The sequence below is a fragment of the Acomys minous genome, assembly GCF_964271855.1.
Source record: "Acomys minous genome assembly, chromosome: 12".
NCBI lineage: Eukaryota > Metazoa > Chordata > Mammalia > Rodentia > Muridae > Acomys > Acomys minous.
The window spans coordinates 60,904,634-60,962,708 of record NC_140493.1 but is presented as its reverse complement, the minus strand read 5'-3'; the positions used below and the strand labels follow the sequence as shown (position 1 = coordinate 60,962,708).

The 58,075-nt window shown below is 48.1% G+C and overlaps 2 long non-coding RNA genes across 3 annotated transcripts; both read right to left on the bottom strand.

The window, feature by feature from the left end:
• Positions 1-16,890: 16,890 nt before the first annotated feature.
• Positions 16,891-30,483, bottom strand: LOC311609759. Its single transcript, XR_014783494.1, has 2 exons — positions 30,297-30,483; positions 16,891-18,463 (listed from the first exon to the last, which is right to left on the bottom strand). It is a non-coding gene; the product is annotated as an uncharacterized lncRNA (long non-coding RNA).
• LOC311609752 lies at positions 18,895-21,373 on the bottom strand. 2 transcript variants are annotated; one of them, XR_014783487.1, is made up of 5 exons: positions 21,219-21,373; positions 20,295-20,411; positions 20,108-20,221; positions 19,835-20,012; positions 18,895-18,944 (listed from the first exon to the last, which is right to left on the bottom strand). It is a non-coding gene; the product is annotated as an uncharacterized lncRNA (long non-coding RNA). The 2 variants fall into 2 exon arrangements; XR_014783488.1 differs by lacking the exons at positions 19,835-20,012; positions 20,108-20,221 and having other exon boundaries at positions 21,219-21,342.
• Positions 30,484-58,075: the final 27,592 nt, after the last annotated feature.

The window sequence follows — 58,075 nt, the reverse complement described above, 5'->3', positions numbered from 1 at the left end:
TCCTCCCCCGCCCTTTCTCTCTGACAGGCTCGCATGTAGCCCGTGCTGGCCTCAAGTGTGCTATATGTATCTTAGCATGTCCTTCGACTTCCCCTGCATCCCAGAAAGTATGTAGCATCTTGCCTGGCTTTTCCTGTGCTAGGAATTGGATTGAACCTAAGACTGTGCGTACACTATGCAAACACTCTAACACCTGAGCTACATCCCCAGCTCTCTCCCTGTTCATCTCTCCAAAGAGTAATCCTCTCCCACCTCCGTTTGTTCATAAACGACACCTAGGGCATCTGTGCTGGTTCCTCTGCAGGCTTTACAGCAGGCAAGGGGGAAAAAAATCCCAGATCAGGACAAGGTAAGAATGAAGCTCGGTTTGGCCCAATTCCATCATACCAGGTGCTGGACCAGGGCTTCTAGAGTCTGGCCCAGATCATTTCACATCAGCCATATTTAAGCACAGCACAATTTTGGAGGGAAAACGTATTCAGATGACAATTAACTCAGTCTCAAGGGTACAGCAGTTTAAGACTAAGAAGTGTTACACTGAGATTCTGTACACAGTACGTGCAGCTTCTTTTGCAAGAGTGGGGACCGTTGACTCAGAGATCATGCCCAGGGTTTGGGGTCTAGGGAGGTTGACTGAGATAAACTTAATGCCCGTGGGTGTCAGGATTGTCCTGGCCCTAAGATGTCACAGCGCTCACTTAGGCTGGTTGTGAAACATAGGTGACATCACTCATAAGGATGGGTTTATGGTCTAAAAGCAATGCTCAAGATTTAGGAGGAAAGAGGCTGAGTTGAGTAAATTCTGGGAGATATGGGCAGAGCCTGTCTCATCAGACAGCAAAGGGTCAGCAGGTTGTAAAACTCTGTTAAAAGCATCTGTACACCTCACTGCCCTGAACAGGTGAGCTGTGTGTTTAACTTCCCTGCCTTCTCTGGTGCTTCTCTGTGTGCACAAGGCATTAGTTGCCTTCTATAGGCGCCCTGAGACAAAGCCCAGGGGAATGTGAGTTTTTAATTAGTGGCTCACAAATTAACAAATTCCTGTATAGTTAACACAGAAGCTCAGCTAGTTCAAGTGTCAGTTAGCTGCCCTCAGAGTTCAGTGATAACTGATATGCACGGTCTACGCTGAACCATTGTAGAGCAATTTAGAGACAAGATGGCAGCTGGTTATCTGGGAAGTATAGCCTCAGTGTGATGGAGACGGGGCCAAGGAAGCTGCACAGAGGAGCTTCCCCTTGTCTCTGAGATAACCCGAACACCCAGGGAACATCAGGAAGGGTCTCTAGTCTCAAGTCTCCCCTGGTCAGGATCAAGAGGCTCACTGGCAGATCTGTTGCGCTCATGACGTCTACATCTTTTGGGTCAAACTTGCCCACACAGGTCTTCTGAGGTCTTGGTCCCTGGCTATCTTGCAGGCAACCTGATGGAGATCCTACCTTTGAGTACTATGTGGGCAAGGTGCGGCCCCAGTCTCCAGAAACACTTAGCAAAGGCTCCTTACGTGCAGGTGCTTCTAGGAGCCAGACCATGCCCTTGCTAGGCTCGCTCCTTCCCTAAGAGCAAACAAACCCGATTTCGTATGTATGTATGTGTGTGTATGTATGTGTGTGTGTGTGTGTATGTGTGTGCGTGTGTTTGTGTGTATGTGTATGTTTGTGTGTGTGTGTGTGCATGGGTGCATGCAGGTGTGTGTTTGTATGTATGTGTGTGTGTATGTGTGTGTTTGTGTGTATGTGTATGTTTGTGTGTGTGTGTGTGTGCATGGGTGCATGCAGGTGTGTGTTTGTATGTATGTGTGTGTATGTATGTGTGTGCATGTGTGTATGTTTGTTTGCATGGGTGCCTGCAGGTGTGTGTGTGTGTGTGTTTGTGTGCATGAGTGCATGCAGGTGTGTGTGTGTGTTTGTGTGCATGGGTGCATGCAGGTGTGTGTGTGTGTGTTTGTGTGTATGTGTATGTTTGTGTGCATGGGTGCACGCAGGTGTGTGTGTGTGTGTGTGTGTGTGTGTGTGTGTGTGTGTGTGTGCACGCATGGGTACATGCAGGTGTGTGTTTGTATGTATGTGTGTGTGTATGTATGTATGTATGTGTGTGCATGTGTGTGTGTTTGTGTGCATGGGTGCATGCAGGTGTGTCTGTGTGTGTATGTATGTGTGTGTGTATGTATGTATGTGTGTGCATGTGTGTGTTTGTGTCCATGGGTGCGTGCAGGTGTGTGTGTGTGTGTCTTTCAGACAGAACCTCTCACTGGTTCTTCCCATCACTGGGATCACAAGTGCTCGCCACCACACCTGGCTTTGAACACAGGCTCTGGACACGGGACTGGGTCCTCATAGTTACACAGTAAGCACTTTACCAGCTGAGCTTCCAGCCCCCCAAACATGATTTCTCTGCATGCCTCCGTTACAAACTCGAGGCCATGGCCAGTCACAAGATTCTCATGCAGTTTTAAACACTTATTTAAATGACACTTAAAAACTTGAAAAGTGTCCGTTCTGTCTCTCTCCTGCTTTCTGGTCTCCAGAGGTGAACAGACCCCCTGCTGTGCCACCCTCATCACTATGTCCTGCCTCACCAGAGGTCCAAGGGCAGCAGAACCAAAGAACCACGAAAAGGGATGGTGTCTTTTCCCACATACATCTGTTAAATCAGACGTGCCACACAGTTTTGAGGCAATAGCAGTGTTTCCTATGTGTCTGGATAGGGCAAATGGCCAAGGTCCAGATGGGAAATGCCTTTTGTTCTCCCAGAAGGACTTGAGGTTTCTATCCCTCACCTTCTCCATTCTCTCCCATGCCTACCTCAGACACGCATCTTGCAACATACACCACCACAGAAGCAAAAGCTGCCCAGCAGGACAGGAATTCACCAGCACTGGAGGCATCTGGTGGATACAGAACAGCACAGTCATAGTAACAAACAGGGCCTCTTGCCTTGTGTTTACATCCTTGTCCGCCTGTGGCCGTTGCTACTTAGGAAAGCTAGCACTTGTGTTTACAACTCATGAGAGGCTAAGGAAAACCCCAGCACTCATTCTGAGGTTACATAATACCAATCGGAACTCGGGACGGGATGCAACAGGAAGGGTTTAGGAACTGTGGAGACAATACTTTTGAGTATCTGTGCCTCCGTTTCTAAAATTAAATGTTAGAGAAAACTTCCTTCTTCCTAAAATGCCACAATAGCAAATTATCTCAATACCGAGAAGTCGGCTTGGGGGCAGAGGCAGGACTGGGGTAAGGCACGCCAGAATCTGGCAAGCCTGAGCTTTCATCACACAGTTATAAACTTCTCAAATTCTGTTGTGAAAGTAATCCTGAAATTTAATAGCAGAAAATAACAAGCATGCGGTGTTTGTAACAAGGAGACGTCTAAGCGGTTTGAATGTTGGGTGCAGAAGCGATAATGAGTCTAACCGAAAACACTGGTGCCAGTTTTACGTCAAATAAAGTTTTTCAGACTTAAACTCATTCAACGAATGCTTAGCTTTAAAAAAAAAGTCCCTACCTGGCTGCGGAGATACTTCAGTGGTTAAGAGGTCTTGTTGCAGTGGCTGAAGAGATGGCTCAAATGTTAAGAGCACTTGCTGTTCTTACAGGGGACCCAGGTTCAATTCCCAGCACCCACATGGAACAGCTCACAACTGCATGTAGAAACTCCAATTCCAGAGAGTCCGATGCCCTCTCCTGGCTTGCTTGGGCACTGGCATGCACACAGTGCACATAAAGACAGGCAGGTACACTTAAATACATACAAAATAAAAACTAAAAAGAAAAGAGCCCTCGCTATGCAACCATGGAGACAGGTGTTCTAAGCATTCATGTAGCAAACCAGGAATCTCTCAGGGAGGCAGAAGCAGGTAGATCTCTGTGAGTTCGAGGTCAGCCTGGTTTACAAAGCAAGTGGAGAACAGCCAAGGCTGTACAGAGAAACTCTGTCTTGAAGAAAAGCAACCAACCAACCAACCAACCAACCAACCAACCAACACACCCCCATGCACACAGGTACACACACACAACAACAACACAAACAAACCAGGAGTCTGTGGCACCTGCAGCCCGAGCTCTGAGGAAAGCAGAGACAGGGGAATCTCTGGAGCTTACAAGCTTCCAGATCTACTGAAACAAACAAACAAACAAACAAAACAAAACAGAAAAAACCATGAGCCCCAGGCTCAGGGAGGGAGCCTGCCTTAAAGAAATAAATGGAGAATGATAGAAAAGGTTATCCAATGTCCTCTTCTGGTTTCCACATGCCCACGTACCTATACTACACACACACACACACACACACACACACACACACACACACACACACACGATAAATAGATAATTAAATGAATATTAACATTTTCCCTATGTATATTCATTGGAAGATGTTACAAAAGTAATTTTTATTTGTTTTTTCCCCGATTAATACTCACATAAGGATATTATAAAACATCTAAAAAAATTATCTTACAAAAATAAAGTTTAAATTTCCAGAGAGAGAGGTTCTCAATCCCACCAGCTCTCACATCTTTCCCTGGGCTGTGCCTGTGGCTCTGCCTCCCATCAGCACCAGCTCTCACATCTTTCCCTGGGCTGTGCCTGTGGCTCTGCCCTCCATCATCACCAACTCTCGCATCCCTCCCTGGGCTGTGCCTGTGGCTCTGTCCCTATCACCACCAGCTCTTGCATCTCCCCCTGGGCTGTGCCTGTGGCTCTGCCCCCATCAGCACCAGCTCTCACATCTCCCCCTGGGCTACTCTTAACCATTATGATGGGTGCTAACACCTGTCTTAGCTGAAATGCCCTGATGGACAGATACTCTTGGGAGTGAATCTGCTTCTTTACAACCCTTTGGAAAGCAGTTGCAGGATCCAGCATAAAAGTAGGCATCACCCTTCTCCCTGGACAGACCCCAGGATGCTTCCCACTGTTGGTCAGTAGGATGAGGTCAGTGGTTACTCTTATACAGGACAGCATCCAACTCCACACAACAGCAGACAGAGTGCCCACCAGGCCCTGAGTCAAACTTACCATGTGACATGGATCTTATAAAAAAACAACAACAACAAACAATTGGCTACAAGTTTCCCTGGGAATAGGAAAGAAAAATAGATTGTTGCTTTTGATCATATTTGTGAATTTTTATAAGGAATTTATTCCCAGTAAATTACCAAACAGACTTTATTTGATAAAAAACAAAAACAAAAAACCCTTTGGCTCCAGTGCATACACAACTGGTCCTGATCCATTTTTTCATTTCTAGTGTTGGGACTCAAGATAAATTTCTTTTGTTCTTAATGCTGGAGCTAAAATTGTGAATATCAGATCCTAAACCCCACTGACAAGGTAGATGAGGTGCAGGGAAAGCTAGGAAAGGCCGGAGACCAGATGGGCTCTGGGCAGTCCAGCAGATCAGTCAGAGCCGGACTGTTGCCACTGGAGGCACCACTGGGAGGAGGCCATGAGGGTTGCTGAGACCACAGAAGCAATTCCCTGTTTTGCTGCTTTGTGCAAGAAAACAGTAATGGTCTAAGCCAGGCCCCGGGAGGCAGCTATGAATAAAATATTCTCTTAAGTACATAAAGTCCATGGAGTGTACTTTGGCTGCTTTTAGAGGACTTTTGGGTTCTTGGCACGACTCTTGATCAGCTAGACTACTGTGGAAATGCTGGGCAAGTAGCCTTTGGCGGAGGACAGATGGTGGCTTAGCCCCATCTCAGCTATTGCTAACTGAGGGCTCGGGCAGGTTTCCTGAAGCCAGCATCCTCGGCGTCCTCGGGCTGCTTGCAGGGTGCTGGTGTTTATAGCCTCATGACCCACTGAGTCACTGCATGAGGGAAGCGTGGTAAATGTGGATCCTCTTCACGCACAGTATTCCCCCAGAACAGATCCAGTCAGAGCGTCTGAGTCTAGACGGAGTAAAGTAGCTCTTGTGACTTCCGTGGTGGATCCTGGGTTTCCCAGATCTTGTCAAGTTTACAAGAGAGGCAAGAGAGCATAACAGAGCCAACCTGCCACTGGAGGCAGTTTCTGAGGGTGCCGGCTGATGCTCCTCCCATCTACCCCAGCCTCGCCATGTCGGGCTGAGCGCCGCTGAAGATAGAGCGGTCTGAGGTGCCTGGGCCTCATAGTCCATCCAACCTGCTTAGTAGCCATGCTGGGGTACCAGGGCCTCTTGCTTGGCCTGCAGTCCCTGGGGGCCACAGAGAGAGCAAGGGGGACACTGCAGGGGCCACATGGTAGGAAGCGGGACCTGGAAGTCATTCCACAGACCCTCAGGAGAATCCACCAGGCCACACTTGACAATCTCAAGTCATTCTCGGAGAAGCATGTATGTTGGGTTGCTCAGTCAAGTCTTGGACAGCTTTGATAGTTTCTATTTACTGTCTCTACCAAGTAAACAGCAGAACGGAGGTCAAGGTGCGGGAAAGCTGATTCCAGGATTCGGTGCTCCATGGCAATGCTGTCCAGATTCCCTGCTGGCTTATTCTGGTTTTTTGTTTTGTTTGTTTTTTCTGCTATGTCTGTCCTTGACCATAGTCTCGGCTTGGACCTACTAAAATATTCTAAACGTTGTGGTTTTGTTTGTTCATATTTTGTCTCAAAATCATCTTATCTTTGGACAACCAAAATAAAGATATCAGAATTAGTCTGTTTATATAAATAAACCTTGTCCTCTGAGTGAAAAAAAAAAAAAAGACAAAAAACTAAGCCAGAGAATAAAATCAGGCAGTCTCTTCCTGTCCACTCAGATGCACTGAGACAGTGACATCCAAAGTCTTCTCCAACCAACTGAGGAGTCAGCCCACTAGTCAGTCAGTCAGCCCACTAATCAGTCAGCCCACTAGTCAGTCAGTCCACTAGTCAGTCAGTCAGCCCACTAGTCAGTCAGTCAGCCCACTAGTCAGTCAGTCAGCCTACTAGTCAGTCAGCCCACTAGTCAGTCAGCCCACTAGTCAGTCAGCCCACTAGTCGGTCAGTCCACTAGTCAGTCAGTCCACTAGTCGGTCAGCCCACTAGTCAGTCAGCCCACTAGTCAGTCAGCCCACTAGTCAGTCAGTCCACTAGTCGGTCAGTCCACTAGTCAGTCAGTCCACTAGTCAGTCAGCCCAGTAGTCAGTTAGTCCACTAGTTGGTCAGCCCACTAGTCAGTCCGCCCACTAGTCCAGGATTGAGAGTCCCATCCCTGGAGCCCACCAGCCTCAGGAGCGAGAGTCCCATCCCTGGTGTCTCTGCCTTCCTAGTCTGCAAGCTGGCGCTCAGTAGGACAACCTTTAGCACCAGCTCAGAAGACGAAGAAAAGTAAACCCAAGTGTCAGCAGTGCTCACCCTTTGATGACAAGCGCCTGCCACAACCAGTTTAGGCAAACATGTTGATAAGAAGAAATATTAAGACACTGGCATGCGTGCCCATCATTTTTAACTGGTCCTGTTAGTTAGCAGAAGCAGACCAGCACTCAGCCCTTTGCCAGGCTTCCTGAGTGGTCTCTATGACTAAAGAGAAGCAGAAAGTCAGTAATGCTCTATGTCACAAGAAAACAGGCTCAGGACCTCTTCCAGAAAATTCAGTGAATAGTCTGGACTAGGGGGACTACACTTTCCAGAGAATAATTTCTGTGTTGGCTAAGCCTTATTGTAACACACACACACACACACACACACACACACACACACACACACACACACCTCTTTTCAACTATCCTGCTACAAGAGCAATATCTGTGTATTTCTGAAACTCTGAAAAACACAAAAGAAAAAAGAAAAAAAATCACCCATATTTTTACCATGTCCTGGGAATTTTCCTTTTCCTTTTCCATACATGTCCTAATACAATGCTGACATTGCAATGCCATGCCGCAGTATTTTAAGGAAACTGCCCTGGTAACTAAACCCATCTCTAGTTCACACAACACCCATGCGCTACAGACTACCTGGGTGGCAAATGCCAGCCTTAGGAGGTTGAACAAAAACAAAAGGCAGCTTCTGACTCTAGCCAAGGTTTTAATTCCAGCCTAAACAAGAATTTTCCTGGGTATGTTTATGGTGTGCCGGCAGCTCAGCGCTGATTTCAGGCCTGCCCCCCAGAAAAAAACAAGAGCAGATCCACAGGGCACAGGGACCTTCAAGGAATAAATCAGGACAAATACGTCAACTAATCCGTTCACTGGGAAATCAGCCTGCTCCCTATCATTGCTCAGATGAAAGCACAAAAGACCCTCCAGGAGACGTAAATATGCCGTGTGTGGACTTGTGTCTGTGAAGAGCGCATGGTCTCCCTGTGCTCTGTAGAAATAAACTTGCACAGAGTGGCGGCTGGCTTTGCTCAGGAAGCCGGCTGGAAGCCAGGAGCTCAGACGACGACGCACCCTTTTATGTGCTATCTTAGGTTGCAGCTTAACGCACTCACATCTCAGTCCCCTTCCCAGGAAAGCGGTATGCATTGATAAGGTGATCAGCTATAGGTAGCTTGGCTTTGGGACGGGTCAAGTTTGGGGCCTCGGTTTCTTCCAGTGTCTCAAGGCTGTTTCCAGATGCTTTGGGGTTTTTGCACTAGTGCGAGATCTTCACAAATGAAGTCCATGGCTGAGCAAGCATTTGGGAGGCGGTTTTGGCCATAGCTTATGTCCAACGTGTTCAGCTTTCTGGGGCCCTTCTGAGGACTGTGTAGTGTTATCTCAGGGAGCATTGACATAAACAGACCGCCTCTGCAGCCCTCTGAGGAAGAGGAAAGGCTGCAGTTTTATTAGGCCATCACTCTGACCCCAGCTTCCCTTTCTCAGAGAGGGCCTAAAGTAATGGCCCCCGAAAGGAGCCGGGGTTAACATCCACCCAGCCAGCACCAGCCAGCACTCGCCTCTTACAGATGTTGGATGTCGGAAAATGTGCTCGATGTCTCAAGTTGGGGAGCGATGTCTCAGTTCCCATCATAACCGCATGTGTTATCAGCAGAACAGGCTGTGCAGGGGCAGGCACAACTTTCCTGTGTCTGGGGATTTCCTCTGTGATGTTTTGGCTGAGTGCCTTCACCAAAGGAGAAAAGCCAGCTCTGTTGTATTGGGTGACGGTGCCCCGTGGGTTCTTTGAGAAGGCATGACTCTGTGTCCCGTGTCCATTCATCTTCCGTCCACTGAGGAAAATTGCTTTAAAGTGGAATCAGAACAAAGAGACATTCTCTCTTTCATTTCTGACTTTGCAGATTCTCTGTCAAATGGGATATCAGTTTGAAATGTTCTGCTTTTTTTTGAAGCCATCTTTTCCACAGACAAAGAAGGCCGATGTGTTAAGTGCCTGCCCGCTTGACTTTTCATCTTTCCATCTAAATATGATTTTATAGACAAATGGTTTGCAGGGTAGGCTCGTCCAGAGCAAGAGCAGGAAATGGCCTTAGATCAGAAAGGAGGTGTCAGACTTTGTGATTCAAGGGGGTGACTGTAGGAGGACCAGGGGGAAGCTCACAAGCGTACACACACACACACACACACACACACACACACACACACACACACACACGATGGCCGCCTACACTGCTTCTCTAAATGCTGCATCTGAACAATGAGTAATGTGATCAGATAAACTCGGAGCTCTCCAAGAAGCCCCACCTTTAATTTTACTGGGTAAGAAATCAACCCCAAGGAGGTTAATCAGTTACCTACGGCACTTGGTTACTTTGTGAAAGTGCCAAGACTAGAATCCAAGCATCCCCACAAACTCAGTGAGAGAATGACTCATTCATTCACAAGTGTCCTCTGACCCAGCCACGGTCACATTCTCTTTTAAAATACATAGAATTTTTTTTTCACTAACTTGAGCACTGAGTTGCATAATGACTTCTTTATTACTGGCTTATTAAATACTTTTTCTCATTAAATATCACATTTCTTATGTTTGCAACAGAGGAATTTGTGGTCAAGTCATATTACCATTTAAGACGTATAGGATATATTGACATTTGCAAATTCCATTCATTTTAAGCGGTTCTGTAGCTTTTGTTAGTGGAGCCAATGCTCGGCGTATATCCAACTATGTAACACCATCTGATGTCAACTGTTCTTCCTTGAAGGGAATCGTTGAAAAAAGAGCTGCATTTTTTACTTTTACAACACTTTTCACTGCTGTGGATTCCTGTTTTATATGCTATGTTGCAAACAGAGCTTGGATAGTCATGATGTAGTACAGACCTCTATGGATACACTAGCCATATCATCTCAAAACCATTGATTTGTTGATTTTTCTATGTATATATGTAAACATCTACATGTCTGTGCACCGTATACATGAAATGCCCAAGAAGGCCAGAAGAGGGTCAGATTCTCTGGGACTGGAGTTACAGACAGCTGTGAGCCCATTACAAGGGTGATGGGTGTGGAGTCCCAGACATCTGGAACAGCAGCCAGGGGCCTTACCTGCTGAGCCACCTCTCCATCCCATGCCACATGGTCTTAAGTGCCTGTGTGAGTTTGCTTCTCCCAGTAGGACATGAGCTGCTTGAGGGCAGCATGAGCATCCAGTAATCTGTGTGTGCCCGGAACAGCTTAGACCGTGTTCTCAGTGACCACAGAAAGGCAGGGGTCCAGGCCCAGGAAGGAATGAGTCACGAGCTATGGCTCTCCACAGCGTGCTGTGTCCAACAAAGAAAGCTTTATGCAAGTTTGAAGTCTCTTGTTGAAACCAGCTCTCTTAAAAGTGCACCTCTGCACCACTGGTCCTGAGCAGGTCCTGATTTGAAATCAACATTGCAAATGAAATCTGTTTAGCCTAAGGGGAAGATGGAAGAAACGTCCAGAGCATTCTCTATCACTTTCCTTTATCCTCCAGGTATTTTGACAACAAAAAGAAAAGAAAAAGAAAAAGAAAAGAAAAACTATTCATCTATTTCTGCCTTTTCATATTTATCTGTCTTACTAGGTGTTGGGACACACACCTGTAATGACAGCACCCAGGAGATGGAGACAGAGGCAGGAGAATTGTCATGAGTTCCAGGACAGCCTAAGGGAAATATTGAAACTTTGTCTAGAAATAAACCAAAGCAAGAAGGTTGTGGCTATCTTGCCCCACGAGAATAGAGCTAACTCAGTAGAGGGTGACCTAGTGTTGGGAAGAGAGGGAATTGTGTCTCGGTGGCATTCTGTAGACAGTACAGCCTGGGCTACTCACTGCCTAAGCTGTGGTTTGTGCTGGAGAAAAACACAGGGCACCCAGTCAAACATGAAATTCAAATAAACAAAAATGACAATTTTTTTTAAAGCCTCAGTATGTTCCAGATTTTGCATGAGACACGTACTTCAAGCTTTGTCGTGGCTTATCCAAAGTTAAAACACAACTGTGTTTTGGTTGGCTAACTCTGGCAACCCAACGTGTAACCAAAATGTGTTAGTGTTGGTGGTAAAACACAGTGTTAGTGAGAGAACTGGGAAAACGCCTGTTGTTTGCACGGATGGAAGACATGAGTCCTTGGCTAGATCTTACGAAATGGCAAAGCTTGGGGGTGTTGCCTCCGGCATAGCTTCCAGCAGAGTGCCACGATGTTGAGTGAGTGGGTAATTGGCAAGAGCACACGCGTCTGATGCAGAGACCCGCAGCCAAACAACAGGCCGAGCTCAGGAATCTTGTGGAAAAGGGTTGGAGGAAGAAGGCTTGAGGAAGCCCAAGGGGTCAAGGACACCACAAGCAGACGTACAGAGTAAACTCACCTGAACCACCAACCAAGGAGCATGTGTGGACTGGGCTTAGACGACCTACACATATGTAACAGATGTGCAGTATGGTCATCATGTGGGTCCCCTAACAATTGGAGTAGGGGGACTGTCTCTGTCTCTTGCCTGCCATTGGATCCCTTTCCCATAGCTGGGCTGCCTCATCTGGCCTCAGTGGGAGAGGATGAGCTTAGTCCTGCTGTGACTTGAGGTGCCAGGGTGGGTTGGTAGCCATGGGGGGGCGCTCCCCTTCTCAGAGAAAGGGGGATGGGGGAGGGGGAGGTGAAGCTAAGACTGGGAGAGGAGGGAGGGGCTATAATCAGGCTGTGGAGTGATTTAATTAATTAATTAAAATAAAAGATAACGAAGAATATGTGGGTCTGTGCTGAGCCAAGAACCAGCAACTTAGACACATTCAGGAATAAAAAGACCAAATTGAAATTAATCCTCTCTATTTATTTGTGAAAAAGTTGTGCGCGCATGCCAAGGTGCAGTGTTGGGTCGGAGAACAGCTTTTGGGAGTCAACTGATTCTCTGCTCTTACTGTGTGGATCCCAGGGGTCAAAGACACGTTGTCAGAGTCTTCATACTGAGCCATTTTGCTGGCCCGCAAGTTGAAATCCAAAGCATATTTAACTATTTTCTTCAACAACTAGCGTAGTAGAGGAAGGAGAAAAGATAGAAGGAAAGGAAAGAGGAAAGGAGAAAAGAGTGGGGATAATGCGGGTGATGACAACTTCTACCACAGAGAAGGGAGGTCCTGGCAATCATTTAGGGAGTGGCATTAGTGACTTGGCCCCTCCCAGACCTCTCAGGGGGTGTGCATCCCTCTGGGCTAAGTGTAACTGGTCCTTGGGATGCTAGTCAGAGTGCTCAGCCATGGTTACCACCAGCTGACGCACATCCTTCACACATGAACCCTGTCTTTCCGACTGAGTGACGACTTCTCCTGTCACTCTGATGTGACAGGTCACACAGCATGAGAAAGTGAGAAACTAACAAACATGGGCATCCTCAGAGGCCAAGGGACGGAACACATATTCGGAGGCACTTGTGGGAGAGAAAGGTGGCACTAGGGTGTAAGACAGAGCACCCGATAGGCTGGCCCATGGCTCGTGCTGTGCTGCCTTCCGGCTGCAGCTTCCAAGGGTGATTCTCCTCAGCTATTCCTGTTTCCCCTTGCTTCGCTGCCCTTGTCCTGCCAAGGGAGGGACCCAGCTTCAGCTCTGATTCCGGGGCATCTTTGACCCTTGTCTGACATTGGGTTAATTTTGTTTGTTTGCTTTGGTTTTTCAAGACAGGGTTTCTCTGTATATATACTGGAAATCACTGTGTAAAGTAGACTGACCCTGAACGCAGAGCTCCACCCACCTCTGCCTTCTGTGCCACCACTGCCCAGCTTGACATGGATTGGGTGATTTCAGTTTTCTTCCTGACCCTGGCTCTCCAAAGCCCCCATAGTGATAGTGTTAACACTGATGTGAGAACTCTGCTTTCACTATAGCTGCAAATTTCCCACACTGCAGTTTCCAAACCCTATCAGACTGGGCGAGAAGACTAATCTCTTGCCTCTTCAAAAGTAACCAGAAAAATAATAAAGAAACCCAGCCATTGTGCCCAAAGCACACTGCTGGTGCGCATTATGTGGAAGATGTGCTGACTGTGAACTGTGACTGTGACATGTTGAGTGAGGTGACACAGGTGCTGAGAGAGACTCAGATGAAGTATGCGTAGGCAAGACTCTTGCAGTGATGTGCCCGCTAACAGATCATGATATCCTTCTAACTACAATAAGGCACACATATCTGTAGATGCTGTGGAGCCCAAACCTGCCCAGACCTTATTATCCTATGGGAGCCAGAGATCCCGCTGCCTCCTGAGACTGAGCAGCAGCAGCAGCAGCAGCAGCAGCAGCAGGAAAGCGGTGGCTCAGAGATGGAGACCATCTTGGCTGCACTGAACTGATCTCCCAGGAAACCGTGCTCTAGCATCTGTTAGGTGACAGACTCTCTAGCTAACTCCTGTGGTAGGAAGCCTGCTATCATCCCTGAACACCTATCAGAGTTAGAAAGCCTTTTTTTCCCCCCCGGAACTGAAGGGTCTGTCTCTCCCCTCAGGACCTAGTGATGTCGTCTCAAACGTGATACCTGGACTCTCCTGATGTTCTGTCATTTTAAAGAAAGTCTTTCTTTTCCTTCAAGGCCCCGTGACACCTGCCTGTGGCCATGTCCCATGTTTTCCCACCTCAAGGCTCAATCACAGCGGTCTGTAGTCCTGAGTCTTTCTCCCAACCAAGCCCATGTCAAGAGTAATTTTGTGTCACTTCCTTTTGATGAAGCTGCTGTTCTTTCTAACAGTCCCTAAGCCCAGGCTGGTGCCCAGCCAAGCTGAGAGATGAGTATTTGGCAGACAGACCCGGTAGGTGACTGTGAGACAGGGAGGGTACCGCGGCAGCAGCAGTGGCCTCTCTCCCCTCTGGCTTCCCAGGCTCAATGCATTCTTCCCGGAGCACAGTTTGAAGATAGTTACACATTTTAATTGGTTCGTGTGCAAGTTTCACAGGCCTGTGGAACTTTGCCACCTATGATGTCATATCGGTGCCTCTGTTACTTTTCTCCTCACAAGATTATAGGAGGAAGAGTTTGTTCTAGCTTACAGCACAGGATGATACATTTTATCATAATGGGGAGGGCTGGAGTAGGAGGCTGGCTAGTTCACGTGGTGTTAACCATGGGGAAGCAGGGAGTGAACAAAGTGAACAAGAAATGGGAGCCCCCGCCCCCCGCAGCCCGTGACATCCACATCCTAAAGGGTTCACAGCCTTCCCAACAGTGCAGTCACCAGGGGACAGGGCTTTCCAACCTAAGGACCCACAGTGGACTTTTCACATCCAGACCCAACAGTGCCCAAGAAACTTTGGATCTGGGGATATTTTATATTTCTGCTTTGCTCTACTTGTAAGCGGTCTTTCACTGGCTGGCTGGTTGTCTGGTTATTGAAACCATGCTTCGCCCATGCTGGCCTGGAACTTACTGTGTAGCCCACTGTGACTCTTCTGCCTTAGCTGCAATTACAGGCACGCCACCACCAAGATCTCTCTCAGAGAGATCTCTCACGCCACCTTTCCTCAATGAGGGGGTCCTTTGGGATCTAACCCCCCAAGGCCTGACATGTTTCTCCCAATGATGGCCAGTGCTCTCAGCCAGAATTGACATTTTCTTCATGGCAACTCTTTTAGGCCAACGGTCACTCATTTATTTACTTATTATTCATTTATGTTGAGGTTTTACCTCACTCATTCACTTATTCACTTAAGCTTAGAAATTCCTCCTCATTAGAACGTCTAAAAATCTTGAGTCCTTGCCAGTGAACACGCTCCCTTGAAGCCTGTGTCGAAGGCCGAGCTCACCAGCATTAAATCACACCATTTCGCCCAAAGTCTCACTATACGGTTTTCCTGTGTCTTCTCAAAAGTAACCTCCAAATCTGCTTGTATATCCTGGCTCGCACGGAGTTCCCTCCTGATGGACGATTTTGACGTCAGCAAGTCACAAAAGCATTATTTGCAATTCTCAGAGCATTTATAGGAAAAGTAGAAGCAATAAAAACCCATAACAAGCCACGAAGCTGGATTTTTATAAGGATAACTGTCAATGTGTGCCTCCAAACCCAGCTACAGTCAGTTGCAGGCTATCATCAGGCTCTTGTGTTCCCATGGTAACCAGCATACACCCAAAGCATATACACATATACTGAGAGCGGAAAGTGTTTTTACAGCAGCGGAAAGAGCCAGGTCTCTCTCAGCTACAGTGGGTCGGGTGGGTGGTTCGTGCAGCTGTTTATAGCTGGAGCATTCTTTTCAACTCTGTCAATCGTTTCTTGAAGCATGTGCCTCGATCGCTGGCATCAAATCGCTGACATTCAATGTGTTCTCTTGGGTTCCTTCTAGAACTACTGAATGGGAATCTAGGAATCTCATTTTTAACTAAAGAATGTGATTCTTGGACACACTGAAGTCTGAGAGCCACAGGACTCTATGATCCCCTTGAATGAAATGAGGCCATCACCGCTCCATGGTACAGTTGAAGAGCGGGTTTTTATTGTAGATATGAGGCAAAGTATAGCCAGAGACATCTGGAAAGAATCCAGAGCAGAGAAAGCGAGAGAGTAGTGAACTGAATATGGCTAGTAGACTAGACCAGGCCACGAGAGGGGGGAAGAGTGAGAAAGGAAGAAAAGAGAGAGAGACCGAAAGAGCAAAGAAGGCAAAAGAGAGCGAGGAGCACGGTTGGGTTGTCCATGACCACTGTCTGGGCTCCGGTCTGTCCTGCAAGGTGGTCTGACAGGGCATCGCTGTTGCATGAATCTTTCTGAAAGCTGGGCTCTCACCTTTGGCTGAGACCAGGATTCAGCCTTTTCCTTCTTTCAGTGTGAGGAGGAAATTCCAAACTTTTTGGACGCCATTGTCTCAATAGTCTCGTAGGTAAAGGGAAGGGCCACAAGGGTAGGCCTTTAGAGTAACTTCATTTCTGCCAGGATGGCCCTGTGAGGGATCCCCAGCTGGGTGTGGTGGTGCATGCCTATAATAACCGCACTTAGGAAGGGGGCGCAGGAGAATCAGGCGTTCTAGGCCAGCCTTGGTTACATAAGACTCTGTCTTGGAAAAAACAAACAAACAAACAAAATAAAACTTATATGATCAAAATTCATTGTATTACGTTTCCAAATAATTAATAAAATGTATTTTGACTGAACACAAATGACACATATATGCATATCTATCTATCTCTTCATCATTTATATATAAATACATATAAATCTATCTTTTATATCATCTATTATCTATCTATATATTGTTGTGTGTGTGTGTGTTTGTTTTTTTTTTGTGTGTGTGTGTGTATGTGTAAAGGGAATCCCCCAAAGGCTAGCTACTTCAGGAAGTCTATAGACTGAGGGCTATTAAGGTTTTACTCTGCTTCCTCTATGTGTGTCTAGGCCATGTTTGAGGCACCTGCCATTGTCCTAAAGAAGAAATGATTGACACCTGCGGTATTGCTCTGTTTTGTTTCGTTTTGATTTTCCTTCTTTTTTCCTTAGGCCACAGACATTTCCTTGGGCATCTACCAGGAGATCAAAAGGTCCACCCCAAATTGATTCTTTCAGCATAATTTGAGTTAGTTAAATGGATCCGACACATCAAGGACTCCAAAGAATAGTCCTTTTATTAAAAAGAAATGGGGCCTTGATCAGCTTTGTTTTCTCTGCCGGTTGAGTAATTAATAGGCAGGAAAAATCTCAAGAGTGACAAGCAATGGCAAGAAAAATCTCGGATGCAGATTATCTGGTGAAGAAAAGCTTTTATTGGAGGTGAAAACTCTCTCTCTCTCTCTCTCTCTCTCTCTCTCTCTCTCTCTCTCTCTCTCTCTCTCATGCACGCACACACAGAAAGCAAGACCCTTTGCAAAGCAGGGTGCTTGGGAGTCTGAAATCTGTTTTCTCTTCAAGGTCTGGGGAGTCTCACGGGTCAGGCTGACTGATTTAGGGTTGGTCAGTTTGAACAAAGGCACGCAGGCTGATAGGGCCAGAGGGCTAAGATAAACACACCCTGAACTAGCCTTGAACTTGGACACTGCTAGGGAAAGGGGTGTTTCCCACTGGCGGGAGAAAACTCCAAGCCTTTGTTTCAAGCTGCCAGACCTTTGTGTCAGGTCAGGAGGGTGGGGAAGAAGACAAGAGTCTGACATCTTTATTACTGAGCTGTGGCCCCTCTCCTTATCGGAGATCTGCCTAACTCCCAGCCCCTCACAGCCGCACTAAGCATTGCAGGATGCAGGCCCAGGCCCAGGTTTCTTATCTGAGGACCTATGGTCTTCCCCGCCCCAGGAAGAAAAAAAAAGGGGGGGGGGGCATCTGACCTGTGGCCCAGGCAGAGATGACCATAAATACCTGGAGACACACTGTCATTATCCATCCTCTTGTAATCTGTCACCTGCCTCCCTCCAGAAGCCCCACATTTCTAAGCAAGCTTCAACTGCGCAGGCTTTCTCTGGGTCTTACGTAAGAGGCCCCCAGACCTTAGCACAACTGACTCCATGATGGATGCACCATTCAGGCCGTAGAACTCAGTACTCAGACCACCTGCCAAAACTCAAACAAAAGGCTAATCCATCAAAGCTCACATAGTTCTGGGAAAGTCTCTAAATGCCCTAACCCTGCTTTTTGGCTTCTGGAGTTCGCTGCTGGCTGACTGGTGACTGAAGTAGGTCAACCCAGAATATAGTTTTGGTGCTTAAAAGCTCATCCTGAGAAAGGCTCGAAGCATTAGGAAGGTTCCAGGGCTACATAGTGGGACCTTGTCAGGAAAGAAGAAAGAAAGAAAGGAAGAAAGAAAGAAAGGAAGAAAGGAAGGGAGGGAGGGAGGGAATATTTTTTTCATGCCACTGTATCAGCAGCACTAAGTTTTGCTTTTGAAGTGGAGGTGGGTGGAAAAATCAAATTCAGGGTCTTGTGAAAGCCGGGCAAGCTGTATCTCCAACCCTGGGTCATTTCCTCCCAGATGTCAATTTGATACATCTTGGCTCATAGAAATGAGGGCTGCCATGCTCAAGGTCTCCTGGAAACAGAGGGCAGACAGGAGGGGCGGGGCCTGGTGCCAGGTGACGTTCCCTCAGGCGTGACGTGAGAACACAGGCTAGTGGCTGCTACTGCCTTTCTTTCTTTCCAGTGATGGAGCAGGTAGTCTTTACACTCCTGACAGCACAGGCATTCTGGAAAAATCTGCAAAGATTAAAGAAAAAGTGCTTGAGAGGTTTTCTTTCAAACACATCTTGTAACATAATCTTGTTTTGTTCCTACCAATCTGGCCTTGGGGGAAGCATCTAGGCAAGTTTAACAGCAGGGTGTGGGGGTAAAGACTCTATGGGCTAAGCCCAGAATGCTGAAGAGAGGCCTGGTCCAATCGAGCATGCTTGCTGGTCTTCAATCCCCAGAATTCCCTCAGAAAGGGATGCTAGCACCATCCTCTTTAATGCTGGCCCAGCCAGTGTGAATGCTTGACTGACAAGGTTCCCAAAAGGCAAAAGACACTCTTCACTTTGGCATGGAGGTCTGAGACCTTCGCACCCTGGTGTTTCCCCTGGATGGAGGGCGGAGAACCCCACCAAACTTAAAAGGGATCCGGGATTAAGAAGGACTGGTGACTCATTGCTTCCCCTGAAGGCAGGAAGGGTTGCTTCTAGGTTACTCCTTGGCCAAGGTCCTAGGAGAAAGTGGTTGTGAGGCTGGCTGTGTTCTGCCCCGCCCCTCTCTCCCGCCCCCTTCTCCTTCCCCCTCCCCTCCCCCCTCTTTCTCTCTTCTCACCACCTAGAAGGGGAGCCTGGATCTGCCCAGCCCACTTAGCTAGCACAACTGAATGCCAAGGCGTTGGCAGTGTTGGAAGGTGTGCGCGCGCAGGGGTGGGGCTGGGGGGAGGGCTTGAGGGGTGGGGAGAGGGGGGGTGTCTCAGTAGCAGTGTACTGTAGCTGGACCACAGGCCCTGCATTCTGCTAAATTCAGGTAATTCAAATGCTCTTGGGGCGCCTGAAGCACACAGGGGTGGCAGTGACTTCGTTGGCTCAGAAGCGTCACGGGGACAGGGGGAAGCATTTGGCTCCTGTGGCTATTGGGTCAATAAAGTTGACCGCCACCCCCCACCCCACCCCCGCCCCAATGACGCCTCTTCCTTAGGGAAAGATTCTCAATTCTTGGGATGGAGCACTGCTATGAGATGTCTCTTGCTAGCTTTCCTATGCACCGCCCAAGCAGGCGGTTAACTGGTGAGCATGCTTTCTCCCCTCCAGCAGCTGGGCCCAGGGTTGGACCCCTGGAAAAGAGCATTCACAAGACACAAAAGCATAAAATGCAATCTCAAATTCATGAGCTTTCCGCTCCCTCTCTTCTCCGCCCCCAGCTGCTTTTGTTGAGCAGCCGAATCCTGGCAGCTTTTTCTCCGCCTCTGCGGGGCGGGCGGCCTCCCTGGAGCCTGCTCTCTCTTTCCCGGTGCAGGCTCCTCTCCCTCAGCCACTCCAGATGGAAGGGCTGTGTGCTTCTAAGTGGCATAAATTGCTGTTTCTTTACTGCTCTTCTGATAAGAAACTTCCCTGAATGTACTGGGGGAGTGTGGTTTTCAATCTTCCTCATTTCCCGGACATTGCTTCTTTCTTTTTCTTCCTTCCTTTCTTCTTTTCTTTCTTCCTTTCTTCTTTCTTTCTTTCTTTCTTTCTTTCTTTCTTTCTTTCTTTCTTTCTTTCTTCAGCTTTTGATCTATCCGCCGCAGCCGCAGCCCCGCCTGAGTGGGCACACACAGAGATTAGGCCGGCTGGGATGCAGAACAGCCTCGTCAGGTGAAGCTGGCACCTGGCCGGCCTGTGAGTGGTGACTCACCTTCTGGAAGACAACCTGCCTACGGTATAATTTGAATAGCAACAAATATTTGGCTTGAGTCCCGTGTGCATGTTTACGGATTATCTGGAAGGAAAGCTGGAGCCGAGATGATTCCTAAATAGGGAAGACTGGTTGGCATCGACATAAAAGCCACGCGGGGGGGGGGGGGGAGATGAAGTCCGCCCACCTATCAGCTCTGTTGCTAAGATTCGGTGTTGATTTCTGACTCAGAAGATGGAGCTGCTGCGTGCAGACAATTGTTCAGAACTCTGCCTCTGTGGCTCAGGGTGTCTTCCCAGGTGGTCTAAAGCAGGATGCTGCCAGTTTCTCCCCTCTCCTGCCTCCCTCTCCTCTCCCTCCCCCTCTTCTCCTATTCTCTCTCCCCGCCTCCCTCCTCCTGCCTCCTCCTATCTCTTCTCCTCCCTCCCCTCCTCTTCTTCCCCTTCCTCTCTCCCCTTTCCTGCCCCCCTCTCTCCTCCTTCCTTCTCCTCTCCCTCCCCTCCTCTCCCTCCCCTCCTCTCCCTCCCCTCCTCTCCCTCCCCTCCTCTCCCTCCCCTCCTCTCCCTCCCCTCCTCTCCCTCCCCTCCTCTCCCTCCCCCTCCTCTCCCTGCCCTCTTTTCTTCAACTCTGCATCTTCCACCTTTAAAGATGATAATCTACAGATTAAGGGGATACCAAAGGCTTATCTGATAATTTTTCTAATATTATTATTATACATGTCCTTACAAATTGACTTCTGGATTATAAAGATGGCCCAGTGGGTAAAGACTTGACACTAAGCCTAACAATCTAAGTCCCTGTAAATACACACACACACACACACACACACACACACACACACACACACACGCTTGAAGTGGATGGCTCAGCCACACCTTTAATCCCAGCACTCAAAAGGCAGGGGCAGGTGAGCTCTCTGAGTTTGAGGCCAACCTGGTCTACATAGAGAGTTTCAAGATAGCTAGGACTCTGCAGAGAGACCTGTCTCAACAAACAAATACTAACACAAACAAACAAACAAACAAATCTATTTCCTCCAATGTATTCTAAATGTAACTCAGGTAAAACAGTGATATCAGGCCATGTTAAAAAAAAATACCCCAGAATTTACCATCCTTTTCAGCGCGAACCAGAGTTCAGAATCACCAAAGCCCGGTGGATTAAGACATGTTCTCCTGTATCAACATTATGAGGGAAGTAAAATTTTGGAGGAAATTACAGAATCAGAAAACAATTGTGTTGCAGCTCTTCATAGGGGCGGGGAGTGGCTATCAACGGGGTGGTGGTTTGCAGTGGTGAGATCAGCCTGTCAGCACCCCAGAAACTGGAGCTATGTTCTCAGATGGCCTGTACCACAGAGATGATTAGCACACAAGTAAACAGCACCACCAGGAAGTGTGCTGGGAAACAGTTGGGCCTGAACCACATCCAAACAGGAAGTGTCATTTCTGATCTAGAGAGAAGATGAAGAAGGCGACTTTACAGGAATGGAGCCAGTCAAAGCGTAGAGAAACTGACCGGCTTCCTTGCGCCAAGTCAGTGAGGAAGAGAAAGGTGAAGACAGCTCCAGGACAGAAGAGACTGAGAGACACTGTGAGAGACTTGACAGCCAAATGCAGTGAATGGCTGGGTGGACCCTAATTTGTACTGATAACAGAAAAAAATAATTTTGATAACTGAGAAAATGTACCTAATGCCAATGATTTCTTTTCCTGGTAATTTTGATGAATGAGATGATGCAATTATTGTTACATAAAACTATTTGTTTGGGGCATTTATGCTGAAACTCATGTTGATATGCTTCTGCAGCATTTTTAATACACACTCAAACAAGGACAGCAACAACAAATGAAAGAAGCTGTGGCTGGTTGTTAATATTAGGCAACGGCTCAGGGTTTTCTGTTTGTTTTCTATTCTTGAGCCAGTTTAGAAATTTCCACAGTCAAAGGGCTGGAGAGATGGCTCAGAGGTTAAGTGCACTGACTGTTCTTCCATGGGTCCTGAGTTCGATTCCCAGCAACCACATGGTGGCTCACGACCATCTATAATGTGATCTGATGCCCTCTTCTGGCAGGCAGCTGTACATGAAGACAGTGCTGTATACATAATAAATAAATAAATAAATCTTAAAAAAAAAAAAGAAATTTTCACAGTCAAAATAGCCATTATCCAAACAAAAAATAAATAAAAATGTAGCACCCGCATCATTTCTTATTCACTGCAGTGTCTCTCCGAACTCCGAACTCCTCATCCCTCCTCTAACCTCAGAGTGCCACTCTGTTTGGTGATGGCACCTTTCAAGAGGTCATTGTGGCACAACGCATCGCATGGTTGGGCCATAACCCAACAGACTTGGTGAAGAGGAGATTAGGTTACCGTGCTTGTTAGGTTTTTAGTCATCTTGACCAGCTGTAGGCGTCTTGGAAGGGTGAGGCCGAGCTGAGGAACTGCCTTCATCAGTTTGGCCTGTAGGTCAGGCTGTAGGGCATTCCTCTGATTGATGACGGCTAGGGGAGGAGCCAGCCCACTGTGTGTGGTGCCACCCCTGGGCAGAGGGTCCTGGAACATGTAAGGAACCCAACCGAGCAAGTCACGGGGAGCAAGCCAATGAGCAGCAGTCCTCCACTGGCCTGCCTCCAGGGTCCTGCCTTTAGTTCCAGCTCTGGCTATTGTTTTTAAATTAATCAATATTTTCAGTATGCCAGGCTAGCAATCAACTAAGACACAGACATTTGTTATATTTTAAAATAGCCTTAGTTAACCTGGGGCAGGGCAGATATCAATTCCCTAAACTACTTCCCATAGTAGGACAGGTATTTCATACTGGCCCCAATCCCATGCCATCTGTTTCTAATAATTTCTATCAAGCTACCTCCCATCCATAATCCCAAATACTTGCTAATGTTCTTCATCTGGGCTGAATCTCCATCCATGCTGGCCACGTGTTTCTCTTCCATCTAACCCATGGCGGCTTCTTCTTTCTCCTCTTGGGACCTTCTCCTTGTCTTCTCCTTTCTTCTTCCCAGGATTCCTGTCCCTCCCTCCTTCCTCCCTCCTTCCTCCCTCCCTCCTACCCTCCCCCATCTCTCTCCCCATGAGCTTTAGTTACACCTCTGTCACCTCTGCCCTGCCCAGGTGGGATGGCTTTTTATTAATTAAAAGGTGAGTCACAGAGACAGCAAGCAGTAATTAGCATACATCAGACCATCCCCCCCCCCCAACATCTGGCTTCTCTCAGTGATGGACTATTAAGTGGTTTTGTTGTTGTTGCTGTTTTTGAGACAGGGATTCTCTGCGGCCCTGGTTGTCCTGGAACTCAGTCTTTAGACTAGGCTGGCCTTCAACTCAGAGATCTGTCTGCCTCTGCCTCTGCCTCTTGAATGCTGGGATTAAAGGTGGTGCGCCATCACTCAGCTAAAATAAATCCTTTCTTCTTCAAGTTTCTTTTGATCATGGTCTTTTTTCACAGCAATGTAAACCCTAACGCAGATACAGACATAGAGATGACTGAACCTGTGAAGAAACTGAAGACAGAAACCCACAGGCCAAGCAGAAAGGCCTCAGAAAAAAATCAACGTCGCTGGCTGTCTTTGGGTCTCTGTTGCTGCGCAGAGACACCATGACCACAGCAACTCTTACAAAGGAAAACATTTCACTGGTGATGGTTTACAGTTTTAGAGGTTTAGTTCACTGTCATCATGCTGGGAAGCTTGGTGGCGTGCAGGCAGACGTGGAGCTGGAGAAGGAGCTGAGAGTTTTACATGCTGATCGGAAGGCAGCAGGAAAAGAGAGTGACACTAGGCCTGGCTTGAGCATTCAAAACCCCAAAGCCGGAGCCGGGCGTGGTGGCGCACGCCTTTAATCCCAGCACTCGGGAGGCAGAGGCAGGCGGATCGCTGTGAGTTCGAGGCCAGCCTGGTCTACAGAGCAGGTCCAGGACAGCCAAGGGTACACAGAGAAACCCTGTCTCAAAAGACCAAAAACAAAAACAAAAACAAAACCCCAAAACCCACCCCCAGTGACGCACTTCCTCCAACAAGGCGGTGCCTTCTAATTGTGCCCCTTCCTACGAGCCTACGGGGGGGGGGGGCTGTTTCCATTCAAACCATCACACTGGCACCTTGATTTTGGACTTCCAGCCTCTAGGGCCGTGAGTCAACATGCTTCTGTCGTTCAGCCTCTCAGTCTGTGGGGCTTGTGGTGATAGCCCTAGCAAACTAGACTTGCTTTTTCGTTTGTTTTTCTTTATATCACTTACCACCTTATAACATACATATCTGTTTCCTTCCAGTTAATTTTCTCCTTCTAGATGTACATGCGACAGCGTGGTTTGTCGAGTGGCACTTTGTAGACCAGGCTGGCCTCGAACACACAGAGATCCGCCCGCCTCTGCCTCCGGAGTGCTGGGATTAAAGGCGTGCGCCACCTTGCCTGGCCAAATCTTTTTCTTTTTAAAAGGAGATGCAAGTGGAAGAGAAAGGAAACTAGCTAAGAGAAGAAAGAAAAGGAGGAAGGAAAGACGGTATGGTAGAGGTCCCTTGTCACTCCCTAGACTCGCGGCATCCATAGGAAACCTTTGCTAAGGAGAAATCCTGCTTTAGGAGTTCTGGCTTCCTGAGGTAGAATTAGGACGGCATTTGCTCAGATTTCTTTGCAACTACTACATACAGGCATGTAGTTTGTTCTTCAACAATTTAATACACCCGCCAGAGACTTCTAGAAGGAGACTCACACTGGCCTACTTTGAAAGTAGCCAATGAACGTAAGAATGCCAGCACTCCACCCAGAGCCTAGTTTTGTGCAGTCTGGGTCTTGGTGCAGGCTGTGCTGGTCTGAGCGCATCAGGAGCAGTAAGGATAGCCCTGTCTTAGGTAGCACCTTTGTGGCTGACGCACTGAGCACCGAGGGCGGAAGCTGGCAACCATGCAGCTCTGCAGCACAGCTGTGAATGTCTCAGACAAAGCCCCCTGCCAAGCTCTCTAATTCTCCTGGTAATTCTGCAGGTACCTGAAACCTTTTGAATAAACATCTTTATGCAATTTGGTTTAACCAAATAATTCTAACTAAAAGAGGTACAGGCTGGTGAAACACAAAACATATATTTTCAGGCTTGTTACTGGAAAGAAAAATGAAAAAGAAAAATTTTTGTGTGGTAAAATGCACATAACATAAAATTTACCGTTTTAGCCGTGCAATTTAGGTCCAGAGGTACTTTTACAATCCTGTGAGGCATCTCTGCTACCCATTTCCAGAAGGTTGAACCTAAAACACATTAACATGAATTCATGTCCATGAGGACTCCAGATTTCTAGGTCTATTTTAATTCAAGTTAATGGGCATTTAACTACCTGACTTCTACAGTGTAAGAACTCTCACTGGTATTGCCAGGTTGCCAGAATTTAGTTGCTGCCTGAAAAATACTTGTCCATGCTGAATAATCTAAATACCGAGATAATCTCTTTTAGATGAATAGATAATTGTAATTAATATTTAAATGCATTTTACGTTAAAAAAGTAATGTCTTTTGGATACTAATTAACCTCAGATAATGCTAGAAATTGAGGCTAACAGAGATATGTGACCTCCCCCAGGTAAAACAGTTAGCTATGTCACCCTTAAGCTGCTGCACCAGGCTCTCGCCGTCGCCAGATTGGCTCCTTTGCTGCTACTCTCTGATCCGCACTCAAACAGCTTTTGAAAAGAAAATTTTCACCCGGTGCCTCCTCGTGTCTAGACTCAAGAAGTCTCGAGACTGAGACTGGGCCCAAGATTCTCAGTGTCTCCTGAGGTTCTCTGGGCTTGTGTCTTCATCGCCTCATCCTTCGCACAGTTTTATAATGAATTAGTCACCCAGGTCTAGAATTTTGTTCAAGTCCTGGTTGTCCTCAGTACAGTGTGAGCTGTGATTTCTGTTCTGTTTATAGAAACAGAAAATGTTGCTCTTTCTTCCTCTGGTTCCTGGATTCTTGTCTCCGAAGGGCGAAGACAGGCACTCTGCTGGCCTTATTTTCTCTGTAGCTGTCTGTTTAGCTTTCAGCTCTCCCTAGCAGATTTCTCTGGAACGTATCTTGAAGGAGAGGTCTCAAAGCTCAGACTGAGAGCATTCAAATCTGAGCCAAGCTGTTGCAGGTTAGTAGTGTCAAGCTGATGCTGATGCAGGGACTTCACATGAACGGTAATTGCCAGTGTCTGGGTGAGGCAGGAGAGTCGACGCAGCAGGACCTTACGAGGCTGGTCACACTGCATCCACAAACAAGAAGCAGAGAGCGATGTGTGAATGTGCATTCTCAAGCGGGATATATTTGAGGCTAGTACTTGGGCAGTGCCTGGGCAAGTGGGAGTGGGATATGCCCACAGCATGCATATGGAGAGAAATGCCTTCTGTGGGAAGAAGCCGCGTTAGTGAAAGTCTGAGCAGCAGTTGCCAGTGCAAGATGCCTGGGTGTGGGGGCCGGAAACTCTGAAGCACATTAGCCCTTTGCCTTAAAGTCTTCCAGATTAAAGTCCCCTGGCTGGAGCCACGACAAGTTAGTTTCTGCTTTAGAATCTTTTGACTGGCTTTCAGTGACATACTAAGAATGCCCCCAAGATTTCTGGGAGGAACGTTAATAATAAAGCGGCATTTGGTGCGGAAAGTGGGGGCATCGTTCATTCAGCATTATTTATTGAACATCTGTTTTGTATCCGGTTTTTGTCTGGGGAGTGAGTAGGGGTAGTTAAGCCATGCTTGAAAGCATGAGGTTGTGAATTCAACACTCAGAGGCTCTTCCTTAAAAACAAAAAACAAAAAACAAAACAAAACAAAAAAATCAAAAAACTAAATATGGTTGCACACTAGTAACCCTTGGGATTCTTTGGCCAGCTAGCCTAACTGGTGAGACTCTGATGCCAGGGAGAGGTTCTACCCAAAAGCAAAAAGCAAGTTAAATAACACCTGAGGAACAAACCCCACAGGAGTCGAGAACAATCTCACCCCCCCACCCCCCACTTCACCCCCCCACCCCCACCCACCCCACCGCACCCCCACACACACACTAAGCCAACACTCGGGTCCTGTTATCTAGACCTTGGAGTAACAGGGACAGACAGAAAAGAGATATCCTATGTCTGCTAGGGAATGTGCTAGAAAGATCTCTTAAGGCCGGGTAACAGTGTAAAGGAGTGACCAGGACTGTGTGCTTTTCTTTCTTTCTTTCTTTCTTTCTTTCTTTCTTTCTTTCTTTCTTTCCTTTTCTCTTCTTTTTCTTTCTTAAAACAAAGTCATCACGGAGATCACAGAGAAGGTGGCATTTGAGCCACGCCCTGAAGGAAGACACAGAAGGTGCCTCAATGACATCTGGAATGTTCCAGACAGAGTAAACAGACGATTCAGATCTCTGAGGTCCAGACATGCTAGTCAGAGCCCAGGGTTAGCAAGGACGTTCATGTGGCTAGCACGGAGTAAGGAAAGCACACAGAGGCAAGGTCAGAGCAGCACCCAGCATGCCTCACTCTGAATAGCCTGAGCCTCACATCCTTGGCCTCAAATAAAGCACTTTGTCTAAATGATCTCTGTTCTATAGGGAGAAGCAGGTGGAGGGACCATTTGTTCTTTTCTTGGGAACTTAAAAAAAAAAAGTCAGCCGGGTGTGGTGGCACACGTCTTTAATCCCAGCACTCGGAAGGCGGAGGCAGGTGGATCTCTGTGAATTCAAGGCCAGCCTGGTCTACAAAGTGAGTCCAGGACAGGACAGCCAAGGCTAACACAGAGAGACCCTGTCTCGAAAAACCAAAAAAAAAAAAGTCATAATTTGTTGTGTAATGTGAGCGCCCACATGTCTGTATGTACAGCATGCACATGCCTGGTGCTCAGGGAGGCCAGAGGGGGTGTCAGGTTCCCTGGCACTGGAGTGACAGCTGGTTGTGAGCCACCTGACGTGGGTGCTAGAACTAAACTCAGGTCCTCGGCAAGCTCTTTTAACTCCTCAGCCATCTCTCCAGCCACATTGTGACATTTTGACCTGTCTTTGCTTCGAGGACTGGTGATCACCGCAAGCTGCTATGTTTCTGTTCTGGCTTTACAGATGCAGTCTGATTTTTCCCCTAATAAGATGGGAGCCATGTGTCCCCTCTTGGCAAGCCCCAGGCAGAATTCAGCAATGTCAACAGCATGTGAAAGGGTGAGCCCTAGCTCTGGTTTCAAGATGCAAGAGCCAGCAGACAAAAAGCAAAGTTCAAGGTGGAAGGATAAAGGGAGGGAAAGAACTCCAGGACGAGAAAACCCATCGAAACGCCAGGGATGGAGGCCAGAGACATGAGCCCATCCCTACCGTGTCGATATTTGTTTGGACCACTTGAAAATGGTTGCTTCCACTTCTGCCTCATGGTTTCCCATTAATTTTCCTGTGTTGAAGAGGAAAGCAAAGCCCGCGGTGCAGAGCAGGGAGCCTAAGAGGCGCTGTAGGGATCCCATGTTCCTTTCCGGATGCTCGCGCCTGTGGAACCTGTCAGAGTTGAAACTGGCGTGGGGGAGCCAGCTACACCACGGGGACCCCCTGCTCAACTGAACATCTGATTAAGTACAGGAAACGATGATGTTTCCTCTCAGCCTGTAGGGGCTGGCACAAGCTGTCCTTTGATAAGAAATTCAATCTGTCCGAATGAACAGACTCTTGACGGGGAGGTCAAGCTTGCTCTCTGTCTGCTGCTGTATAACCCTAGTCCCCTCAGTTTCCCCAGCCCCAGCTCGCTTTCCTTTAACATCTGGGTTTAATAACCTGATGCCCACTTCTACCTGCTGGAGGTCACCAGTGCCCTCTGGGTGGTTCAAAGATGCCCTGGACATTGCTTGTCACTTAGCCACTCCCTCCCAGCCATGGCTCCTTCTTTAACCCTTTCATACCTGTGCCCTCACTCCAATCTAAGCATGCACATAGAGCTCTTCTCCTCGCTTCTCCGCTCGACCCAGTAAACATTAAAAATTTTAACAGCAGCCTGTCCAGGGGCTGGCCAACGAATACTAAAGCGTCCATGCCATGTATAACTTCTACATCTCATCTTGTTGGGGGGCAAAGGACTGGGTTATTAAGGCCATGGGAAGGAGCTACAGGACGGTTGTGGGTACTGGAAATTGAAGCCAAGCCCTGTGAAAGAACAGCCAAGGCTCCTAAGCGTGGAGCCATCTCTGTAGCCTTTGCAGCATCTTTTAAAACAGTGTTTTCTCTCTTAGACATGCAAAGACTTATCCCTCAGTGCCTCAGTGACAGCCGAGGATGAGAAAACGACAGTTCGCTCTGCCACTGAGTAGCTTTTTGACAACTTTGCTGAAGAATGCATCCATTCATAGATTCAGCAAGCGCTTTAAGAGTCCACTGTGCCAGATGTGGTGTTGCATACCTTGACTCCCAGAACTCGGGAAGCAGAGGCAATAGGCTCCTCCTGGTTTACAGAGAGAATTCTAGCCAGCCAGGGCGGTATCATGAGAGCTTGTTGCATCCCAGTGAACAAACAGAAACACACTCTGTGCCTTAGGGAGCAGGGGGAGGGAAGTAGTACAGACAAAGAGCCCTGCTCTTGTGGAGCCTGCATTGCAATGATGGACACAGTAATCGTGAACAAGCAGGGGGTGTGTGGAATATGTGAAGAAGCACATGCCAGGAGGCTGGAAAGCAAGAAAGAGGCACAGGGAGTGCCGGGGAGTGGTGTGTGTGTGTGTGTGTGTGTGTGTGTGTGTGTGTGTGTGTGTGTGTTTGTGTGTGTGTGTGTGTGTGTGTCTGATTTCAGAAGAAGAGCAGGGAGGATGCTAGGAGGCAGCTACACTGAATCTAACCCTGGAGGATGGGAAAGCAAGGGAAAACCCATTGCTACAAAGACAGCAAAACTGGCCACACTGAGGAAGCCCAGGTGGTAAAAGTGGAAGGTGGATAAGTGCCCAAAGTAGCCCTTTGTTTTCTTCTTAGTGAGGAAGAGGTGTTGGGGGTTGTGTTCGCTTCGCTTTAAAAGGAGCAGTTCTTGCTGCTCTTGCAGAGGGCCTGAGTTTGGTTCTCAGCACCCACACAGGGCAGCTCTCAACAGCCCAGGGCTCTGGCACCGGTGGGTCTAATGACCCCTTCAGGCCTGCCCAGGCAGTTGCACTCACATATAACACACCTGAACACAGACATGAACAACATGAAAACAAAATTAGCTTTTCAAAAAGTTACTCCTTTACCTCAGCTGACAGTGGCCCGTTTCCCTCTGTCCCACTCTTCTCTCTAAGAGGATGAGTATTTCAGACATAGTCGTGTTGGATCATTATAGAAGGAAGCAAAAGTCTAATGTTTAATCTGCTCATATCCTGTGTCGTCCTGAAAGATCGTGGGTGGTAAATGGCGTGTGCATTGCAGCTATGACCCTGAGCCAGGTACAGCTGGTCCAAATATGTTCACACGGAAGCAAACCAATCGTGAATGTTGGCTGTGGCATTTCCAGAAGAACATTTTGTTGGCCCACAAGCTGTTGCCTTTATCAACATAGGTTGAGATTTAAAAGTTGATAGGGTACTCTGGGAGGCGAGTGGTATTCAGAGGCGTTCAAGGTTGCAAAACAATTCTGTCCTTTAGCAACTCAGGTGCCCGTCACACCTGAGCCCTTCAAGGTGTGGTGGCAATGTGTGTGTGTGTGTGTGTGTGTGTGTGTGTAGTATGTGTGTATGTGTGTGTGTATGTATGTATGTATGTATGTATGTATGTGTGTGTGTGTATGTATGTGTGTATGTGTGCATGTATGTGTGTATGTATGTATGTATGTATGTGTGTATGTGTGTATGTATGTATGTATGTATGTATGTGTGTGTGTGTGTATGTATGTATGTATGTATGTATGTGTGTATGTGTGTATGTATGTGTGTGTGTGTATGTATGTATTCTTTGAGAAATTTCTACATGATCAGATCCACTCTACACCCAACCCCCACCCCAGTCCCAGCTGATCCTCCCAGCACATTTTCCTTTCAACTTCATGTTCTTTGGGGGTTTTAAGGGTACATGCATGTGAATACAGTTACTGTGTTTTTCGGACCATAAGATGCACTTTCCCCCCCCCCAAAGTGGGGGGGAACTAGGGTGTGCCTCATGGTCCGATTGCCGTTTTTACTGTTTTTCTTGTTTTACTGCTCTAAAAACTGGGTGTGTCTTATGATCAGGTGCATCTTATAGTCCAAAAAAACATGGTACCTGAAGAGGCCACGTCAGGCATCAGATTCGCTGGAGCGGGAGTTACAGGTGGCTGTGAGTCCCCTAACATGGGTGCTAGGAACTACACTCAGGTCCTCTGCAAGAGCAGCAAAGTGTTCCTGAGCACTGAGCATCCATCCCTCAGCCCCTCTCATCCTCCTTCTCAATGACCCCTGAGCCCAGCTAGTGCTGCCTGTAACTTCACAAACAGGGGACCATCCGCTGAGCGTGGGCAGCCCACTGCTGACCACAACCCCGTGGAAAATACCCTTCTAGCCTCTGGGCCCTCCTCAGGGAGGAGCGGGCCTCATAAGCCTGCTGTTCCGTGCTAGAGCATTGGCTGGCTTGGTCTTGTGCTTGTCTTGCACAGGAAACTACGGTTCTGTGAAGTCATGTGTGAAATGGCCATGTCATGTGAGAAGACAGCACTTTGTAGCACTCCTCCCCATCCTCTGGCTTTCCACTCTTTCTCTTTCGTGCTCCTTCATGTTTCTGAGACTTTGGTTGGGGAGGGGGAGGAAGTCAATATCTGTGTTGGGCTGACTATGTACAGACACTTACCCTCGACATTTTACCTCTTATAAGTCTCTCTATTAACTGCTGCCAACTTCAGAAAGACACTTCTCTGATCAAGGTTGAGAGCAGCACAAATCTATGGGTATAAACATTGATATTTAAAAGGCAATTTGACAACACAACCACTTTGCAAAACAACACTAAGGAGTACGACCTCCCAGGTATAGGCTTTTTTTACCAGGCTTACAGTACTAAGCACAAATTACTTTTGGTGGAGCAGGATTCAAATCCAATCAGAAAGCAGCTGCTTGTCTCCGTAACAGTCAGGTCGCTCTGGCACCAGTGGGCACATCTTGCCAAAGGCCCAGCACTGATTAGAGAATGTGAGGACAGCAATGAGACCATGTTGCTTTTCTATCCCAGCATTCTTCGTTCTTCCTTCACGATGAAAGCTAGTAAAGAGGAAGTTTACCGGTCAGCTCCCAATAGATTCCTCTGTACCCTGAAATCAAAGAGGCTGATGCTTTTGGATTTCAGTCTTACCATCTAGTTTTACTGGGCAAGCAATAGTAGCGGCAATAGCCTGTGAGGTGTGGTCAGCCTCCCTGCCCAATAACTCATGGGGAGACATTTTAAAAAATTATCACATTTACTTATTTTGGGAAGAGCAAGGTGTCAGAGGACAACTCTCAGAAGCCATTTCTCTCCTACCATGTACATCCTGAGGTGTGAATTCAAGATGCCAGGCTTAGTGGTATGAGCCTTTATCTCCTGAGCCATCTAACAAAGGAGGTAATGCCAAGTGATGGTGACAGATGGCCAAGGCCACTTCTGCTGTGGGGTTCTTTCCATCTGTCTTGTTGTCCTGTAGAAGGGTCACCTGCAGCCAGACCCGCCCCACTCATGGCCTGGCTGACCAACCTGCTTTCCTTCCTCTAAAGCTGTGCACTGCAACAGTTTGATTAAGTTGCCCTGGGAATGACTAATGCTGGAAAACAGTCAATAACACTTACAAACTGAGTTTTAGTACTAGTGTCCACGTACGTTTCATCTCTTTAAGCACAGTCACCCCACCTGTGAAACAGGAAGAAGAACAATGCCAACTTCACAGGACTGTGGTGCCAACAAAGTAAAACAAATGTGCATGTAGATATATAACTTTATATGATGTCTAGCTTGGAAATAAGTTATGGTCACTGTTCTTTGAATTGTTCCAAAGATAAATGAGATCATAACTGTAAAAGTGATTTCTTCTTTGTGAAAAATGATGGCTACCACCATCTCCATGGCCATCCCCACCACCACCATCACCATCAGCATCCACATGGCCATCTCCATCACCACCATCACCACCAGCATCCACATGACTATCACCATCACCACCATCACCATCAGCATCCCCATGGCCATCCCATCACCACCATCACCATCAGCATCCCCATGGCCATCCCATCACCACCATCACCATCAGCATCCCCATGGCCATCCCCATCACCACCATCACCATCAGCATCCACATGGCCATTCCCATTCCCACCATCACCATCAGCATCCACATGGCCATTCCCATTCCCACCATCACCATCAGCATCCACATGGCCATTCCCATTCCCACCATCACCATCAGCATCCACATGGCCATCCCCATCCCCACCATCACCATCAGCATCCCCATGGCCATCCCCATCACCACCATCACCATCAGAATCCACATGGCCATCCGCATCACCACCATCACCATCAGCATCCCCATGGCCATCCCCATCACCACCATCACCATCAGCATCCACATGGCCATCCCCATTCCCACCATCACCATCAGCATCCCATGGCCATCCCCATCACCACCATCACCATCAGCATCCACATGACTATCTCCATCACCACCATCACCATCAGCATCCCCATGGCCATCCCCATTCCCACCATCACCATCAGCATCCACATGGCCATCCCCATCACCACCATCACCATCAGCATCCCCATGGCCATCCCCATCACCACCATCACCATCAGCATCCACATGGCCATCCCCATCACCACCATCACCATCAGCATCCCCATGGCCATCCCCATCACCACCATCACCATCAGCATCCACATGGCCATCCCCATCACCACCATCACCATCAGCATCCCCATGGCCATCCCCATCACCACCATCACCATCAGCATCCCCATGGCCATCCCCATTCCTACCATCACCATCAGCATCCCCATGGCCATCCCCATCACCACCATCACCATCAGCATCCACATGACTATCTCCATCACCACCATCACCATCAGCATCCACATGGCCATCCCCATCACCACCATCCCTATCAGCATCCCCATGGCCATCCCCATCACCACCATCACCATCAGCATCCCCATGGCCATCCCCATCACCACCATCACCATCAGCATCCCCATGGCAATCCCCATCCCCACCATCACCATCAGCATCCCCATGGCAATCCCCATCCCCACCATCACCATCAGCATCCACATGGCCATCCGCATCACCACCATCACCATCAGCATCCCCATGGCCATCCCATCACCACCATCACCACCAGCATCCACATGACTATCCCCATCACCACCATCACCATCAGCATCCCCATGGCCATCCCCATCACCACCATCACCATCAGCATCCCCATGGCCATCCCCATCACCACCAGCATCCACATGACTATCCCCATCACAACCATCACCATCAGCATCCCCATGGCCATCCCCATCACCACCATCACCATCAGCATCCCCATGGCCATCCCATCACCACCATCACCATCAGCATCCACATGGCCATCCCCATCACCACCATCACCATCAGCATCCACATGGCCATCCCCATCACCACCATCACCATCAGCATCCCCATGGCCATCCCCATCACCACCATCACCATCAGCATCCACATGACTATCTCCATTACCACCATCACCATCAGCATCCACATGGCCATCTCCATCACCACCATCACCATCAGCATCCACATGGCCATCCCCATCACCACCATCACCATCAGCATCCCCATGGCCATCCCATCACCACCATCACCATCAGCATCCACATGACTATCCCCATCACCACCATCACCACCAGCATCACCATGAGCACCACTATCATTACTGCTGTCATTGTAACCTTCACCTGCTACACAAGATGACAAGTTCCTCCTCAGTTTCACACAGTGCTGAGCATGCAAAGGAGATGCAGTTAACATTGTTTCAGGGTGGCAGGAGACTGGCCTCAGAAGCTGTAGTCTAAGTGGGCCCTCCACTAGTCTTTATATTACCCAAAAAGTCACTTATTGGACCATCTATAAGGTGGAAGGATTAGATTTGAAATTTTCCATAGCTCTCAAACACTTCACAGTGCCCAGCAGAGAGAAGCAAGAACTGGGATTCTGGGTTTCTGTGAAATGGGTGTTGAGGGAGCTTCAGTTTCAGTCCTAGCTGCCTCTATCTCCCCATCTCCAGCTTCACCAAGCCATTTGAGTCTCCATGTTTGGCCAAAAGGTCTTCTCAAATGGAAAGTGGATGGTATCGCTGCTACACTGTCTGTGCCTTCCCACTGCCTTCAGGAAGAAATCTGAACTCTATAGCAAGCATGCTGTCTAAAGACAGCCCACAGTCATGGGATACTGAAGAACAGGTGTGTCCCCTCCTGGCAAAGGAAAAAAACAAACTACACTTCTTTTGCAAACAGAATATTATGTATGTGTTAAAATAAGGTCATGAAAACCAAGAAATGTGATGGTAATAAAATAGGTTTGAAAATGCAAGTAAAATTATCTGTACATAATAAGGCAAAATGTTTATGTAAAAATAATTTTTTAAAATTTACTATAGGATCAGTAAATATCAATCCAGTTATTGATTTTAACAGTTTTCCAACTTCATACTTATTCTATATTTTGCTCTTTTCCCATTTAATCACAGATTTTAAAAACAAGAACTGGGGCCTCACAGCTCTTCCTGCTTTCCCAGAGGCCTGCTAGCACCAGCGACACCGGGTAAAACCCTCCCCAAGCCTTTGCCTGCTTTATCCCCTTAAAACACACCAAACAGCTTTAAACTACACCCCGTACCCTGGGATCCATTTTCCATCCCACAACCCTGCCTGCTTTCCTGGAGGCACACCTGTACCAGGGACCCCCAGGCCATGCTGGTACTAGGAACCCCAGAGGCAAGATTGCCACCCAAAACCTCAGAGGCCATACAGGCCACAAAAAACCCAGGGGAGACATCCTACTGGACCTGAAGACTGACTAGTCACCAGAACCCCAGGCCAGAAGACAGAAAGGAAACAGAAACCAAAAGAAAAGACATCCAAAAAACCAGCCAGCCAACAAAGAGAAACTTAGAAATCAGCATCTAACCCTATAATAACCACAAAACCCAGATGGCTAAAGGCCAGTGTAAGAACGCAACCAACAACAGCCAGGGCGATACGGCTCCACCAAGGCTGGCTATCCTACTACAGCAAGCCCTGCACACACTAGCACAGCCGAAGCCCAAGAAAATGGCCTTAAATTCAACCTTATGATGATAAAGGCCTTTAAAGAGGTAACAGAAAAATGCAATCAAACAGGTGAAGGAAACGAATAAAACTGTTCAAAAGCTGAAATGGAAATAGAAGCAATAAAGAAAATGCAAACTGAGGAAATCCTAGAGATAGAAAACCTAGGGAAGAGAACAGGAACCACAGACAGAAGCATCACCAACAGAGTACAAGAGATGGAAGAGAGACTGTCAGGCGTAGAAGATACAATACCAAAGGGGGAAAAAAACAAACAAACAAAAAAAAACAAAAAACAAAAAAAACCCATTGATCAAAGGAAATGTTGAATCAAAAAAGTTACTGACACAAAACATCCAGGAAATCTGGGATACTATGTAAAGAACAAACATAAGAATAATAGGACCAGATGAAGGAGAAGACTCCCAGGTCAAAGGTCAAGAAAATACTTCAACAAAATCAGAGAAGAAAATTTCCCTAACCTAAAGAAAGAGATGCCTATAAACATACAAGAAGCTTACAGAACTCCAAATAGATTAGACTAGAAAAGAAAATCCTGCCACCACACAATAATTAAAACACTAAATATACAGAACAAAGAAAGAATACTAAAAGATGCAAGGGAAAAGAGGCAAGAAACATATAAAGGCAGACCTGTCAGAATTATACTCAACTTTTCAACAGAGACTCTAAAAGGCAGAAGGGCCTGGGCAGATGTCTTACAGACCCTAAGAGACCACAAATATCAGCTCGGACTACTATGCCAGCAAATCTTTCAATCACCTAAAACAATATTTTCCAAAACAAAACCAAATTTAAAAAACATCTATCCTCAAATCTAGCCCTACAGAAGATACTAGAAGGAAAACTCTAACCCAGGGTAGTTAACTACACCCAAGAAAACACAGAAGATCAAGGGAGATACAAATTGGAAAGGAAGAAGTCAAAGTATTGCTATTCACAGATGATACCAATAGTATACATAAGTGACCCTAAAAGTTCTACCAAAGAACTCCTACAGTGATAAATACCTTCAGCAAAGTGGCTGGATAAAAAAAATTAACTTAAAAAAATCAGTAGCCCTCCTATACGTAAATGATAAATAGGCTGAGAAAGAAATTAGGGAAACAACACCCTTCACAACAGCCACAAATAATATAAAATATCTTGGTGTAACTCTAGCATAGCAAGTGAAAGACCTGTATGACAAGAACTTAGTCTTTGAAGAAATAAATTGAAGATATCAGAAGATGGAAAGATCTCCCATGGTCATGGATCGGTAGGATTATCATAGTAAAAAAATGTCCATCTTACCAAAAGCAATCTACAAATTCAATGCAATTCCCATCAAAATACCAATATAATTCTTTACAGACCTTGAAATAACAATACTCAGCTTCATATGGAAAAACAAATTGAGGATATCTGAAACAATCCTATACAATAAAAGAAATTCTGAAGGTATCATGAGCCCCATTTCAAGCTGTACTACAGAGCAATAGTAATAAAAACTGCATGGTATTGGCATTAAGACAGACAGGTTGATCAATTGAATCAAATTGAAGACCCAAAAGTAAATCCACACACCTATGGTCACTTGATTTTAACAAAGAAGCCAAAATTATACAATAGAAAAAGGAAAGCATCAAGTGGTACTGGTCTAAGTGGATGTCTGCAGGCAGAGGAATGCAAATAGATCCCCATCTATCACTCTGCACAAAACTCAAGTCCAAGTGGATCAAGGACCTCAAAATAAAGCCAGACACATAAAATCTATTAGAAGAGAAAGTGGGGAAGAGCCTTGAACTCATTGGCACAGAAGACAACTTCCTGAGCAAAATGCCAACACCTCGGGCACTAAGATCAACAATTAATAAATGGAACTGAAAAGCTTCTGTAAGGCAAAGGACACTGTCAAAAGGACAAAATGGCAGCCTACAGAATAGGGAAATATCTTCACCAACCCTACATCTGATAGAGGGTTGATATCTAAACCATATGAAGAACTCAGGAAACCAGACGTCAACAAATCAAATAACCCAATTAAAAAGTGGAGTACAGATGTAAACAGAGAATTCTCAACAGAGGAATATCGAATGGCTGAGAAACACTTAAAGAAATGCTCAACATCCTTAGTCATCAGGAAACGCAAATCAAAACAACTCTGAGATTTCCTCTTACACCCATCAGAATGGCTAAGATTTTTTTTTTAAAGCTCAAGTGACAGCACGTGCTGGTGAGGATGTGGAGAAAGAGGAACACTCCTCCATTGCTGGTGGGAGTGCAAATTTGTACAACCACTTTGGGAATCAATTTGGTGGTTTATCAGTAACTTGGGAATAGTTCTACCTTGAGACCCAGCTATATCACTCTGGGCATATGCCCGGAAGGTGCTCTACCATACCACAAAGACATTTGCTCAACTATGTTCATGGCAGCATAAATTAATTCGGTTTGGTTTGTTTGTTTGTTTGTGGATGTTTTTGTTTGTTTGTTTGTTTGTTTGTTTTCAGAACAGGGTATCTTTGTGTAGTCTTGGCTGTCCTGGATCTCACTTTGTAGACCAGGCCTCAAGCCTACTGAGACTCGTCTGCCTCTTCCTCCCAAGTGCTGGGATTAAAGGCGTGCTCCACCATCGCCTGGCGCTTCCTTCATAATGGCTGGAAACTGGAAACAACCTAGATATCCTTCAACAGAAGAGTGGGTAAAGAAAATGCAGTTTGTTTCTTATAAACACCAGGACTGTACCCCCCACAGTCAACTAGGCCCTCCTCATCAGTCATAGATTAAGACAGTGCCTCCTAGGCTTGCCCACAGGCCAGTCTGATGGAGGCATTCTCTCAAGTGAGGTTCCCTCTTCTCAGATGACTCCAGATTGTGTGAAGTTGACCCCCCCAAAAAAACCAAAAAAACAAAACAAAACAAAAGAACTAACAGGCACATGAAGTTACTTGTTTCTTTATTTGACTCCTTGCTTCGCAGAATCTAACTTTAAAACGCAGACACAGAGGCATTACTGAGGGGTCCTCTCAAACCCCCAAATGTTAAAAAGGCCAGACCATCTTCACAAGCCCTCTTCTGGGGACTTCTCCCTCGGTGGTTCCTGTGGCTCTGGAGGCCAAAGGGATGAAAAGTGAGCACAGGCTGACACTCTGCTGTGGGCCAAGTCCATGTGGCCCACGGTCGGACAACTGGGGAAATGAATCAAGAGTGACGAGTGCATTCATTTGTGCCCTCAAAGATAGTTTCACCAATATTAGAAGCTGATAGAACATTTATACAAACCCAGCTTGACCCTTCCAGGAAACAAGTACAGGGCTTGCCCAACCAACTGCGCAACGCTGAGCATTCATTCAATGGTGACTGCACCTGGGGACCAGCTAGCAGAGCTCAATGGCCCCTGAAACAGCAAGATCCCTTCTGGTGATAAAAACAAACAAACAAACAAACAAAGGAAAACAAAAACCCCTCCTTTCTCTCAAAAGAGTAGCGAGCCCTAGGGGAGTCAGTTTTTTGAGGAGTGGCAGGAAGAAGTTTCCTGGCAAAGGCAAGTGGACAGGACAGTGCATTCTAGTGACAGGAAGAATATGCGAGTGGTCCTCGCTGTGGTGTGACTGTCCTTTGATCTCAGAACCTGGAAGGCAGCAGCAGCAGGAAGATCATGAGTTCAAGTCAAGTCTTGGCGAGATGGACAGACAGTTCAAGGCCACCCTGCACTGTTTTAAAATCCAGAATATCTTCTGGGTAGTGTGTGGGAACTAGCAAAGAGTGAGGTGGAATTCCTGGGGTTGGTGGCCGTGACAAACGGTGTCGATGTCATCCCATGCAGAGGAGTGTGGAAGTTTGGCTAAATGGGCAAATGAGGTAAAAGTTGGGCAACCCTGGGGTCCCTCTCATCCCTTCTCAAGTGTCCTCCTCATCTCTAAGCTCCTGGCCACTCCTCTTGGGCCTCTAAGAAACCTCTCAGTCCTAAGGGGTAGCTGGCAGACGACAGTCTGGGGACCATGTGCGGTAATAAGAGGTAAAGCTCTTGCTCCAGGAATTGATCATCTGCAGGGTTGTCTGCGTTGGCTAGACAGTGGGCGGGTACGCCTTAAGCATGGGCTGTTCTCTCAACGTGCCAACCCTCCTCACAATGAAAGGGTCAGACTGGCCTCTATTCCTTTATTATTTCGGTGGGACCACAGGGCACTCACCTCACAGAGGGAAGGACTAAAACCCAGGTCTTACCAACAGAAAGGGGGTGGAGGGAGAATGTGAGCTCTCTGTGCCCAAGTCTTTAATCACCCAGAGGGTGGTCCACAGTGATTTCCCCTGCGGTTATAACGTTTGCATAATTGACGTCTCGTTTTCCATCTCTCGACCACGTCTGGGAGTGGTTAAGGAGAAGGAAGGAATCACAGGGTCTAGGTTACCCACAAGTTGGTCCCTAATCTTGTGTTATCAGAACTGGTCTGTGTCCGTTTCCGTGAGAAATGAATCTGAAACTCGTTACGCTGTCTCCCCTTGGTCTTATCCTGCAGGGTCTTAGGATCTTGTTCACTTAAGTATCTCAGTTTCCTCTAAATCGAAATCTCTAAAATCTTACCGCAGAGCTTACTGCAATTTACCTCTTGAACTATGGAAGTTTTAACGCAACAAAACAGTCACCTCTTGCTTGTAGACTGAGTCAGATACTACCAAGCCGATCTTTGATACCCCCAGGAAATTTCTACTTTCTTCTCCCTACAAACACATCCACCCACACTCTTCCCCTGGCCTCCCCAACATCAACACATCAGAGTTCCCTTCAAAACAGCAGATTCCACCTGGCACCGTGTGACTTCTTAAGTCAACCGTGTCAACGCTTTGCTCTGGCCCCCACCCCCCCCCCACCCCTGTTTCCTGCCCCAGCCTGTACAGGGGTAGGTCCATGATGCTCCATTTGTTCTGTAAAGGTTAAATGTCATCCTCTGATGTTTACTTCCTCTGAAGTCCCTTGGCCGTAGTACATGGCAAAAGTTACCTGTGTCCACCTGGCTTCCTCCTCCCCCTGTGGCATGAGCAGTGGACCCTTCACTTCTGTCTTCACCTCGATTCAGTGGTGGGGTTCTTACCGTCTTACATAAAAATAGCCACACTACTTGCGCCAGACTGACTGTGAACGGGGGCACTCTGCGTGCACTTGAGTATTTTGACTCACCGAACACTCACAACAAGCATTTGAGGTCAGAGTGACCATGTACCCCATTTCACAGACAAGGACACAGAAGCTTCTGGGAGACCTTAAGCTCCCTGCCCCAGGTCACCCAGGTACTGTACTCTCGGGCTCCCCCCCACCCCTCCCCTCCCCTCCGTGATCTTCTATTCCCGATCTCCCATTGTCTTCTCTTCAGCGGAGCTCTGCTTTCACCAAGTTCAGCCAACGACTCTGCTGCCCCGCTGAACACTGCGCCATATGCACTTGGGATTTGCAGAGGAGTTCGCTGAAGCCCTTCCCTGTAAGGGGCCAGCCAGCCGGCTGGAGTAGGTGGGGCAGGAAGGGAGGTCTGAACAAGGCCCTGTGGGCGACCCGGGAGGGCAAGCCGGAGCCTGCACCGCCTATCTGTAGCATCTAAGTGGGTGGGTGTGATAGCGCAGTGTAACCCACAGCCTTTCTTCCACTGGAACAGATGATGATGGTGTCACAGTCTCCTCTGTCTCTTTCTTTGGTTTTCGAAACTTTTCTCTCTTCCCCCTTTTGCCCCAGGAGAGCACCTTTTAAGCTGGACTGTGCGTTCCAACTCCCGTTTGTGACAATGGCCCACTGTGTTTTCTCTGGCTGTACATATATCGGCCAGGACATATGGAGCGAGGGAGATGGCTCAGTGGGGAAGAGCTCTTGCTGTCCCAGTGTGAGGACCGGAGTTTGAATTCCCACACCAGTGTAAAAAGTGTGAGCATGGCCACAATGTCTGTGACCCCAGTGTTGGGGCGGGGGGGGGGGGGGAGGAGGGGGAGAGGACAGGCAAGGTTCTAGGAGCAAACTGGCCCATTCTGAAATTTGCCCACTCACGGGTAGCATGCGCTAAGTGTGACCAGTAGAGCGGGGGTGAAAGCAATGTTTGTGCCTGCTGCCTCCAAGCCTGGCTCTTCTCATCTCTCTTCCCCTCAGGGAATTGTGGCCCCTGCCGTTTCCTAGGTGACATTGTGACTGAGACCCCTTTTCTCTCCCCTCCTCTTCTCTTTAAGGACACATTCTTGAAGAGTCTGCTACTGGCTCCGTATGTGAGCAGATGAAAGCGTGGATGCTGAGGTCCTTACTGCACCTGGGCCATTTGGCAAATGTATTCAAGGCTGGATGTGTTGGCCCATGCCTATAACCTCTATTCTCTCAGCATGTGGGAGCCCAAGGCAGGTGGGTGTGAGTCTGAGGCTAGCCTCGGCTACATAGTGAGACACCATCTCATACAACAAAAAAGGATGGTTTCTTCTTCCTTATCCCATGCTGTGTGAGATAAAGACACCGAGGGTGACTTTGGACATGTGCTTTTTATAATAAAATAGTACCCATTATTTGTATAAAATTCAGTAAGTACGTATGTATGTGTGTGTGTATACATATGTGTTTATGGGACAAATAAGAAGAGTTCAAATTTCCAACACCCATGTAAAAAACTGGGGCATGGCCACAAGTGCCTGTAACTCCTGTACTGGGGCCAATGAGTGGAGACAGGCAGATCCTGGGAGCTCACGGGCCAGCCAGCCTTGTCATCAGCAAGCTTCAGGCCAAGTGGGAGGCCTTGTGTGAAGGGAACAAGGAACACAATGATGGGCAGCTGACACCCTCCTCTGGCCCTTGCACTAGGGCACAGGTGCACACTCTCACATATGCACACATACATACACCACATTCTCGGGGGCCCTCACACACATACACAATTATATCTGAATATTCAATGTGTGCCAAGTGCTTGTGCTAAACACTCAACTCTAGCAGGTAACTTATTCCAGGAGTGGCTAGAAGACCAGCAAAATGCAGGCACGTAGATATCAAATGATTTGCCCAGAGGCACTTATAGTGAGAATTTTGGTTTCTTTAAAAACCCAGTTATGGGGATTGGAGAGATGGCTCAGTGGTTAAGAGCACTGCCTGCTCTTCCAAAGGACGTGGGTTCAATTCCCAGCACCCACATGGCAGCTCACAACTGTCTGTAACTCCAAGATCTAACACCCCCACACCAATGCACATAAATTAAAATTAAATAAAATATTTAAATAAAAAAATGCAGTTATGTTGTAGCCTGGCATGGTGGTGCTCGCCTTTAATCCCAGCACTTGGGAGGCAGAGACAGGCAGTTCTCTGTGAGTTCGAGGCCAGCCTGGTCTACAAAGTGAGTCCAGGACAGCCAAGGCTACACAGAGAAACCATGTCTCAAAACAAAACAAACAAACAAACACAGTTATGTTACATGATTATGGTTTTTTTTTCAGTCCCAGGTGTGGGATAAGAGGCCGCTTCACAGCAGGTGATTATGATTTGCCTCATGCACTAGCAGGGATGTGGTTTTGCGAGCTGCAGATAGTTTAATTCTGGCCGGTCTCTGAAAGGGTGTAAGTGCCAGAGCCTGAGGGCGGGGGTGCTCTGAAGAGGAAGGCTGCTGCTCCTCCTGATCATGGTTGCTGTTATCGTGGTTTGACGAGAAGAAGTTGGAGATACCCTGACAACGAAGATTGGACTTGTCAACGCGACCACCCTAAACAGCCAGAAGTAGCCATGGGTCTACATCCACTTTTCTCTTCTAACCTTCTTTCCTACCTAGTGTTGGTGAGGTAGAAGGGAATAAGGTGGACTAAGGGTTGGAAGGGAGGAAGAGGTATAAGAACCAAATAAAATAGACAAACAAATACACTAACAGGCATCTGAGAAGGAGCAGAAGTGTCAGAGGGAAAAGACCATTTGATAGTTGTGCATAGCTACAGCTGCCCTGGTCTTGCCATCCACCTGCTCCCTCCCCCTCCCCCTCCCTCTCCCCCTCCCCCTCCCTCTCCCCCTCCCCCTCCCTCTCCCCCTCCCCCTCCCCCTCCCCCTCCCTCTCCCCCCTCTCCCCCTCTCTCCTTTTCTGACCCTCCCTCCTTCTCTCCCCTCCCTTCTCCCTCCCTCCCTCCTCCCTCCTCCCTCCCTCCCTCTCCCCCTCTCTCCCTCTCTCCCCTTCCCCCTTTCTCCTCCTCTCCTTTTCCTCTTCAATCCCTCACTTTCCCTATTACTCATTCCACCTTCTGTATTTAAATTTTAGTCATTTTGAGCAAAGCTCCTAGACCTGATGTTGCTGCCAAGTTTCCCCTAGTTGGACATTCCCTGTCACCATGGAAACCAATTCTTGGTTAAAACTGGATCCCTGGAGGTAAGAAAATGCAGGAAGGAAGCAAAGTATGGAGACTGCTGGGAAGTGTCCCCCAGGCAGTTTCTATACTGCCCTGGCCTCACCTGCCATTCTTTGGGCCTGCCAGGCCTAAGGAAACATTCTGGATCCCTGTAAAAATTGTAAGGAACTCCAAAGCAGAAAAAGAAAACAGCACAATTGAAATTAAGTAGACTTGATTAAATACCTACAAAAAAATGGCATGCTAATTTCATGAATAAATTGAGACTTCATTTTTTTTTAAATTGTGGTGCTTAAAAACAATAAGGCCTGCTTTTCTTTCCAGCTTACTTATGGAGAAAGCTCAGCCTTCATAAACTGAATTCGTAACAAATTATTTCAAAAGCAGAATTATAAAAGTCACTTTTTTTTAACAGCTAGATTACTAACAACAATTGTTTGTGTTGGCAGAACACTAAATAAAATTGATATAGATGCCTTTAATATGTTTGAAATTATGTGAAGAGAAGCTTTCACAAACAAACAAACAAACAAACACCTCGTAAGTGTTGGGGAATCATAACACCCTTAGCAAGAAAGAGACCAGGGCACAGGAGGTGAAGGGTGCCTTTGTCAGATGGGAGGCAGGGAAGGAAAGAGATTCCTGAGTGATGTGGTTGACTTTACCCAGCTGGCCTATCCCGGGGGAGAGCGACTGTTTGAACATGGCCAACAGATTCCAGCTGCCCAGACTGGAGCAAAGCCAAGAAAAGCCAGCTTCCTACTTCTCCTTGGCTGTAAGAGATTGGGAGGCCATTATTATTAAAGAGAAAGTTGAGAGGGGCTGGCTGCAAACATTCAGAGCCATTCCTCCCCCCTGCCCCACCCAAGGCATCCTACCTGCCTCCCTAGCTCCCCACCAGCAAGGTGAGGGTGCCTCTTCCTTATCACAGATTGACAGCTATTCCTCTATCAAAGGCGGGACCAGAGGGAGTTCCCTCTACATGTTGGGTGTCTGCAGGGGTCTCTGTGTGTCTGTGCTTTTAAAGCTGTAGGTAATTAGACAGCTGCTTCGGGCTTTGGTTTTGGCCTGCGCCTCTCCATAAATAAAGTGGGAGAGGCCCATGGAAGTCCTGGGCTAAGGGGCTCAGGCCTGCTTGAGGTGTCAGGGTTTTCTCTTCTGTGAGAAGGATGGTCCTGCCACCCATCCTGTCCTGGGCTAGAAGGCATGCAGAGCGTCCTGAAGAGGCATGTTGCCTTGTTACTGCAGGTGTGGTCCTCACGGCAACAGCCTCTAACACGGGAGGCTCATCAGAAATGCAGACTTGCTGCAGCTTCCTTGCCCAGAATCTACATGTCAACCTCCAAGGGCATGGTGTACAAATGAAAGACCGCAAAGCATTGACCTAAAGAGCTGTGGTTCGCATCCTGCGAGTGTTGGTCTTGCCTGTTTGCTGTGTGGTCAGGCCTCAGCCTGAATTATCCCTACTGTCCCCACCTTTGGGCCCAGCGCCTGTTACATAGTGAGCTCTCTATTGATATTTGTTTAATTACATCCTGTGTGGCTCCCCCCTAGGGCATCAAGAACAGACAGGAGAGGGTACCCAGCCCAGTGCAGCAGTACAAAGGCTCACAAACTTGAAAATGCTTGGGATGCCCTGGATGTCCTGACGGAGATTCACACTTCTGTCTCAACCCAACTTCCTGCTGGGCAAGGCCGGGTTGGGTAGAGGAGGGAACTTCGAACACTTTCAAGGTACCCCCTTGGCAGAAAAAAAGCATCTTCAGATCAAGCAATGTGCCTGCTGTGTGTCAGCCTCTGGTGCCTCCTTGGTCGCTAAGGCAGCCTGACACAGGGAATAGGCCGAGGGATCATGGAGCCACAGGTTATCACTAGGCCTCACAGGAATGGCTAGACCCAAGAATCATTTGGGTCATTCCTAAAGGCTGCAATTTTCCTCTGCACTCCCAGACTCCCAAATTGCCAAGGGTGTGGCTCGGTTCCATCCTACACACAACAGCAGCAACAACCCGTTTACTTCAGATAGGTCTTAAAATTGTCACAGTGACCCATTGACGTAAGCATGTTGTTTTTTTGTATTGCTTATTATGCCAAATTACCACAAACGCAAATGCATAATTATATTTGAATGCAGGGAGCCCAGCCCACGGCTCGCTGAGCTAAAAGTAAGGTGTCAGCTGTGTCTGTCTCCTGGGCTCTGGAGGAAAATCCACTGGGGCTTTCTCAGCTTTGGCAGGCCGCCTGCACCCCTTGGCTGGTGTCAGCTCAGCTGGCTCCAGCTTCCTCCTTCTGCTCTGACTACACTGGTCCACCTGGATTACCCAGAGCGGTCATCCTTACCTTCATATCAGCTGACTCACAACTGTAATTCCATCAGCCACTCAAATCAACAATGTGACCAGTCACAGAGCACAAGCGTGAAGGTTGCTGCAGGGTGAGGGGGTCACAGAGCACACCTGTGAGGGTTGCTGCAGGGTGAGGGGTCACATGGCACACCTGTGAGGGTTGCTGCAGGGTGAGGGGTCACATGGCACACCTGTGAGGGTTGCTGCAGGGTGAGGGGTCACATGGCACACCTGTGAGGGTTGCTGCAGGGTGAGGGGGTCACAGAGCACACCTGTGAGGGTTGCTGCAGGGTGAGGGGGTCACATGGCACACCTGTGAGGGTTGCTGCAGGGTGAGGGGTCACATGGCACACCTGTGAGGGTTGCTGCAGGGTGAGGGGTCACATGGCACACCTGTGAGGGTTGCTGCAGGGTGAGGGGTCACATGGCACACCTGTGAGGGTTGCTGCAGGGTGTGGGGGTCACAGAGCACAAGTGTGAGGGTTGCTGCAGGGTGAGGGGGTCACAGGGCACAAGCGTGAGGGTTGCTGCAGGGTGAGGAGGTCACAGAGCACAGCGTGAGGGTTGCTGCAGGGTGAGGGGGTCACAGAGCACAGCGTGAGGGTTGCTGCAGGGTGAGGGGGTCACAGAGCACAGCGTGAGGGTTGCTGCAGGGTGAGGGGGTCACATGGCACACCTGTGAGGGTTGCTGCAGGGTGAGGGGGTCACAGAGCACAAGCGTGAGGGTTGCTGGAGGGTGAGGGGGTCACATGGCACAAGCGTGAGAGTTGCTGGAGGGTGACCACAGAAAGGAGAGCACAGCTCTCTGCAGCTATTGCTGAGATGAGTTCCCAGGTGTACCCTGACTGTGATGGGTGTACTCTGACTGTGAGTGATGGGTGTACCCTGGCTGTGATAGGTGTACCCTGTGATGGGTGTACCCTGACTGTGAGTGATGGGTGTACCCTGACTGTGAGTGATGGGTGTACCCTGACTGTGATGGGTGTACCCTGACTGTGATGGGTGTACCCTGACTGTGATGGGTGTACCCTGACTGTGATGAGTGTACCCTGACTGTGATGGGTGTACCCTGACTGTGATGGGTGTACCCTGACTGTGATGGGTGTACCCTGACTGTGATGGGTGTACTCTGACTGTGATGGGTGTACCCTGACTGTGATGGGTGTACCCTGACTATGATGAGTGTACCCTCACTGTGATGGGTGTACCCTGACTGTGAGTGATGGGTGTACCCTGACTGTGAGTGATGGGTGTACCCTGACTGTGAGTGATGGGTGTACCCTGACTGTGATGGGTGTACCCTGACTGTGAGTGATGAGTGTACCCTGACTGTGAGTGATAGGTGTACCCTGACTGTGATGGGTGTACCCTGACTGTGATGGGTGTACCCTGACTATGAGTGATGGGTGTACCCTGACTGTGATGAGTGTACCCTGACTGTGATGGGTATACCCTGACTGTGATGGGCGTACCCTGACTGTGATTCACATACCCCTATAGCTCCCCTGGGAGAATTCCCTCATGCTTACAGCTCCCAACTTTTCTCTTAGTGGACCCAACCATTCCATGGCCTACTTGGGACTTCCATACAACCCTATGGAAGAAATCACACACTTCAGAAGTCCCCAGATGACTGCTCTGCCCACTTGTACCCACTGAGCAACTGGTGACCCGTCTCTTTTCCATCTAGACACTGACCTTGCATCTTCACTCTGCCATGATTTCATCCTCAAGTGCTATCATATTTCTAGATTCCCACCAGGGACCCAGCAGGCCTGTTCCCTCAGCTTGAAGAGTCTTACAGCTTACCCATCTACGTGGGTACATCTTCCCATCTCGCTGACCACATCTCATCAGTCACCTCTTCAGGCAGGTCTTCTGTGGCCCTCGGTTGAAAGTCCCTGCCCCACCCCCCACCCCCCGCCACACACACACACTTTGCTATTTCAGACACTGAACTGTGATTTGTCACCATCTACCACGATAGGGCATGGCAGTGGTGTGCCCACTATGCCCTGACTGACCTCAGAGGGACATTCCAATTGGTTTGATTCAATTCCTCCTATTGTTCTGTCTCCACAGAACTGGCCAAGGCCATTGACTAGGACCTGGAACCTATTGATGAAGTGGGGAGCTGCATGCTGGAGTCTGTGGGTACAAGGAGCTTCCTCTGGGACAGCCCACCCACTCTCATCACTCCCCCCCCCTCAACCCCCCCCCCCCCACTTCCTCCTCTCCTCTCTCTTCCTGTTGGCACACTGTCTTCTCACATTTTCTTCAATTCAGGCTCCAGATTCTCTGGTCTCTGAGAGATGACTAAAGGAACTTCAGCACTCCGTGTGCCCCGTGTCTTCCCACAGCGGTTTTGTTTGTTTGTTTGTTTTTTGTTTTTTTCATCTTTGTTTCTACTTCAGTGTATCTTGACCTGGAGTACTGGTGAGGAGAACAGAGGTGAAAACTCACAGAAAACCGCCGCGTTGACACCGCCATAGCACTCTGCCTTATTTCTAACTCCATTTCCTGTTTATGGTTTTCCATTCCACAGATTCATGGTCACCTGGGATCCTCCAGAGACCTTAAGAAATAAGGATTTTGAGCCGGGTGTGGTGGCCCAGCACTCAGGAGGCAGAGGCAGGCGGATCGCTGTGAGTTTGAGGCCAGCCTGGTCTACAAAGTGAGTCCAGGACAGCCAGGGCTACACAGAGAAACCCTGTCTCGAAAAACAAAAAAAAAAAAAAAAAAGAAAGAAAGAAGGAAATAAGGATTATGAGGCCAGTGGATTAGGGTGACCTGAGTCCAATGTGACTCGTGTCCTCAGAAGAGAGAACTTTGGACTGTAGACACACAGGGGAGAGCACTACGCAGTGACAGAGGCCAAGACTGGAGGCAAGAGTGCCCGAGAATGTAGGGAGGCTCTTCACTAGAGCATTTGGAGGGTGCAAGCTTGTGGATCCCCGATTTCAGACCAGCCTTCAAGCCTCGAGACTAAAGTCTTCTCTTGATTCTTAAAGACAAATGGCTGTTGAGTGTGTGCGCATGCGCGTGCACGTGCGCACACCATGGTGTGCATGTGGAAACTGGAGGACAGCCTTCAGAAGTCAACTCTCTCCTTCTACCACACCCATTCAAGAGCGTGAACTCAGGTCACCACGTTTGGTGACAAGCTCCTGTAGCCACTGACCCAACTCACTAATCTCACTCATGTTGTATCTACCCTACTCCTTTGTCAGCATGGCCGTGAGACTCACTGACGTCATCTGGAGCCACGAGCTGAAGCTGCTGCATACGCGGCCATCAATACAATTTTTGTTGGACAAAGAATCCAAGGATCAAGAAGTCTGTTTGGTCTCCTGGAGGAGAACACAGCAACGGGGTGAGGACTTGACCTTGGCTGTCTTTCTAGACACCGAAATGACTATTTTTGGTGAATGCAAATCTTGGTTGTACTAGCGTCTTCTGTCCAAGGCTGCAAACGCACCCGCTCAGCCAGGGTCATAGTCACAGAGTTTATTTTTAAAGTGACTGTGGCTGACTTTCAGACTTGGAGTCCTATGGACTCCCTTTCCTGGTCAGGACCATTAGTCTCGCGAAGAGAAAAACCACATGTTCTAAAGGGGAAGAGGAAGCTTCCAGAGCTGTAGGCAGAGGCCTTGCTCCCCTGTATCCGTCCCTGGACCCTGGCTGCTTTCTGGTGTGTTTGACACTTACAAATCACAAGCTGCTATTCTTGGCCAGGAGCTCTGGTTTCTTGAATTAAATTATAAGGGTGAATGTGGAACGCGGTCCACAGGGCGTGCCTCTGGCCGGGGCTCTCTCTCCACTCCCTCTGACCTCTCCTCTCTGTCTTCCTGAGAAAAGACGTAAAAACATTCTTCAGCTCTGCTGGACCATCCGTATCCACCCCACCCAACCCCCCCCCTTCACTGAGCCGCAAGGAAGCAACAGCAGCTGTTCGTAGGTGTGGCACGAGTTAGCAAAGACCAGGGCTCTCCTTTTTCTCAGATGTCTCCCCAGGTCCTGGCTTAAAAACATTCCACCGAACAGTTCATCAAGGATTGGGGGTGGGGGTGGGGGCTGGTGATGGTTAAGTGGGTATCTGCAGGTAACGAGTGTGCACACACAAGTGAGAATACATTTCTCATCCCTGTGACCAAACGCCTGACAGAAATAACTTAAGGGAGGAAGGTTTTTGTTTCTAAAGGTTCAGCCCAAGGTGGCCTGGCCCTGTGCATGCATGCGGGAGCACGTGGTAGAGCCTTTTTGTGTCTTGGTGGACAAGAAACAAAGAAATTCAGATAGGAAGAGACCAAAGACGAAATACCCCAAGTCCTACCCCCAGGGCCTACTCCCTCCATACGTGTAATTGCCACATCTGAACAGCTCCAGACTTTCCCGAAAGAGCAGGCCTAATGTGGACCAGGAATTCAAATTATGAGTCTGTGGAGGTACATTCCACAAACAAAGAATACCGAGGAGAGAGACAGACAGACAGACAGAGACACAGAGTGGGAAGAAGAGGAGGAGGAGAAAAGAGAGAGTGGTCTTGGGGCTGGACAGATAGCTTAGTGGTTGAGAGCACTGACTGCTTTCCCAGAGGACCCAGGTTCAATTCCCAGCCTGTAATTCCAGTTTCAGGGGGATCTGGTGCGTCATACAGATGTACATGCAGACACAGCACCACTGTAAATAAAACAAAAACAAGTTAATTTAAAAGGGAGAGAGGCCTTAAAGCTGAGCTTCACACTAAAGATTGGTATATTTTACAGTAAACATAAAGGAGAAGTAGCATTCACTTGATGGCAGTCATGGCGACTAATTTATTTTCATAAACAGTGTTTTTCTTATTCAATCCTTGTGCCAATAAAGACTATCACTGGTGAGACGGCTTGGTGGTTGTGAGTGCTTGCGGTACACCACAACGACCAGAGTTCGGTTCCCAGCACCCACAGCATCTGGCTCACAATTGCCTGTGACTCCAAAGGATCCAACATCTTCTGGCCTCTCAGGCATCTGAACTTACTCATGTGCGTGCACCACACAGGTAACACACACACACACAAATACACACATACAGATACACACACATCATACAAATATACAAATACATGCATACAGATACACATACACAAATACACAAACATACACACAAATACACACATACAAACACACACATATAAATACACACACAGAAATACACACATACAAACACACACACACACAAATACATACACACATCTTTTCTGGGGAAAAAATGTTTCCGACACCTTCCAAACGGACAGACTAACACATAAGACACATCGTTTGTTCAAGCTAGGCTTCTTTGGGAGTCTGTTTGCCGTGTACCTACCTAGAGAAATCTGGAACCCACTGACTGTCCCATGGAAACTTAAAATAAAACGTTCATAGTTGATCCCAAAACACAATAATGCAGACTTTACTGAGATTTTTCAAGGTTGGTAGGGTAGACATATATTGTCACAGCACCAAGTGACACTCAGGCAATGGCTGCTCCGCCTCTTCCTCTTCACGCCATCATCACTGTCCCCCACCTCCTCTCTCCTCTTTGAACTTACAGCCACACAGGCTGTCCTGCCAGCCCCCACCTCTTTCGGCTTCTGTTTTGTGGGGTTCCCTGGGGCATCTCTATCCACTCTAACGCGACTTAGCCTCACCTTCTCTTGGCTCCTGGGCCTGTTTTCTCCCCACCTCTCACGCCTGACTGCGCTGCTGGGGTAAGATGCTGCCCTCCCTAGAAAGCATGCGGCTTCCCCACCACACACTGAACCTCGGCTACTGTAAACGGCCACATCCTTGGTCCACGTATAATCCTGGAGCGTTCTGGCCCTACTTCCCTGTGGTGCCGGAGACCTGGAGACAGGAGGCAGATGGGGTGGGAGGCAACCTCAGTCTCGGTGTTGGGCTAACCAACCCAATAACCCAAGACTGTTATTTATTTAGGCTGTTCCGATCTGGGCACGAGCTTTGCCACAGGAACAGCTAGCTACACCTGGTCATTAGCGTAGCGCAGGGTGAGTCAAAGCTGCGTGTGTTTGGGTAGGTTAGACCTCAAACAAGTAAGAAACTTCCTGAAAAAAATTAGCGTTTTTCAAGTGAGATTCAAAAGCGTTCAGTGGGACGTTGGTGAGAAGTGTTGTCAGGGTGCTGCACCGAAACGTGGGTTCCTAGGTCACCTCAGAAATATTGATGGTAGCCTTGAGCCCCTCTTGAGCAGAGGCATAGGGTCCACTAGCTGCGCCCCGACTCCCCCAACCCCGCCCCACCTCTGCTTCCCCCACCTCCACCTGCCCGTCCCATTGCCCAGCAGCAGGAAGACCTGAACAGCGGGGGCCTGTGAACCTAAAATCAACAAGGCTTAGGACTTAGCTGAGAGTAAGACCTCGAGCCATACCTGGTCAGTTTGGAAGCAGCAGCAGGTCACCCAAGACAAACTCAGGAAGAGGGAGCCAGGTGTGGTGCTGGGCTCCACAGAGATCCGAGGAACAGGCCTCAAGTTATGCAGGCAAGTTGTTACGGAAACCACTTCTCAGAGTTAGTGTCGCTTGACTGTGGGCTGGTTTCCTGTAGCTGGCCCTCACATTCCTTTCTTCCCTTTTCTTCTTCCCCTTCCACTCCCCTCTCTTCCTGTGTCCCTTCCCTTTCTTCCCTCCTCTTCTCTCTCCCTCTCTCCTCCTCTTTCACTGACTTTTATCTGCTAAGCCATTTCCTAAGCAGTGAGGTCACCACGGTCAAAAGAATTCTTACCCCATGGGGCTGGAGAGATGGCTCAGCGGTTAAGAGCACTGACTGCTCTTCCAGAGGTCATGAGTTCAGTTCCCAGCAACCACATGGTGGCTCACAACCATCTATAATGTGATCTGATATCCCTCCTCTGGCCTTCAGGTGTACATGCAGGCACTGCTCTGTATACATAATAATAAATAAATAAATCTTTAAAAAAATAATAATAATTCTTATCCTTAAAGCGCTTACAGTTGACACATCATAATAATTGTCTTAGTTGGAGTTTCTTCTATTGCTGTGACAAAACACCATGACCATGGCAACTTATAAGCGAGAGCATTTCATTGGGCTTACTGTTTTGAAGGGTCAGGGTCCACGACAGTAGCAAAGGCATGGCGACAGCTGAGAGCTCACATCTCCATCCACAAATGGAGGGAGGCAGAGAGGGTACATCGAGAGTGGCCAAGGCTTTTGAAACCTCCCAGCCTGCCCTAGTGACACGCTTTCTCCAGCAAGGCCACACTTCCTAATCCTTCCCAACAGCCCCACCAACTGGGGACCAAGTATTTAAAAATCAGACGTATGAGGTGATAGGGGCCATGTTCACTCAGACCACCACAATATTAAAGTCCCTAATAGTGTAATTGTAACTGTGGACAGCATTACATGGAGGTACTTAGCAACACTGGGGAGATTTAATCCGGTCTGGGAGGGAGCAGGCTCCGCAAAGCTGTCCCTAGGATGTGACATCTAAGCTGAGACCTAAGGGAAGAGAAGCTAGGCAGGCAAAGGTGTGGGGGGAGGAAGAGGTATCCAAGGACGTGGAAGCACTTATGCCAAGTCACAGAGGCAGGGAAGGAGTGATGTGGGGCTTTCCTGTGGAGCGTGAACAAGGGGGATGTGGGATGTACAAATATGGGACAGCTCACAGCAGGGGGCTGCAGCTGCCCAAGCCTCTGAGAGGTGTCCAGTCTGGGCACTAATGACAGTGATATTGATAACAATAATAATAACTGCCTTGCCCAAGGCCCTTTCTAGGTATAACACATTCCATGTGTCCTGTGTTATTTGATCCTCAAAATATTTGTAAGGAATTAGAGTTACCTCCCCCACTTTACATGTGACAAAAACAAGGGTTGGAAAAACACGCTGGTCATAAGTGAATGTTTGAAGGAACCTGCGCACAGCCCCTGCACGCTGGCCTGTCCGATTCCAGGACACTTGTTCTGAAAATATTACCCTGCTGTCTTTTGGAACCAGCAACTTGCTGAGAGGGTCCAGGGATATGCTCCCAATGCCTTGGTTTTTCTGCGCCCTGAGAAAGGCAAGAGGAAGGATGGTTGATCGGATAATGGAGACCATTGACATAGAGGAGGCTGGGGAGACTGCTGGTGCTGCAGGCTGTGGGCTGGGCAAATCCCCTTAGTCCGTGAAGCACTCATCAGTGAGGCGGAAGGAGTAGTCTCTGTGTGTGTGTGTGTGTGTGTGTGTGTGTGTGTGTGTGTGTGTGTGTGTACGCATGCGCATGTGCTCAACCTGCAGCTTCAAGGGCTGGATTTCTCTCTACTGCTGATCGTGAGCCAGGAAATGTAAGCCAATTTTTGAGGATAGGTTTCAAACGTAAAAACATCTTTTCTATGTTTGCATGTGGCTTTAAGAATTTTAGAGGAAAGACAAGTTAGAAATATGCCAAAGCCAACATGTCTCACTAGCATGTGAAACTGAGAGCCTGTTTAGTAGACTGTTCACACAGATGCTAAGGGCCCCAGCAAAAACTTGGAAAAGCAAACCACTGCCTTCGTTGGCGTCTCCCGTATGCTCTGTGGCCTTGTGGGGCCATCCCCTCGCGTTCTCCAGACATCTGGGATGTTCACGCTTCTGTGTGGACTTGATATTAGTGGTCCAGGGTTAGCTGCTGTTCAACACTGAGAGAAGGGACACAGATAGAATGTTAATCTGGAAGGACCTTCCATCTCTTGGCCTGCCAGGGGTGCTGAGAATGCCCTCCCAACAGGCGTTTCTTGAGGCTAGCTGTACGCTATCTCAGGTGAGTCTTGGGTTGGCCTCAAGTCTTACAGTCCAGTTAGGAAACCACCTTGCCCAAGCCCCACAGTTAGTGCAGCTGCCAGTAATTCCTCCATATGAGAATCCTTGGTTCAGCAAGGCCCAGGGCAAAAATGTTACGGAACTTCTGCATCTCCCTGGCAGGTGGCTGTGCACCAACCTCTGAGCTGGAGTCTTAGTCCCCAAGAGCAAACCCACCCCCTAGTGTGACCTTGGACAATGTCCCCAGCCTCTCTTGGAAAGCAGAAACAGCCAGGCCTTCCTTGATCCGCTACTGTGACAATTATTGACGTGAGCACGGTAGGCCAGAAACAGACAGGCACAGCTGACTTTCCCCAATGCTAGAAACTGTCAAATAACAACCCATTCACGCTGTTTGATGGTTTCAGTGACAACAGTTTGTCATAACCTGTCTACGGTGGTGAATGCACGGCGAATGCAAGTTCCTTTACGCTGATTTTAGTTTCTTCTGGAACGTCCGCATACCACCGTGTACAGGAAATCCAGGGAGCTGAGAGCAAAGCTATAGATGAAAAGTCAACTTAGGTCAAGAGCAGGAAACAGCTGGTGGGCTCCAGGTCCAAACAAAGGAACAGGTAGACAGACAGGTGCCTGAGGAGGCCACATCAGCCGCTGGGGGCTGGGCAGAGTCAAAGCTCCAAGACCAGCCAGGACGTCCGCAGCCCTTAACCATGCACGTGGCCAGGCAGCAGGGGATGGGTTGGTGTGGAGCCAAGGTATGGATGTATTGGATGCTCATTTCTTGATGGAGCTCAGGGGTCAGAGTTACAGCTTTTCTCTGTCTGACGTGACTGGTAAGTTTGGGGGCCTGCTTTCCCTGATACAATCTTGACACACCCATGTGCTCCTCACAGTCTCAGCTCTTTCGAGGAAACCTATAGGATGTTTCCCTTTCTGTTCCCAGGAATCAGTAATTTATCAGCCAGTGCTGGGTGAGTGCCTGGCAGATGGCACTGCTTCCAGTCCACCCAGGGGCTGCTGACATTCATCCTTTTCCCCTCAAAATGGAGTTAAAAACAAACAAACAAACAAGCAAAACTGGTTGTAAAAGGAGTCTCCTAGGCCCGTGCACAGCCAGAAAATCCACTGGTCTGTGCAATATGGAGTAACTTGAGGTAGAGCAGAGCCTAGTGTCAACAATGTTATAAAATAACAAGTAACCAGGCTAAAAGTAAGCTTTAATTACATATAATTTGGGGGACATTGAAAAGTTTTCAAAACAGGTAAGAATTAGATATGAAGATTGTCACGCTGGTTTTTAATTTAAAAAGGAGGTTTACATATCCAGCGCTTTGACTCCTATCCCCCACATGCAACAAGCTGACATCTATCTTAAAGGTTAATCACGACTAAGATACCCTAGCACGCATGCACATACTCACGCACGCACGCATGCCCAAGCAAGCCTGGGCCCCTCAGGGGCTACTTCACAGTGGCTGTTCCTGCATGATGTCTGGGGCTCTTCCTAGGAGGTTATTTGTCCTAAAGGAAAAGATTGACGCCCCCAAGTTTAATCAAGGGCAGTAGATCTGGAAAAGGGCGTGTTTGTGAGCACAAGCTGTGTCTGTCGCACAGACTGTTCCAACCCCTGGGGGTTCCTTCCTGAGTCACAAGGAGGGACACTACAACTGACGTGGCATTCCCTAACGTCTGTTCTCGCCTAAAGACTTGAGCTCATCTTAGCTTGGAACCAGGGATGTTTGAAGAGGACAAAAGGGACCCCCCTTTCTTCTCAGAAGGTGTCCCCTGCAGAGATATGGGGACAATTGGTGATACCTGAGTGCAGCTACCTATAAGGCAGCTTTTACTGAAGGTGGAAAGGGAAGGAGTAACACAGCAGCCACGGGTACCTGAGGTCAGACCTTCCCACACCTGGGTGTCCCTTAGGAAAGTTTAATCTATTTAGGAGAAACTTGTCAATGACGTCAGAGAGTGCTGTGTGATCTGAGGACTGAACAAGGCTAGGGCGATGTCTCTTGAGGTGGAGACTTGCCCCGTGGGTGGATAAGTGACTCATTTCCCTCTTTGGGTTTTCCTTGTGGCCTCAACAAAGCCCTTGATAACAAATAACTTTATTAAATAAGGTAAGTGTTGACCAGGCAGGACATCATCAGGCAAGTCAACCAGCCACCTGCCTCGGCTATCTGTGTATACTGATTTTTCCTTCAGTTTTGGAATTGAACCCAGGGCCTCACGCATGCTGCGCTAGTGCTCTACTGCTGAGCTACACT